Source organism: Pithys albifrons, chromosome 1, assembly GCF_047495875.1.
Source record: "Pithys albifrons albifrons isolate INPA30051 chromosome 1, PitAlb_v1, whole genome shotgun sequence".
NCBI classification, from domain to species: domain Eukaryota; kingdom Metazoa; phylum Chordata; class Aves; order Passeriformes; family Thamnophilidae; genus Pithys; species Pithys albifrons.
Genome location: NC_092458.1, coordinates 120,416,367 through 120,488,455, shown reverse-complemented (window position 1 = coordinate 120,488,455; position 72,089 = coordinate 120,416,367). Strand labels below are relative to the sequence as shown.

The window sequence follows — 72,089 nt, the reverse complement described above, 5'->3', positions numbered from 1 at the left end:
GTCTCTTCCAACCTTGTTGAGCACTTATTTTAGGGAGTTTAAATGTAAGGTGAAGTGCTGTTCTTTTTTCTGTTATCCTGGGAGGAAAATATTGGCTTTGGCATCCATTCCTATGGCAGCGTTGGGGTCTGGAGGGGGAATGCCGGCAGGTTTGCCCTGCAGGAGCAAGGACTGCCATCTGGGGAAGTGCTGGGGTGAGCTGGAAGTCTGCTAACATAGGCCAAAGGGAAAAGAGGGAGGCACCTCTCAAGTACCTTACTCCCTCACAAAATAAGTCTATACTTCATGGGTGTGAGCACTGCTCTGGAAGAAATTTCTAAGCTAACATTAAATTCATCTGCGTGAGCATCAGTAACACCAGCAAGGGCTGAAAAATCCTGCCAGCATGTTGGGTAAGTACTTTGGCAATCCATCCCATGTCAGTTCTGTGCTCTAATTTACTTGTATATGTCTGCTTGTGTGGTCAGCACACTATAAACTTGTCTCTGACCATCTCAGTCATTTAACCTTCAGGACTGAGCAAAATTAAGGGATGTCTGAACCAATGAGAGATGCTTTTAGGCCATGTCCATGCTGAGGAACAGCCTGAATGTTGAACAGGGGATGAATTCAGGCCATTTGACAGTCAGTAGCAGGTACAGAAAAAAACTCTCTGAGACATAAAAGTGTAGATTTAGAGCCATTCTGGAGCACCCTGTGCCTGGGCAGCCACAGATCCTGTCTGACTCACCTCCACTCCTGGTCCACATAAGTTCAGCTATTACTAGATGTTCCAAAGACAGTTGTTTACCTTTTCCTATACCTTGCCATCTCAGAAGTTGTATGTGTGTCCAGCCTATCCTAACCTGAAGTCCTGGGCCTTGAGCTTCTGTAGCTGCATCCACCCAGAACAGCACAACTTTCTTGCCCCCCCAAATATTTCCATCAGCCACAACCAGTCCCCTCCCAGCCCTTCATATACAGCTCTTGCAACCAGACTTGCAGCCAGGGAAAGAGAACAGATACTTGTGAAAGCAGTCATTAGGGGACAGTGCACAACTGTCTTCCCTTCCTCCAGTGACTGCATATGTGTGATAACTCCCATGCAGTTTTGAAGCTGTTCTCTTTAGTGACAGGGCTCAAGTTGGTAAAAAAAAAAGCCACTGCTAAAGACTAGTTTCCCCAAAACCCCATCAAGTCTAGAGACAGTGGTAAGCAAGCAATGCTTTGAAAGAAGGGAACAGATGACCAAGTAGCTTCTCCATAGGTGTTCACCACAGATAAGTTTCTCAATAAAAGCTACAGAAATTGCATGCAGTAAGGCAGGATGGGGGTAATGACTTCTGAAATAGCTGAAGGACACTGTGAGAGATGTTATATGATTTATATGTGGAGAACTCGCTGAATTCTCAAACCTTCCCATATGCAGTTCCCTCACATGAAGGATTTTGTGTTCTGCAGACAAGGAGAGCTCAATGAGTGACTGCATGGCTGTGAGATCTGAGAGTGAAAAGGGTAACAAAGATCAGTTTGGGGCTAAGTTCTCACTGAAACACCATCATTACAAAAAGTAAAGGCAAAAGGCCTATAGTTCTCTTTGGAAGAATGCCAGGTATGTGGTAGAAGCTGCTGGAGCATGTCTGATGTCATGCAGATGCTATATGCAGGTCATACAGTTTGGGGGCTGGAGTGTGCCAGTACTAGAAAATACATACGAGAGCCAGGGGACTCTAGTTGCCTTTGATATTTTGACTTTCTATGAATCCAGCCCCATTTAGTTCAGTTTTTTCATAGCACGTAAGAAAGATGCCAAAAATCTGAGGAGGGTCCAGAGCATTGTAGCAATCACCAGAGATACCACAAATATCACCTGTGGGGGAAAGGCTGGACCAACTGTATTTGCTCACTGTAAAGAAAAGGAGTTAGAAGTGGATGCTGAAAGTGTTTTTAAATATCTAAAGGGTTACTGCAAATAGCAGAACACACCTATGTTAGCTTGTGGTGAGTTTGAGAGGTAGAGAAAGGCTTCAGTTGGAATAGGGAAGATTCTTATTGGACATCAAGGGAAAAAAAAAACAACAACTTTTGTGATAGTAGGATTATGAAGCTTTGCAATGAATTGACTGAGGAAATTCTCAGTATTCAGACTGCATGTCTCTAAGAGTAAAAAAAAACAACAGCCAGGAAGGACAAGGATGTAGCTGATGCTACCATGGATAACCTCCCGAGTTCCTTCCAGGTAGTACGCAAGCACTACAGGGAAGGAGCGGAAAAAACTGCTTTTCAAGTTGTCCCTTATTTATTCCTGTTTCTGCTCATCTCACTTTTCATTCCAACTGCATTTAAAACATGCAAAGTGATTCCTCCGTTAATATATAACCATGTAATAAAACTCACAAGTTAAGAATGAGTGGATCTTGTGAAAACAGAGGATATGAAAAATTTGTACTTTTCTTATCGTGACCAAATCCTGCTTTCTTGTAGAGCAGGGCTGATTTTGTTCATTTGCTCTTAGCAAGGGGAATTAATGGTTACCATTTTCTATAAAAGTGAACTTCCATTACTGAAAAAAATTCATTTTACAGCACTCAATGTTCAGCCTATAAAGTTTAAAAGCTGTATGAGGAGTTTCACATTTTAAAACATTTACTTTTAGGTGAACTATAAAGATGAGCCTTAATGCCCAGATTTCTGAATCAATAAAAATGCTCAAATGTCTTTTTCAACAGGCTAGTGAAACTGAAGCCAAAATGCCACTAAACAAAAGATAAAATCTTGGATGAAAACCCCTGGCCTTTACTGTCTTTTGTGAGAAGTGCTGCCTCTTCATACAGAGATATGAGCAATAAGTGAGTCCTGCCACCATGTCTTACCGGTGGGTCCATCTGAAATGGGCCCTAAGTAGGCCAGTTAAAATAGTGCAGCATTTGCTGTGTGCACTAGGACTTTTAGCACATACTTCTGATGAGAAGATCTTTATGACAGTAAGTGTAGATACTTACTGTTATACTTAAGGTTGAATTCCAGCTTTCATCCCAAATCCTGCCTCCTTCTCCTTTCTGCTACCTTTTTAGCGCCTCAAAACTTTTGGAACCAATTCCTTTTGTGATTACAATTGTCATGTTTGCTATTATCATTTCCATGGGAAAAGGCTCCATGTTAGATTGAATAACCTTTTTCTCTTTTTACTTATTTGGGTATTCCTGAGCTGTAATTTGAAATGCAGCCCTAGCCTAGTTCAGAACTAACTAGACACTCCAGAGGGATCTGAGAGAGACCCATGAAAGAAAATCGGGCCTCAGGCAACAAATGGGTCTGTAAGGGTCCACTACCCACATCATATTTTATGGCCTCATGGTCAAGGTTGCAATAGAGATTTCAGTGAATAATCTAAAATTTGGAAGGAAGAAACCTCTAGGGTTCAGAATGGGCATTAAAAGCATTAATATCCTGGAAAGTGCTACTGTGACTGTGAATTTAAAACCTCACGCTTTCTTGTCCCAACAGAGATGTGTACATGTATGCTCTCTTCTGGCCCTTGGGTTTGGTCCAAAAAAGTGATGCCCCTTCCTAATGGTGTTCATAGATCCTGCAGTCTCAGATACCTTCATATCAGGGGTAACAAATAAGGGGAAAAATTATTGGACACATGATGATTAAACAGGACTTGAAATCACCATGTACACTTGTTCAGGTTTGGCTTTTTATTGTTGATCTTTTTTTCCTTACTATGAGTAGGTAGTATAACATATGTTCACCAAAAGCAGCCCAAGCCTTCAAGAGACTGCAGAAAAGCTCTTTCAGTACCTGCAGAGTCAGACATTCAGCAAAATTCAGGTGTGTTCCTGTCCACGGCAGAGATGTTGGTGAGATCATCACAGCCAGAGATATGCTTAACCACAGCGTCATTTAGGAAAAAAGGCATTCCTAGCATGTGACGTTTTCTGTCAGAGAGCCTGAAATATAGTCCTAGCTTTCTATGGGATTGGGATTTCAGGAGCCTGAAGGAAAATAAATTGATAGCTTCATAGAAACCATAGTCTACAGTGTAAGCAGTTATTGAAAGATTAGTGTCTCTACTAGGAAGGTGTGGGGGGATAGGGATTGCAATATTTATCTAACACATAAATGTGTGTAGGCATCTATATATCGGTGCAACCTGTAACTGGAAAGCAGCCTAACCAATTCCCTTCCTCGGGGCAGAGCTTGCTGAGTGTACTGCCTGTCCCACCACGTGTGCAAACCTTCATCGACAAACAAGAACTTTCTCTGGCTGGAAAACAGTAACTTGTAGTGCAAAGCATGCCAACGTATGTCAGCAATACTACTTCCCTGGCACTGCTCCTCCCTGTTAATTGTAGAGTAGAAAACATTCTTCTTCAGGCTTTTTCCTCTAACTACCCCAGTGTGAGAGCCAGAAACCGTGGACATTTGTGTGGAGGGAATTTGGCAGCTGAAGCGCATGGAAGCCTGGCTCTGGCAAAAGCATTTCCAAGAGCAGCATCTGGACCCCTGGTTAACTTCCTGACTGATCTCCTGCCTCAGACAGGATGCCAACCACGATAAGTGCACCAAACAGAAGGGGAGAGCTGGGCAGAGGCTTGGACATTTCTTACAGTTTTAAAAATAGCAGAGCAAATCCAAAGCATGTTGGCAGAAAGCGTGTGACTTCCAAACTCAACTGGAAAGTGCCTCCTTCTGATGTTTGTCTTGCAGGTTACTGCCTGGGTTGACTTTCTGCTTCTCCCAGCAGCAGAGCTGCAGCTGCAACATCATTTACACAAACAGGTGGATTCGGAGCTCAAACATGAGATCCTTTTTGGTGCTTAGTGAGTAGCTTGGCTCAATTTACCTGGGCATCTGTGTCAAAACTGCTGTGATGTTTGCAAAGTCCACCAGCATTTTGCTTGTATGGGGGAAGATGACAGTTCTGTATGTGCCATTTTCCTTGTTTTATCCATTAGAAGAAACCTTGTACTGCCTTTCCAAAACAAAAGGAAAAAAGGTACTGTCTAGCTTATACCTCAACCGTACATAAAAATGCATATATAACAAGGGAAAGTGTGCACATATGTGTGTATAGGAGAGACTTTCCATCAGTGCTGACTCATAGACTACAGGTGACTGCAAAGCTATTCAGTTTATCTTTAACCCAAACAAACCACCTACCAATCTTGTCTTCTCCATCAGTGTTTGATCTCCTTGCCTTCTGGGATTCTACAGCTGCAGAGATAAAGAAACCAAAACACTAAAGCAACGGGTCTAAAGCAGGTGGTAGTGTGTTATTCCAGTACCCCACTCTTTCACAGGTCTTGTGCATCCCAACCCATGCCTGGCTTTCACCACCACTGTGTTTTCAGACATGAAAACGTGACAAGGCTTCTGTAACTTCTCTGGGACCAGAGTCAATCACTTTCCTGCACACCAACACCCCATACATACATACAACATGCAAGTGCTTGTAAACTGTATAAACATCATCCAGCACACCCTTTATACAAAAATCACCTGCTGCTTTGTTGATTCACTATTCCATTTTTCATCACAGGGAATACCAACTTTCTGAGTAATAGCTACAAAGTATTTTGCAAGTGGGAAACAAAGGGCATCGGATGAAAACTCTTGAACAACTGATTTCTCTTGTTCTTCCGCAATTCTTTCTTTCATTACCATTTTTCCCTGCCATTATTGCTGTCTAAAGGTGAGGAGAACAGAAGAATAGCAAAAACCGAACACTGTTACTCAAGATGTGCATTGCATCCTGAGACTCCTCAGTACAAGTACAAACGATGTTGATTTCCTGCCACAACAAGGAAGCAGGGAGGTGTGCCAGAGGAGGAAAATGATCTTACAAAGAGAACCTTGTCAAAGACAACTTTATTACCAGACACAAAGTCAGAGAGTTAAAAAGCTGTATTTTAAAAAATGCTCAGGTGCAGGGTAGGAGGATTAAGCCAGGACTTAAAAGCATTCCTCCAAAGTGTGGCAGATAGATTCTGAATTCTGATCATGTCTGCAGTGCCAGCAGGTGACTAACTCATCTACAGCATGGAAAGAGGACTTTTTAACACTGTCCACACGTAGGACATACCACTGCTTGCAGGAAACACTGGCCTACTTCAGTCACTTGGCAAGTCTCATCAGGCCATGAAGGCATGTTAGTCATGCTCTTGTTAACAAAGTTTCTAATACTTCTGCTTTGCAGTGAGCAGTGAAGCCTTTGCACCTCAGAGAGATACTCTGCCTTATGGGTGTCGTGCAAAGAGTGAGACTGTAAGATCTTAAATTTTTTTCCAGGTTTGTCTGATAAGTGGGTGGCAACAGTTAGAGGCCAATTTGTGCTTTTCCATCACTGTCTAGACATATTTGCAAGCACTACTTTGCCTTAAAGAGGAAAGGGTATATCATATATTACACAATAATGGGTTATTTTTACTTGTGATGCATTAAGAGGCTGTTTTCAATCAGAAACCGTTTGATATGAGGGTATGTTCTGGACAATAAATGGAAAAAGTGGAGCATATCCTTTTTCTTTTTTTTTTTTCACACAGCAGACAAAACCCATACTTTCCATGTAGGCAGGAAATGGCTTAGGTTTATATATAGAAATACAGCAAATTTTATATGCATGCATAGTATATTGATTTATTTGTAAACTGTCACTCTGTAATGGGTTGAAGCTGCAAAATTGATACACACCTATGTAAATACATTAGTACAGCCCTGGAAAGACAAATCTGGAAACTTTAAGTGGGATTCCTTCCCATCTGAAGACGTGACATGCATGATGGGTCATGTGCCGTTCCACAGCCAGTCAGAGCCACCAAATCCACTCTGTTCAATATCTGTGTTATCACAATATCTTCTCAAAGGGCTGTCTTGCCACCACTCCCTCATCCCACCGCTCCTAAGGGGATAGCAGTTCTTTGTTCTTACTGGCACTGTAACCAGCAGGGCTGGTACAGGACTGATTTTGGCTCAGGGCTGGGGGGTCTCAGTGCCATATTCCCTGGCTACCTTACATCTCTTTTGTGAGGAGCTGTCCACTGCCTTCCTCTATCCCTGGATGTGGAGGTGTTCTGTGTTTCTCAGGAGTGTGCCACGTCCATAGCAGAGCACTTTTCTGCATGAGCACATGATGTACATGGCCACCCTTTCTCCAGGAGACTAACCTATATAAAATATTTTTCATATGGGAGTCATAGTTCTCAGGCAGCAGCTTGGTTTGGGTTTTGATTTTTTAGAGTTTTTTCCATATATTTCTGGTTTTGTACCTGAGGACATGAACACTGGGACGATGTTGAGCTGCTCCTTGATTTATCAGTAGTGTTCTGCAGTTCAACAGAACTAAGTCACTTTTTGACTCTACATTCTTGCAGAAGGTATTTGTATTGTTTTAAGATAATTTGCCATGAAACAAACCCCTCCAGGACTTAGGAAGACTAGGAACTACGTGTTTAAAACTATGTTCACTTCAAACCGGATTAATTCCTGCTCACCAGACTATGATCCACAGTCAGGCATTATGGTTCAGATTATTTAGTACATTAGCAAAAGTGAATTTGATGGACACAGTCACCAGCTGGACTGTGATCTGATAAGGCTGTCTCAGAGAAGACACAGTAATAGGCCAGAACAAATGTACTTGTTTCTTTCAGGCACTGTAAACAGATCTGTGTTTACTTTATTTCAAAGGGCTTTATTTTCCTGTGCTACCAACATGTAATCTTTCACTTGACTTAATATGTGTTTGATATTGTTTGTTTGCTTGTTTTTACATATGCTATATCCCTTAATGGGATTCTTCAGCCTTGTATTTCATTCCATGCAGATAACTAACTTCTCTAGTGCCTCCCTTATGATTTCTCAAGCTCCACATGGCTGACTTGCTCTTTTTAATACATTTTTTTCCCCAGCTGCTTTTAGTGAGGGAAGAAGTACAGAGTACTAGGCTACTTCAAATGCAACCCTTAATGGCCATGGGAGGCAAAGATTCACAAACCCTGTTACAGATAAGAAAATAAATCTCTCTCTACCGTGAAGCTGCAGTGTAAGGACTGAAATACTCTCTAAGCCATAAAAGTTGAACTTGGAGTGAGGAGAACTCCAGCCGTCACCTTGCATATTTCATTTGTTACAGGCCATCTGTGTGCATCATCAGGGATCTCAGGAAAATATTACTCAGCTGTCTTTTATCTCTGTCTAGTCTAGCTGGAGCGTGGGTAGCAGAACACAAAGAAACAGGTTCCTAACCTCAGCCTGATGATAAAAGATGCTGGTAATCTAATAGAAGCAAATGTTTTGTATTGATTAATAATACAGGACTATAACCTGCTGAATCTGCTGAGCATGGAGGGTAGTTTAGAAAACAAATAATGAGTTTCTTCCTTCCTAATAAGCTCTTTATTAGTTCTTGAAGTGGAATGTGAGAGTAGAAAGTAAAGCTCAGGTATCAAAAGAATGGTGATGACGGGTTAAGGGGGGTCACTTGTGAAAACAGTGGAAATCAAATCAATTAGGCCTGTCAGCTGGAAAACATCATGGGGAATTAACACTTGTTTGTCTGGATTCCTGCAGCCTGAACAAAAGTGCACAAAAAGTGTATTCAGGTTACAAAGAAAGCGCTGTATTTAAAACCATGGTTTCACTAAAAGAAAAAAAAAAGCATTATGTTATGTAAGACTTACATCCACTGACAGATGAAATAAGTAAATGGGATACAACTTATAAACAGCAATGAGCTTTTACCTTCGGAAGCAAATGCATCTGCACGGCAATAATGGAGAGAGGCAAAGGTACCACCTCTGTAAACTTTAGAGCTCATAAAGAGTAGAACTTGCAGAGCGCTGCTGAAAGGGGTGAGGTTTCTCCTGGTTGCTGTGAAACTGAAATTACAGCTGGTGGCATAAATTGAAAAGGCATGCAAAAAATCCAGGGAATATTTGGATCACAGAGCTACAAAGGAGGGAAACCTCCGGGGCAAAGGCATTCAGGAGTCTTTGAATCTCAGTCTCATTTCAGGTTTATTTTGCTTTCTTTCACTACAAGGTTGAAATATACTGAAAGGCCCTTCCCTCTACTGAAAAAAAGAGGTTTGGCTTGGTTTGGTTTGGTTTGGTTTGGTTTGGTTTGGTTTGGTTTGGTTTTTTCATATCACACTCCAGGAGAGCAAAGATGGTGCCAGGGCAGTTGCAACCACATCTTCTACTGGATCAAGTGCCTGACTGAGGAAAGCAGGAATTCAGGTCTAGGGTCTCCAAGGCCTCTGACTAAACTCATTAAAACTTGAACATAAATATTAAGCAGTGAGATGCATTGGCCCTGATCCCTTTTCCTCCCCCAACCGACAGGCACCAGGGAATTCCTCGCTCCTGCCAGAGGGGTGACCTCCCTGTAAACATGTCAGGGATGCTCTCCTGTATCAACTGGGACAACGTGGAGCACAGACCAGGTTACCAAATCCAGGGGCACACAAAATCAACCCTCAGGCTGCCAGACAGACTGATCTCATGGGTGTTTTTAATCACTGATTAACTGATGTAGGTTCTATTGAGAGACCCCAGGAGTCAAGAAATATTGTAGGAATAAGCCATAGGATCAAAATGTTTCAACAGCTTGCACTTCTACTAAAACAGAAGGGGCTAGTGAATGACTTTTTTAACTTTTAAATTTGTGTTACCATTACTGATTTTAAGTGCTGGTTTTTTGAAGCAAAGTGGTTGAGGTAGCATTCAAAGTCTGACTGGATTCCAGAATAACAAAAGCAATTGTTCTTCCCCTGTTCCTGTGGTTTATGTACAGACTACACATACACCATTTTTAATGCAATTAGAAAAAGAAACTATTTCAAATGTCAGGAATAAATTAAAGAAACGGCTTGGAGGTGCAATCACAAATGGTTTAGTACTTTTCATTCAGAGGGAATTGCTTCAGGAAAAAACATTTTTTTCTGACAGCATGGAAGCTTTTGAATCATTCTGTCCAGTGTTTCAAGTGTCATGGACATCCCTAGCTGTAGTTTGAATTTCTTAATTTATAAAAATGTATAAAAGTATTTTTTCTATACTTTGGTGAAATAATAGAAGAGAGTAGTGTTTAACTTGTCCTTTTTTATTCCAGACATTGAAAAGCCCTGGTCACTCCTGCTTTAACATATTTTATTATACAATGAAGTTGGGATGTTAAGTCAACTAACTTACACATTTCAATGCAAATAAAATACGACAAAGCAAGGGCTACGTGTGGCCCTTTACAGATCAGTGGTAGGGAAAGTGTGGAAAGCTACTTGGAGCTCCTCTGCTCACCCCTGTTAACACATGCATTTTCCCTTAAGAAGTGGTGATTACACCTTGTTGTTGGCAGTGCAAAGCTTAGTAAATCTTTACATTTTTGCTATGGAAGAAGGGAATTTCCTCTTACTTCTGTGGGCAGCCAGCCAGTGAAAGGTGATGGGAAATACATGACATCCTGTTCTGCCTACCTTTCATCTTTCCTGTTCACAGACGCATTTTGAGCCTGACATGCAGGTGTAATTAAAAACAGGTTGATGCCATGCACAGCTCAGCAGATGCACACAAAATTAGTACCTGCTGTGAATCCAAGTACTTTGGCTTTTATGAAACAGCCAGGCATTTGCAAATTGTCTCTCCTAACTGCAATAATATGAACATAAGAATAAAGTGGATCGTGTGGCTTTCACTAACATAGAAAAATGGCAAATACTTTTCTCAGTAGTACTCAAAGTAGTGTAACACTATTCATGCTGGTGTTTTTCAGATAAGCTACCAATATTGCACTGGTGCCTTTCACACTTTAAAAGTTCTCTCTTCTACTACATTTCCTGGGCATGCTGCTCATGTAGGCAGCAATGCAGCATCTGTAGCAGCAGCAGCTGGCCTCTACTGTGCTGAGGCTGGAAAGGGTGGGAGCACTGGGCACCCTCCTTTGGCATGGTCTTTAAAAGTTCTCCCTACGGAGGATTCAGGTCTCCAGCCTACTGACTGGAGGCACCATATCTGACATGCCAGATGCAGCTGCCATACCTTCTCTTCCCTAAGAGCCAAAATAGGAGAGGTGGCTGCAGGCAGGAGATGCTTGCTCTGCAAGTTACCTTGTCCTGCTGCACATGGTGAGAAACTCGTGCCAGGAGGAGATTCTAGGTGGGGACACATGCCAGAGTGGCAGAGAGCAGAGGCTGGGGCCATAATGTTTGATGACATCAGAGCTGTCAACTGCGGTACTTCACATACACGCCACACTGGCTCCTCCCTGGCAACTGGCAGCAAGAAAAACTCTGCTAAAGAAAGATCCATCTCTTCTTGTCTGTCCCAGCAGCTGTTCAGGTGGGTTTTGTTGCTCTCAACAGTGGGGCAATGTTGGCTACAAAAATTCTCTCCACGTTAGTTTGGTGATCCAGACCATGAGTAGGAGCAGTCACTCACCTCTGCCAAGCTTAGCATCATAAATCTGTTCAGCTGCACATTTCAGCCCTGTGGTGTCAGACAGGCCTAATTAGAGCTCCAGAGTCCAAGTGTCACCACACTAGTCTTAGAGCAGTGCAATTGCCCACGCTTTATGTGACTCATCTGGTGGGAGAGGAGAATTAGGCCCAACATGTCTGGGCTGAAGAAATGATTTAGTCAAACTGCTCCTTCCAGGTCTGACAAGTGTCTTTTTATGCTTCATGGCGTTTAGTTTGATGTTGTCAGTTAAAATTTTTCACACCTGTGGTTTATTTAAGTCTTTATTTTCCTGTAGCTCTCACATTTAAGACAATAAATGTGTCCTGTAGAGCTGTGAAGTATTAGGTGAGGGAAATATTTATGTGTAGGTGATGAGAATAAATGAGTGATGCATGCAATGCTACATTTTCTATTACTTTCCAAATACAGACAACTGCTACCCATGACCTCCCAGCTCAGAAAACCACTGTTAAATGCAGTGAGGAGCTCCTGACTGAGTCCTCAAATTATTCATAGTGTGTGTTCTGGGTATTCATGCAAGTAAAATTTTCATAACATATATAATTATTCCCAAGAATGGTCACATGAGCCGATTGTGTTCATCAAGAACACTTAATGAGAGGAAAGGAATGACTTCAATTTAATGCAATCACACCTGAGATCAAAATATACTTAAGAGAGAGGAAATTGAAAAATATTTACAGAACAAAAGTTCCCAAAACAAATAGGAAACCCCCACTGGGAAAACAAAAAAAAAAAAAAAAGGCAGGCAATACCAGCAGATCAGACTGTAGGAGGACATGGCCATACTTGAGAAGCAGCATTACAAAGTAAGCCAAAATCATTTCAGACAGTAGAGACGGTACAGTGAGTTGATCAAGATTTTAATCTACAGGAAGGCAGGAGATGATTTTTTTTAATCATTAGACATTATTGGAGTTTATTAATCATTCATTTTCAGAAATCCTGACTTCCTCCAGCAGTTTAAAGTTAACCAAAGAATAAGCATTTTTATCTATTCAAATTACCTGCTCCAGACACAGTAGAGCTTCCATTGTCGGGGCAGCAAGAGCCAAAGTTTTCCAACTTCTATTTTCACCTGTAACAATTCAGACTGACTATTCAAACAAAATTTATAAAGAAAATTAAAGTAAAGCAACACATTATGTATTATCTTATTAGAGCAACTTTTTAGGCGTTTTATTCAGAACAGCTGTGTCCCTACTACTTTTCAGCACTGCCCTGCTCATCGCACTTGCACTATCAAGATAAATGATTTTTAGATGTACATGGTTGGACCTTGCATTTAAAAAGGCTGTAATCCCCATGGCCAGAGATAATTGAAATATCAGAGAATGAACAGTTTCACTAGCCATGTTTTGCAATAAATAATCAGAGCACCTGGTAGATCCACATACATTTAATTAATTTGCTGTTTGCTCCATTGCTCAACTAACTATTTAATTTCATTGCCCACTGGATTTTCTCACTAATTATTTCTTGCTAATTCATCAATCAGCTACTTGTGCATCTTCTTGCTTTTCTAGCTACTATGTTTACCTTCTACCTTGTTTTATCAGTCCTCCTCCCTTCTCTGTATTTTCCCAATTTCCCTTCCTTTTTCTTTCCTTTCTCACCTGTTGTACTCTCTCCTGCCCCAGCAGAGTCAGCCCAGCCCTCAGTGGGGCACAACAGCTGCCCCCAGAGAGAATGGGCCTGGCTGGGCACCACATTCAGGTGTTGGAGAGAGTGGGGACCTCACTGACAGAGCAAAAACTATTTGAAGTGTGACAATCCCAGGAGACAGAGCCATCCTGGTTACAATCAATTCATTTCCAGTTATTAAAGCAAACATAGCTGGACTGGGGAGATGTGATTTAGGACAAAACTGCTTGCAGTTGTTAGAAATGGGAAGGATTTAATGACTTGGGGACTTGCTGTCCCTAAGACAGAAACTGCTCACTGGTTGATGTCTTAAGCCTCCTGTTAATGTTTCGTGGCATCCTGCAGGTTACTAAAAAGAATTGCAGTATGCACAACATAGCAAAACATTATGTAGGAAATTAGATCCTATGGGTAAACATTTACAAATAACTAATGCCTAGAATACAGATTTTTATCCTCCTCCCCTATGAACCAATTGCTCATGGTCCAATCTGGGCTCACTTAATTCTTCCAGAAGTCTTTAAAGCTATTTCTACTAAACATTTTGGATTTTTCCTTTTTTTTTTTTTTCTCACAAATTGCTTTTAGGAACTTGCATTCTCTGCTGCAACCCATTCAGTCAGCAAGTCTGAGGAATGTGACGGTGACTTTGAATTCAATTCCTAATGTCAGACTCTCATTATCTAAGTGTAGCTGATACATTTTATTTCTGTGAAAGCTTGTTTGGATTCCCGTCTGCTCCACTCTCTTCTGGTTTAGATTTCTTGTCTGAACGCTGTCCAGAATCCAGTGCTTACGATACCATTCACCGTATCACTTTTTTGCTAATTGCTCCCATATTTGAAGGAGTCACATGTCCCAAATGGCTGTCGGTGCCTGCACTCTCAGGCAGCTTCTAGCGCCTCCCCGAAGAGGCAATTAAAACTCCAAACAGTGCAGGGGCAGAAAAAAATGCCTGTGAGAAGCTCTGGGGGTCATCAGACACTCCTTCAGAAATGTCTTTTTTTTGTGCATTTGACCTTCCTGAAAGAGGGAATATTTTTAATGCTAAATTTTTCCCTTTCTTTCAGCAGACTGAAAGTCTGTTTCAGATGATCATTACTTGAGATGATCAGGCAATGTTCACCCTGATGGGTAGGACGATAGTGTCAGTTCTGCCCTGATGGTGGTTCAGTGAGGGACTGAAGTTGGCTCTTCATTTCACACATCTGAGGAATGCCACTGACCTTGGCAGGACTGTGTGCACCTTTGGAGACAAGTGTGTAACCTCATGTCTTGATGAATTAAGCAATTTTCCTTGGGATTGCTCCTACAGGTTGATACCACTTTTGGAAAAGGAGCTTTGGCAACACGGAGGTTCCAAAATACACAGAAAAGCAATGCCTAGTTACTGCTACAGTCTAGTCCTAATCATGAGCTTTTTGTTCTTATTACTGAATAAAAGGAACAAAATCCCTTAATTTGGTATTCTAGGTAACCACAGGTGAATGTAGCAGAACAAAAGCAGATGACATTTCTGGAAACACAAAGAACCTCCTGTGACCAGAGGAGCATCATTAAAAGCAGTGAGAAAGGTGTTTTCAAAATTAGTTTGAACTGTTGGATCATACAGGAATTCATTTGGCTTAAGTGTAACAGAGGAACTAGTGGGAAGAAATATTTAAGGATGCTTTCTGTCCTGTGCTGATGAGAATCACTGAATTGCTCCACATTCAGTCCTGTATGCCCTGGGTGATCTGGGAAAAGTGCCTCTGAGCCCCAGAGCACCCAAGATGGGTCATGTTTCCCTTTACCTTCCAGAGGAGCCTCCTCTGGCTGTGAAGGGACACCAAAAGTCCTTAAACGTCCACTGAAAGTATCTCCATATGAAGCTTCACTCACATTACACCTGAACACATGTTTTTGGACATCTGTCTTCCATTTGAAAAACAGAAGGCTGAAAAATGCTTCTGGGTCTTCAGAGGGGGGAAGGGGAGGGAAGGGGCGGAAGGTGCAGCTTTTCCAGCATCAGGATCCTTGAACCAGTCCTCCAGTGAGGTCAAGTATCTCATTCTTTCTCAGGAGCTCACTTTTATGCTGCATTATATTTACGCAGGCCCCTTCCTACACACAGGGAGCTGCTCAGACCTGGAAACAGACACATGTAAGACAAATGGTGCAGTGCTGGGTAAAGAGCTCCATGAAACCCCAACAGCTCTTAGTACTCTAGTTTGCACCTTGGCAAAATATGTGTATGCATTCACCTTGAAGGTGGGGCTGGCAGTAGAAAATCTTTCCATAAAGATGAAGAAAACCTTCAGGAAAAAGGGGGGAAGCTGTTTCCAGCCTGAGTGTTCCAGTTCTTTCTTTTGAAAACTGGTAAGACAGCACAGGTGCTCAGTGCTGAGGGAAAGGTGAAGCTCTTTAGAGATGAAGACATCCCATGCCAGCAGAATTGGGCCTGCTTTCCAGGCACCAGCCAGTGGGTGCAGGCTGTCCCAAGGCATCCTCCCTCAGAGGGCCACCAAATTCCCCAAGAAGCAGGACAGGTCCAAGGGGTTACCTATACCTGAGGTCTGCACATTGTTCTCAGACCTCAAATAACATCTAGAGGCCTAGAAATAACATGTTTTGCAAACTCAGCTCACATTTATCAAATAGTTGAGCTATTTCTTTGTCTCTGGGACTAGTTTGCCAGTGACAGGATCAAGGGGAGCAGGACTGTGTAAGTGACCCTGCCCGGAAACAGGGGCTACACATGGGGCTGCTGCACCAATCCCTTTTGCCTCCACCTCCACTGGCCCTGTGGAGAAAATGTCTAGGAGCAAGGAACAAGTGTGGATTTGTCTGGGTTCCATGGCTTTGAGACAGCACCTGGCAACATAGTGTGCAGACAGACACAAGCCTTCAAAAAAATCTTGGCTCTGACCCACAGTAAGCACCGAACCCTGCCGGGCAGAGGGTCCAGGCAGTAGTGGGTAGTTTCCTGAATGGACATTTCTGGACTAAGGGGAACTTGACTGTAAACACTTCTCGTTTAAATTGCTTAAAGATACATTTGCTGGGGGAAAGAATTCCAGAGAGGGTTGTCTCCAGTCCTTTTGTGGGGGATGCCTGTCACACAGGCAGAGGGTGATGCTATGCATCGTTCCTCCCTGGTTTCTGACAGATTACTTCCCTGCCTCTTTTCCCTGACTCTTCCCTGTCATCTGGTCATTGGTCCCATGTCTGACTTACTTTTCCTTGCCCCTCCCTGTCAATTCCTTCCTTTCCTGCTACTTTGTACCAGCAAATCAAGGCAGGTGAGTTTTTGAACTTTTCAGCAGAAATTGGCCACTGGCACCACACCAGGGACCTCCCTCACCTCTGGCTGCACTCAATCCCTGTCAAGTCTCTGGTGGGGCTGGGAGGGGGGTAGGCAGGAGCAGCCAAGTGAAGTGCTTCAAGCTGTGAGACATTTTCTGTTTATGTTGCAGGCCAAACCTCTTGAATTTGGACCAGAATGGCCACTTTTGTGGAGGCAGATATATCTGTGGAGAGTAGGAAAGAGTAGCTCGTATCCTGGTCATGTTCTCCCGGGGAAAACAATCACGCAAGGTGATGCTCTCCCTGCTGCAGGCTGCACACTGTCCAGCTGGATGGGAGCAATGTCTGGAAAAACTGGCACTGCCCCCTAAATAGGGAGCAGCTCTCTGGTGCAAAAAGTCACCTCTACACAATTGCCATGCTGCTTCAGATTTTCCTTTGGAGGGGCAGCTTGCTCAGAAGGAAGTAGCAAAGCAAGCCTGGTGTCATGTGGAATAGCTGAAATTCCTCAAGTTCCTTTTTGCCAGGATTTCAAGCTGTGAAAGACACATGATCTCCACTGCTTGAGACTATGACTGTGGATTTTCCCCAGCAGAGATGGATAGGTAGCTGTACAATTTTATCTTAGTTTTCTTTCTACATCTGAGTTAAATCATAATTAGGGCCAGCATTTGGAAGCAGTAACCTCAGATGGCATTTATCAAAAGGAATATATTACTCCTTACCCTCAGGAACTGATCTGGCCTATGATAACTTTTAGAGGAAAATACAGCTAATTCAAATTCTGGCTCCTTTTCTGCCATTCACATTGTTCACAGCACTCAGTGAAACTACAGGTTGAGATCCAGTGGCCTCAAACCCCCAGTTGCTGTATTTGATCTCAGTCAAGGGCCAGTAACAAGCTGTACCTATAAATCTTTCTGGTATGTCTGTAGCAGGAACTGCTGTCCATTTTCATGTTGATAGATAATGAAGTTTAAATACAGAAAAGCTTCATGCTGGGATTTGCTGATTCTTCAGAAGCAGATGAGATGATGAAAAGAGAAACTTTACTCCTTACCACATCAGTGATTTGCTACTTGTCCAGCCTAGTCCATCTGAGTGCACCTAGTTAACTGAAGAGGCATTGCCATTTTGGGAGAGAAGAGGGCTGTCAATAATTTGTAGAAAGGAGTGTTCTAAATAAAGTTAGAGATCAACAACCTTTGGGGAGGAGGCAAGAAGATTTGAATTTGAAAAAAACCCAAAACTATAGGGGACACCAGAGGAATGTAGTGTTAATAAAGGTTAGTATGTACCTGGAGCATGTGTACAAAGAGCCAACTGTGCAGGTTTCTCTGCAGTGTCCAAGGTCCCCACTTTCTATGCCTCTGCTTTCTAGGAGAGCTGATAGTGCAGTGACAGGAGATGGAGAAGTATTTCCTGCTGAGCCCATGCTAACCCAGAAAGACTGCAGGGCAGTAAGGAACACCCCTAGACCTACAGAAAGTTTGCCACAGGTTTCACTCAGAGCCAGGATCTTACTCGTGATCTGTTAGGCTCTTGTCTGGCTTGGGGACTTGAGTGTTTTTGGAGCACATTTGCCCAGCATGAATGACCAAGTCAGAAATATGCTGCTGCCAGCTCAGGCATGGTGGCTGCCTGGGAAAGCAGGCTGAGCTCCTTGTTGGGTAAAAATAGGACAGGGAAAAGCAAAAGGTACTATGATGCTATTGCAGCTTATTTCACTTTACCCATAGCTTAGAATGCAGCCAATTACTGCTGGGGAAAAGCAACTCTGTCACCTCCATTTGACATTTTTTCCCCCTTCTAATACAGATATCTACAGCTTTGTATTATTGTCTTAATTTTGGAGATGAAAAAGGAGAACAGAGAAGGAATGACACTTGTCCCTGATGATACAGCCGCTGACAGACCCATGAGGGAGGCTCTGAAATGCCTTCTCTTAGTCTTGTTCTCATTCCTCTGGGTTATAAAGTGACAGATACAGTACATGTTCTGTTCTTACACTCTGCTTAGCAACATCAGATGATTAGGAAGACTCTTTGAACATGAAAACTGAAGACTGAATGATCCAGACATGTGCTTTCTGCTGTTTTCTTTACTTTTTTTTTTTTTAAATGTAAAAACTGTTTATTTAAACTCTGAGCTAAATCCTGTCTATCTGCTACCAGGTTAAATCTGATTTTATTACCTCAATTCTTCTCTCTAAAGGCTTTTTTTCTCAGCTTGCATTACATTAGATAACAGTAGAATTACCATCACATAATGTTAGTCTAAAAATACATGTACCATTATTATTATCAAAGAGATAAGTGTGCGCTGCCAAGTAAAAAGAAAGCTGTGAAATATAATGCCATGTACAAGTATTTTATCCATGATCTTCCAGAACATGAAGGATAGACATGGGCTGCCAGATACTCATTTCTGATGGATAAATGCAACTGTGGTTTCCATAGCTATGCAAGGTTTTCTATAGCACCCATCACCATGGTATCTAAGCATCTGTTGCTGCTGCTGCACACTTTAGTCCATGGTGTACTGAAGAGAATTAACTGAAATAAATGAATATAAGATCCTTGAGCCTGGAGACCCGTAGTGTGGAGTGACTGGGGTCAAGTTCACTTTTGAAACAGATTGTTTGTTAGTCTGTCTTTTTAGAACTCTCCAATTGCTAAGCTTCTTGTTTTGGTGGTACCTTACAGAGATTTCTGTGTCTCAGATGCTGCCTATTCTGCAGTCCCAGGGACACAGCTCTTCAGGACATGACCACTGGGCATGATGGAGACACAACCAAGATTCTCAGCTACGAGCCAAGTGAGATACAGTGCTCCATTCAGTCTCACTGTCTTCCTTAGGACCTGTGGATCCCAAGATCCTTCACACTTAGAATCATAGAATCATACAAATCATCTAGGTTGAAAAATGGCTTTAAGATCATCGAGTCCAACCATTAACCCAGCACTGCCAAGTCCACCACTAATCCATGTCCCCAAGTGCCACATTTACACATCTTTTAGACACGTCTAGGAATGACAACTCCACTGTTAAACAAGGCAACCTGTTTCATGTTTGACAACCCTTTGAGTGAAGAAATTTTTTCTAATATCCAATCTACACCTCCTGTGGTGGAATTTCAGACTGTTTCTTCATGTTTAATTGCTTGTTACCTGGGAGAAGGGACTAACCCAACCTGGCTGCAACCTCCTGTCAGATGGTTGTAGGCAGTGATAAGGTGTCCCCTCAGGTTCATTTTCTCCAGGCCAAACACCACCAGCTCCCTCAGCTGCAGCTCTCCATCCACTCTGCCCCAAGCCTGCAGCACTGCTGGGGGTTGTTGGGACCCAAGTGCAGGACCTGGCATTTCACCTTGTTGAACTCCACATTTCTTTTCCTGCTTAAAAGGGAGAAAACCTCACTAGCTTTGGACATGTCAGAGCAATGTGATGCCAAGGAAATATTTGTAAAGTGATAAAGGAGAGTATCAAGGCTCAGACAGACCCACCTTGCAAAGTCACTGGAAGTGCACACATAGAATTTTGTGTCTGGCATCACTTTTGGGCGTTTTCTTTTCTGTTCTTTATAGCTGAAGACCTTTTATGCAGGTGTCAGGCTTTCATCCTGTCTGCATTACAGGAAGTGTGGGTCTTGGCAACTAGACTGTCCCAGTGCAGTTGAGGTCTCTCTTTGGAGATTTATTCAGATTTTTCTTTTCTCTGGGAGATTTCCATTATCTTTAATCAGGGAGGTTTGCATCTTCATTTTACCAGACCACTGATTGTTCTCTCCATTTTAATAATGCAAGTATTTCTTGGGGATGGTCTGATGCAGTTTTTATTGGCTCAAATATCAAATAATTTCTATGCTATCTCATCCTTGGCTATACTTTTGCATGATGCAGATGCTCTCTATACTTGGAAAGCAGTATCTGAACTCAGAGGAAAGTCTTCCTTTAATGCAATCCGTACGTTATACAAGAATAAGTACATTGAGTACTCGACTTTATGAATTCATAGAAAGAGAATCATGAGTGTAAGCTTTTAACTCAGCTGTGCCTGAGATCAGGTACAAGAGCAACTGGTCATTTTGAGGCATTAATAGGGCCTGAAGTAACCTGGTCCAGAGGATTTCTCCTGAGAAATTTAATACACCTCTGCATGAAGATGCCAGGATCAGGTCTTGGAAGGCAAACAGCCATGTCTGTATTCACTCCCCTTAATCACAGAAGGATTTGGATTGGAAAGGACCTTTAAAAGTTATCTAGTCCAAGCTCCTGCAATGAGCCCAGGCATCTTCAACTAGATCAGGTTGCTCAGAACGCCATCTAACCAAGAGGTAAGAAGCCCTTCTTCAGGTCACAGATTCAAAGATCCTTTGAGAACACACAGACCTGCACTGGCACTAATGAAGCAGTCCCACCATCCCCCATTGCCTCTTCCTTCACCCACACTCTCCTTTTGCTTTAGCTGGCACAAATCTTTGCACCAAAGCGGTTTGGAGAAGTGACAACATCCAAACAGCTCATACAGACACTTCATTTTAAACCTCTCCAGTGCCCTGCTCCAGTTCATGGCACAACATTTCCTTAAGGAAATGGCATTAGGCAAAAAATTCACAGTTGGGTTTGAAAAGCATCACTTTTCCTGAAAGGAGCCCTGACTAATTCCTGGCTTGATGGAAATTGTGAAATAGTGCCATTAAGGAAGGGTTAACTAGCTTTTAATTGCTGAAACTGGTATGGTACTGATACCACTAATTGCTGAGCCAGGTCAAGTGTTTCCTCATTAAACTGTGTTGTGTGACTCCATCCTGCTCTGGTTCTGTCACATTACCTGTCTTGAGTGTCAGCGCTCCAGACTTTTCGTCCATGTCTCGCAAATTAGCTGCAGGACTTCAGGGGATGATTCCTTAACCAGCCCTTTCAGAAGGACATGCATTTTAGTGGGGGGATATTACAGCAGGCTTTTGTAGACCAGAGGTTTTAGCTGACCTATTTCCTGTAGTTTTCTCAGCACATTGTCATCGGTTAAATAAAGCCTTATTAGGAGAGCTGGCTCCTCTTTCTGATTGCAATGTTCAATTTTGTATTCATGGGTTCCTTTACTGTTTTCTGCAGTTCCTTAAAAAGTCTGGCTGAATGTGGGGCAGGAAAGGGAAATCTGAAATTCTCTCTTTTAGACTCCACTAACAAATATTGTAAAAATGAGATTCTGAAACTCCTTATAAAATCAGATGTTTTGAGAAAAGCCTGGAGCCTCTGCTCACAGTCGAGTGGGTGGTTGTCCTGCAAGAGCAGCAATTACTATACAATAAACCAGTCAACACGTCTTGTGTAAGTCGCATGAGTTTTTATTATAGGGATATCAACGGTGCTGACAGACCAGGCCAAGAAAGCCACCCTTCTGCACACACATACAAGCACAGGAGACAAAAGGATGCACCAAAATACCACCCACCAGCTCCAGCTGAGATCAAGCTCCTTTACTTTCAGTAAGCACCAACCACAAGGCTGGAGGCGGCTGGGTTTAAGGGACAAATGGAAAGGGGATCCAAGAAATAGATTCTCTTTACCATCCCTTGCCTGCTTCACCCAGGGCCAGAGACTGAATGGCTGCACCACCCCAGGGCTGTGAGTTGGGGCTCAGCTGAGCTCTCCCTGTGCTGCTTCAGCACTTGCACAAAGAGCTGTCGAGAGCAGCAACATCCTTTCCACGCACCTACATAGTACTCACATCCCAGGTTTGCTCATGGGAGGGGGCAGACTCCTTATTCACCACTTGAAATCTCACTTGAAACTTGAAAAGATGAGTGGGAGACAGAAAGAGAGACAGTAATGCAAGTTGGCATTTAAATTTGTCAATTAAATCTGGAAAGATTCACTATCTTAGATTTTTGCTGCATCACTCCCTAGTTATGCTCTTTCAATTCCCCTGCCCTGCCTCCTTCTGTGGGTTTTGCAACAGCCTCTAGCACACATGCTTCCTTACAGTGCATCACAGATAATTTTCTGGTTTTTATTAGCTTTCCAAAAACACATGGAGTTGGACTCCATCACTTCAGCCCCCTTAAAGTTTAATAGGGTGTCTATTGTAAAGCTAACTTCTTCATTCATTTGCTCATACAGGGAATATTTCCTTTGAACAGCAGGCATGTTCTGCTCGAAAAATCCCTTTGGGAAAATATGAAACTTTGAGAAATGTTCTGTCCTCCCTCAAAGAGGTCCCTTCTGAATCCAGACAACTTCTACTGCTGTTTAACTATCAATAACCCCCTGCTGCTGTACCAGTATCTGCTGAAGTACTGAGCTCTGCAGCAATCCATAACTTCCAGTGAAATGTGAGCAATTAACCTGATTTTAATGTTATGCAGGTATGTTACCGACAGTCATCTGTAATTCTTTAACATTCTTCTCAGTCTGAATCACCTCAGAGGCAGGGCAGTCCCCTTTCTAAGGAATTTCAACAAATGCTGAGTTAAAAGCCAAGAAGTAGAGAAATAACTTTTAAAAGGAAAATATACCCCAAGATTTTTCACTAAAAAAAAAAAAACAACAAAAAAATGCCTAGACAAAATCATTCATTTTACTTTAATTCATAATTACTAAAATAATACTTTACTTTTTAATTAAAAAGTACTTTTTTTACTTAAAGGCTAGGTAAAAAGGCTTGGTAATGTGGCTGCCCAAGAAAATAATTCAGAAGAAAATCTTTATGGGATGTTATCAAGGTAACTAAATTTCATGTGATTGCACAGGACTAACCAAATATTTCTGTAGATTAGGAGTTTGAAATCCATTTTTACATTTGAAGCCAGATATTTCAGTTGCTCAAAGACCACATATGTGCATGGGATCTAAGTGGGTGCTGGGTGAGGACAAATGCTTCTCTTTCATTTACTTTCTGAATCCAAAATTCAGGCTTCTGCATTTAGGATCAAAGTGAAAAAAACATCCCCTACATGTTTGGGCTCTCTGATGTGATGCCACTCATGCACAAGTGTGCAACAGCAGCTCCTGAATTCCCACTGTATGCACTGTTCCTCTCCCATTGAAACCATCCCAAAGGACTGCTCCTGCAATGGGAATGGAGCACGACAAGGTCTATTTTCAGTATCATCCTGGCAACCTCTTTCCCCTTCCTCTGGATGTCACATCAAAGAGACATTCCTGCTGCCTCTCAGGTTTAACACAAGCCTTACAACTTCTGCGGAGGTCTCACAGCCCCAGCACTAGACACTGGAGAGCAGCTTTGCCCACACCTCCCCTTTGAAACTTTTGAGTATTTAGCTTTCACACAAAGAAAACCAAGAAAATACAGCCTGGTTATACTTTAAAAATCAGAAATGGATAGAATTAATTTAGAGGGCTTTGCGATTTTATCGCTGGATACTGAGATGCCTGAGGTTAGCAGTACTGCCCCAAGTTAGCCCAGAAATCTGAATTTGTATTTTTGCAGCTCATAAGTGAAATAGACTTTCCATATAATTTACTGGAGAGCCCATAAGGATGCAGTATTGTTTAGCCAGCACAAATATCCAGGGTAGTGGGATGGGAGTTTAACCTTTCTCTCCCTCCCCTTCCCATGGGAGGCTGGACAAGTCACCCAGAGAAGTGTCTGCTCACCCTCCTTGCCCCAGCCAGCCCAAATCACTTCTGCTCCTCCAAATTTAGGCAGCCCTCCCACATCAGGCCCCAGTGCTGAGCATCCTCAGGCCTCACTCCTCATGCACACGTGGCAGGGGTAACAAAAACATCTGTGCAGGTAGGTGAGAAGAGAGGGATTTCCCCTGGCATTTTATTTTATATTTCTTTTGTTCCACTTCATTTTTGTGTTGCTGATGCCTCAGAAGTCCCAGTCCCAGACTATCCCTTGGTTATAGAGTCAGACAAGCTGAGATGTCACATAAGGTCATTAAAAAAATACCAGGACAGATCCTGAGTCAGTCAAAATCAGAAATAAGATCTTCACTTGCAATTTCTTTTCCATGGCCAGAGCTTCACAGTGCAGACCAAAGAGGACAACATATGGCACTTTTCTGAGGCAAATGTTACAGCTGTCCATTGCGCAGCCTTAAAGCACTTCCCACCCAGTCTCCTCACAGTGTTTTGACCCTGTTGAGTATTATAATGCCCATTTTAATGTCACACAACCTGTGGACCATGTGGCTTCGTACAGTCACACAAAAATTGTCTCAGGTACACTTGAAACTGCAGGAAAATAGAATATTTCTTTCAGTTTTGCCTTTTCCTTCCACTGGCTATTCTTCAGTTAATATCAGAAAGGAAAAAAAAAAAAGAAAAAAGCCAAAAGGACAAAAACAACTCCATAACTTAGGGAAAGAAGTTATTCTCTCTCAATGTCAATGAAATGCTCCCATAGTCCATCAGTGGGTCCACAGCTTCCCATCTGCCACTACTGGGAGAGGAAACCAGTAACTATTAGGAACCTTTAGAAACTGTGTAATGCCAGAGGTGAGAACACAGTGTGTGGGTTTCTTGCTGCCTATTAAGGATGGTGACAGAAGGGAAAAGTTCTTCCCTTTTGATTCACTGTGATCTCTGTCCTAGGAAAGGAAAACTGATATTCAGCTTCCACATATCCACTGCCGTTACTCCAGATCTCTGGAGCTGCTTTTGCCCATACTGAGAGAGACACAGAAATGAGCCAAAAGCAAGGTGGGTGGAAGGAGGATGACTCTGACACCTGAATGTAACTTGCAGGTGCCCAGCTGGCAGTGACTGGTGCTAACCCCAGGTGAGGGTACCTGTGCTGTTAAGTTCTACTTCCGTATCACTTGTCAGGGGTATTGTTTTAGGCCAATGCAACAAATAATCCTTATTATAGATGGATATAGAATCCTGATTGACATCCAAGCTTTCCATGACCATGGAGGAATCTTACCCTCTATTTGATCACAATGCTTAAATCTGGGTAGCCACTGGGTCAGCAACAAGTGCTGTTCTAGACCTAAACTTTACCACTATCTCGCATCTTGGAAAAAAAAAAAGGAAAGAAAAAGAAAAAAGGGAAAAATGACCTTTTAAGGCATTAATTTAGGTTAGTCATAGTGAAGCCAATAGAATTTGAATGGAATAGAAGACAAAATACATCCAGCATTCTCTTAAAATTATTGAAAATTATACTAAATCTACTAAGAAATTTTCATTTAAGATAACATTTGAAATTCATGGCAAAAAACCCCAAACCCAAATCAACCCTCATGGTAAGATCATCAATGTTCCAGATTAATGCTGATAAAACTGAAATCTGCCTTCCACCCACATAAAAAATCTGTGATTAGCAGGTGGGAGATCACACACAGTTCTGTGGAAAAATTATATATATTTAAAAAAAAATCAGCTATGGAACAGAGCTAGTTGATTTCCCATGCTGGGTTTGTTCCCAACAGCACTTATGCAAAGTTGTGGGTTTTTCCTTCTTCAGGCAGATTTTGGTTGTGTAAAGCAGCACAACTTCCCCTGGAATGCACTGCAGAAGAGCAGTGGCTGCCTGCACTGTTGAGCATCGCCACAGTGAGGGCAAGAGTGAGCAGCATTCAGAGTGAGATGTGCCACCCCTTTACAGGGCTTTAGTGCTGGAGGTGGAGAACATGTAGGGGAACATTTTTTTTTTCAAGTAGAGGCAGATGGAAGTAAGCACTGAATGGACAGGATGTTTCTGAAATACTGCGGTCCCGCAAAACCCACTGAATGTCTCTACAAGGATTACACAGAATTTAAATAAGAGGAAAACAAGTGGAAGAACAGAGCAGCTAAGAGGCCTGTCAGATCTGAGACTCTCTGGGAGACAAGTGGGGAGATGCAAAACATTCTTCACTCCACGTCTGTAAGCAATGAGGGCTAGTGAAAGAGGACACATCTTGTTCCTGACATCAACTGGTCTGATACCTTTGATGTGTTGAACAGTTTCCAGTTTCTCAAGCAGAGCAAGATAGTAGAATTTAACAATCCCTTACTCCCAACACAATGGAACTCGTAAGACATTGTAACAGGTTTGTAACATGAAGATAGAAAAATGAAGAAGAGATTACTGAGCTAATGACTAATCTTGTCACATGGGCTAGAGAGGGGTTGTGATTTAAACATGTGGAAAAAAAACAAAAACAACTTTGGGGGTGGACTAGAGAGTCAACATCACCTTCAGGAGAGAGAACTGCAGATGGGAGAGGACAGTGCCCTGCTGACAAACCCCTACTCAAGTAGCCACACCACCAGCACGCACGGCTGTGTGGCTCAAAGGCACTCAGAGTTCAGTGTCAGGTGGTGCTCAGCACAGCACAGTCTGTTACCAGGTGTAGTGACTGCACTGGTCATAATGACCTTTCACTGCCCATATCTAAACCATATATATATATATGATTTGTATGTGTTTGGATTTAGATAAAAATAAAAATGAAAATTTCATCGTAGGGGATTTTTTCTGTGAGGGACTTGATTTCAGGGACAGGGAGACTGAACGAGGTTGCAGAAGCCAGTCAAGCACTCACATGCTTCTTCTGTGTCTCATTCTCTCTGTGGGCTCTGCTCCTCCTCTCTCCTCTGGAGGGGGTGCACCTTACAGTTTGGGAAACATTGCTGTAGGATAGAAACTGGAAGGTAGGCGAGAAGCTGGAGGCTGTTACAGGGAGTGTTTTAGTTTGACAGGGTAGGGAAAAAAATGGAGCAATCTGCAGTAATGGCAAGGGAAACTTTTGTTTTGTTTTGTTTGTTTTGTTTTGCTTTTTCCTCTGTGCAACTGTTTTTCTGTTTTGTTCAATTCCCAACCTCTCCCTCTCTGGTATTGCTCCATTCCTCCTCAGCCATCCCCTTAAGCCTCCCACTCACACGTCCATTAAGGATTAATTGTTTCCTTTACACTCGTCTTTGCCAGCCCTGGCCTTCCCCACATGTTCAGAGCTTTCCCAATCTCCTTCACCTCTGCACAACTCAGTTCTGCTCACTTAGAAACCTCCTGTTTGACAGCAAACAAATCTATCCATTCCTTCTTTCCCTCCCCCAAGGTAAACCACCATCCCAACCTCAGAGCCGGGCTTTCCTTTGGACTTGACAATGATCATGTCCTGTCATATCACCCAGAAAGCCTCACATTTCTGCCATCTGTTCCACCCGGACTCAGAAAGCCCTCTATTTCTTGTTCTGGCCCGGGAAAACTGAAGAAAGCATCATGAAATCCCATGACCAGCCTTTATCAGGTCAATCTGATCTCAGCAGGTGCGCTCATCACTCTGTGCTTGGGCAGCCCAAGGGCTCATGGGGATGCCCTTACCTGGGGGAATGCAGCTGAGCTGCCGCAAAACAGTGTGGCCACCCTGGCTACCATGCAGATAGTCCCCAGCTCTGACCACACTGCAAATCACAGGATAACACCCCAACCCAGCCCAGCTCAACAGCTAGAGTTGGAGTAGCTGCAGTTCTGGCTTAATTGCTGGGGCTTGGTCCATCACCTGCATGAACAAACTGCAATGCAGCTACATAAAATACAGCGTTTGTGTAGGGGAAGGCAGCTGGCAGCAGAGGGGAAGACACAGATCACCCAGGCACAGAGTGAAAGAGATAATGAGGAAAGGAGGTATTTATAAGTTTTTCTTCCTGCAAGAGCACCCACACCTTACCCACAACAGGAGTGTCAAAAACTCGGATCAGCTAGAACTTAGGGCTTGAGAGGTGGAATTTTTGTCTGGCTCCTTCCCTTTTAAATAAAGTGTTACTCCATCTCACTAGCAGAAACCTGAAGAGCCTCCTAAGGAAGAGGTAGCCCCTCCACTGCCACCCAGGATGAATACATTCATTTAAAGACTAAACAAATGTGTTTGTCCTTGAAACAACTATGAAGCTTCTAGCTGGAAGAGCTGTTTGCATTTAAAACAGTATGACTGCGTGAAGTGTGAAAGTTATATATACAACACAGACTAGAGAAGCACGGTCTTTTCTCCTTATTAGGAGGATTTTTTTTCCTTTTTCTTTTTAGCCATTCAGAGCCATGTGTCACGGGGAAAATAAGTGCTGGTAGTGTTCTTCCTTTGTGTCCCAAAACGCAGAAGGGTGTTTGCCTAAACGTGCAAGCACAGGAACAAGACTTGTGTGTTTTATATAGGAAGCTGCTTTTGTTTGCTGCCAGTAGGATACACAATGTGCTCTCTACAGGGGATCAAGATGTAGGGCTGTACAAACACCAAGCAACCAATACCTTACATAACTGGCCCTGGGGGAGAGCTATGTGTCACGAGGAGAAACAGTTTTGCCAGGAAAGGTAGAACACAAGAGGTGATGTAGAATTCGTGGAAGAAAACAAGAGGCTGGCGGAGAACACAAAACCAAACCAAACAAACAATCTGCACAGATTATCACCAGGCAGGTGGTTCTGAGGAAAACAGCCATGGAGCTGCGACTTCAGATTCACAGCCAGATTTGGCACATCTGCTGGCCCCAGGCAGGCAGGGTGGCTGCTCAGAGTCTTGCCATGCTGCCCAGAGCCCTCAGTGAACACCAGCTTCTTCCAGCTGGGATAAAAGCAAGGGATGCTGCAGTGGTGCTGGAGGCAGGACTAGCTCTGTGGTGGGAGTAAAGGTCCACTGGCTGTGTGGTTTGGGGAACGGGGGTCACTGTGAGGCTGGAGGGGGACCCTGGGGTGGACAATGTCCCCTGAGTAAAGTACTGGGCTGGGAAGGACCAGGAATGCCTGGGGACCTGCTAGTACTAGTACACCTTTGCTCCTCCCCAGGGGACTGCCCAGGAGTGAGATTAGGACAAAGCACTTTGGCTGCCCCCAAAGGGTTGGTCAGGAACTCTGTGCTCCTATGAAAACCACTGTGGACCTACATGTACAAAATAACCCCGTAATGGCATGACATGATCTAAGTTTTGCAGGTGAATGAATAGATAAGTCCCCCACAGATTGCTTGGGAAAGAGAAACCCTTTGGAAAGAGAGACTGGATGTAAGAGTGAAAGGGGTTTGTAATTGATGGACAGACGGAAACTGCATGCAAGAAGGTGAAAGAAATTGCAGGGCCTGTTGGGAAATGTGGCCAGTTGTAACCAGCAACAGCTTTTCTAAACCTGAATTAACAGTGGTCAGCCCCAGAGAGTCTTCTGAAACTGCAGCTGCTCTTGTCCTGCCTGATGCACCAGTGACAGTTTCTTGCATTTTAAGCCACCCTGTTAAAACTTATTTCCCTTTGGGAGAATCAGGGATATTAACTGACTTCTCAAGAAGCCTTGCAGATCACATGGAGAGTAGGTACATGAAAGCAGCCTAACCTTCACTGTCCATCCAAAAGGAAGGAATTAAGGCTTAGAACAACTCTTCCCTTCTCCAGGTTCCCACTAGCGCTGCCTTGAGGGGCAATCCCTCTCTATACAGATGTCTTGGTAATGTAGGACACAGTTATGAGCAGAAGGTCTTAACCAAGACATCAGTAAACACCCAAGCCAAACACAACAAGCTCTTTGATGAAGTACATAATTCCTGCCACTTCGCTGAGGGTCCTCCACCTGATAGCAAGTATTTGCCAATGATCACCGCAGAGTTCCAAAAAAAGATGGAAAACCTAATGTAAGCTGGAAGCAGCAGTGAGCTGCTGAACTGTGTCTGATGCTAAGCAGGGAAATGTGTTTGATTTTTATAGATGTCTTTTGCACTTCAGAAAAATACTGTGATTGCAGATACCAAACTGAGTAAGAAATAGCAGTTCTGCTGCCAGTGCAGACGAAACACTCCCCAAAGCCTGTTATTAATAAAAAGGCGGGGCATTGCCGGCAAGATAAAAAGGTCAGCAAGAACTCTAAGCCATTTTCCAATTAAAAAGGAAAAAAAAAAGGGAAAGTCATTCTAGACATATTCTGAGGTGAAGCAGAAGTCAGATTAGACTAATACTGAATTTGTACCAGACTGTGAATGCAAATAGCATGACCACTGCATATCCAGAGAGCACTGATACCCTGGCTGGCTCCACAGCCCTGCTCCCAGCCCTGGCCAAGCCACCCTATTCCAGGCCCTGCAACTGGGAAAAGGGAGTGCCACTGCCTAAAGTCAGAGGTCTGTGACCTGGACAGAGAGCGCTGTGAAGAGCAGGGGATTTTTAGTGCTGCTGTTGAAAGCAGTAGAGTTTTGCTGAGTGCTCGAGAACAAGTTAGGAGACACTCTAGATCTGCTCATACTCTGTCTGTGAAAACTGTTCATAGGACTCAAAGCCCCAGGACTAAGGGAAACTTTTTTTTAAAGTCACCAATTAAATCTCAAACCCCTCAATTCCAAAATCTGAAGGAGATCTGGGAAATAAAAGAATCTCCTTCCACAAAAGATGCATAACAAATTGTATTTAATAAAATCAAAACCACAGAAAAAGATCACACAAAAGGCCTTATGGAGAACAAATGCCTAAACAGAATTTCAAGAAGAATTTCTATTAGAGGATGAATTTTTAAGAAGTCATTTTGCTGGTCCTTTAAAACTTTTTTCTTAAGTACAATCTTGCTGAAAAAAATGAATATATGGAATTCACTTACTCTTCACCTTTCTCCTAAAACTGGTTTGTTTGTTGGGGTTTTTTAATAGCACTAATTGAACCAAATAACAACCTGAAACTCTAATTTTAGTGAACGCTGTAGAAATTGAATTCAATTTTCAATCACAGAAATATTTGATCCTAGATTTTGCAACCTCAACTTATGCTTGCATGTCAGACACAACCATTAAATCTTTTCCAGAAGTATTTAAAGCCCTAAGTCTGAAATTATTTGTGGTACTGATTTAAGTGTTTGCAGAATTGGAGCATAATGTACTTCTAAAAAGGATTAATTGGTAATCTGTAAGAAAAAGGCAATCCTGCTACAGCTGCAGAACAATTTTCAAGCATGTTGTTCTTCGTAGCATGTAACACTTTCTTCTGGTCAACAAGAGAAAATCCAAAAAGGGTTAAAGTATTTTTTAGAATTTTACTTGAAAATCTTGATATTTTGATATTTTGTCAGAAACTTGATAAAACAAAAGTTCATGATGTTAAATATTTAGAATGGAACCTCAAGAAATTATGACTTCAGATGAATTCCTTGATTCCTTAGTAGCTTGTAAAACTGTGTAAAGACCATGCAAAAATGAAATAGTGACTGAGAAAACTTTAAAACATAAATACACTTTAACCTACCAATAAAATATATAATTATTCTTCCATCTTTTAAAGCACTGCAAATACATTAATAACTTGTCAGAATTATGGCTTTAATTCTATTTCCATCAAGGCAATGGGGTGTGGTGGGAGGGAGAAATGAGTGTTTCCTACATCCATAGGAAAACTTTGCTCTTAACATAAATGCGTGCTAAGATGAAAAGATAATTTAGGTAGCTCTATGGTTTAGTTAAATAATTTATCTTTTCTTAGATATATATATGATATTTTAAGAGGCTTTATTCTAGTCTAAACAATTTTTGATACAATTCAACAAATTACATCTTTAAGGGTCAGTTTTTCTTATGATAAAAATCACAATAACATCATGGGAGACTATTCAGTATGAAAAGTAAAAACATTTGTGTAGCTCTTTGAAAAGAAGTGTTTCATTAGTAGGTTTTTATCTCTGCACAACTGAGAAAGTAGAAACAATCATTCTAAAGAGAAGTAAAATTTCAGATGCTTAGTAAATGCACTTTAATTTATCATAATCTAGCATAGCATTTCATTATGGAATAATTATCTCAAAATATATTTCGTATTCAAATTTGAAACAATTCAACAATTCACAGTGAAATTTAAAATCCTATTTTTTGGGAAAAAACAGTCAAATTATGTAACAGTAATTGTGGATTTTTTCATACTTTTTCTTTACAAAATTAACACTATTTGTTTTGTTTTGTTTTCTTATTCATCCCCTGCATGCTCAATAGCATCCCCATTTTTTATTCATAAAATTACAGACTAGATTGGGTTGGAAGGGGCCTTTGAAGGTTATCTAGTCCAAACCCTTGCCATGAGCAGGGACAGCATCAAATGTAGACCAGGTTGCTCAGAGCCCCATTCAACTTGACCTCGAACACTTCTAGGGATGGGGCATCCACAATTTTTCTGGGCAACCTCTTCAAGTTGCAAAAAACTTCTTTATACTTACCTAAATCTACCCTCTTTAAGTTTAAAGCCATTATATCTTGTCCTGTTGCAAGAGGTTTGCTTTAAAAGTCCATCCCCACCTTTCTTGTAGTGCCCCTTTAAGGACTTAACAAGATCTCCGCAGAGTCCTCTCTTCTCCAGGCTGAGCAAGCCCAATTCTCTCAGCCTTTCCTCATGTCCAGCCTCTCATCCACCAGCCCCCGCCAGGTCCTTTTGGGCAGGGCTTCTCTCAATCCTCTCACCCCCCAGACTGTATTGAAGTTGGGGATTGCCCTGATCCAGGCGCACCACCTTGCACTTGGCCTCATGGAAACTCATGATGTTCCCATGGGGTTGCTTTTCCAGCTTGTCCAGATCCCTACACTCCAACTTTCAGATAAAAATCAGCTAACACATAGGCAGGCAAATTGCCAACAGTATTAGGTGGTGTTCAGCATTAAAAATCCTGAATTATGAACACTCTTAAAACCCATAAATTACTGCTTTGGGAAGTGTTCCACACAGGCTGTACAGAAGAAGGATATAAAGGAAATGTAAGACTTTTTTTCCCTAGAGTGAATGGTTGTCTCTTTTCAGATCTGTACCTCATGTTCTTTGATCTCTTTTTTCCTTTATACTTTAAATAGAAAAAATGTAATCTGAAATAGGTTCAAATCAAAACAGGTCATCTGTGCAAAGCTTCTTGTACCAGGTCCTCCCCCTGTCTCAGCTATTTGGGAGCAGTTCCCAGACTCTCATGCAAGTTGGGGCAATTCTGCATTCCCTGTGCTAAACAAACATTGCTTGAAGTGAACGTGATGAGGAGTTAAGGATGTTTCAAGAACTACAGGAAGCCCCACACTATCAGTACACCAGGCTAAGCAAAACATTACCTGCTTAGGAGCATGATGTTGGTGTCTGAGAGCTGGGGACAAGGTACTGTGTCAGCCTTGTGCTGGCAAACAGGAAGGAGGGATTGAGGGAAAGCATTTCCTTTACATATATGAGGCACAAAAAATCTTCAGCTAGCAATCTGATTTTGGAGTACACTTAAAGAAAAAATTTGCACCAGGGGTAGGGAATTAGCAGGTTTCATGTCCTCGTATCAGTTCTCATTAATTTTGGGTGCCATGTCTATGCCATAACAGAGGGCAAAGTCTGCAGTTCAGGTATCCAAACACCTCCGTCTATTGCAGGAAAGTCTGTTTCTATTAGATGAGAAGCAGAGAGAAGTTCCTGCTCCCTGAGGCAGTATTATTTCATACTAATGACTATTATAGAATGACAATAATAAAAAAGTTACTAATAGTTAATTAATGATTAAAGTGTTTTATTCCGAATAGAGGAAAACCTTCTGCCAGGTACTGGACATCAGGGAAATACCTGCTACCCTGGTGTTACCTACTTACCAGTGTATTGATCTTTACTGTGCTTAAGGAAGTGGCCAAGGTGAACAATTTGATACAGCAGATAATACCAGAAGCTATTCCTTTGTTTCAAGTGAAAGGTGCTCATTTCTCAGCCCTGAAGGTATTGATCTAAAATCCCACTAGTCCTAGTTGGAAAATACTATATCATGCACCAACACTTTCCACATAGATTTTGTAAGAATTTCCAGTTGAAATACAAAAAAAAAGACACCTAGTTTTCAGATACTATTATGAGATTTTAAGCCAACTATTTTAACATAAGTGTTTCGTCTCTGCTTTTTAATTTTAAATTGCAGCCAATTATCAACAATAATAAGGCTGGAGAGAGATAACAAAAAGTCTCCTTTTGTCTCTCTACACAAATCAAATAATTTTTTTACTGCATAAAATTTCCAAGAAGCAAGTGCATTTCTCCAGTAGCACTGCCAGAACATTATAGATTTTCTGGTCCCCTCATGCCTGCACTACACCACTCTAACATCAGTGCTTGCAAGCCACACTTCCCCTGGTTCAGAAAGTAGCTTGTGAGATAATTGTATTGATTTCCTTCACCCCTCTGTCTTCTTGGCTCACCTTTTCCTCCACATCAACTTCCTTCAATACTTCAACTCTGACGCTGTTACCCAGACAGAGCCCCAGCAGCGGAGTCAATCCCCACCTCCCCTCCCACTCCTGTGCCTGAACCAAGTACTTGTGCATTTTCCTCTGCTGATCCTTGCAAATAGAGAATGCAAAGCTGCCAAAGCCTGTAAAACCATCCTCTGTTCCTCCTCCAAACCACCTGTCATGGTGGTTCTCACCTGGGAATACCCTGTGCTGTTCTGAGTCCTACCCTGTTCATACTCTGCTGGGTTTCCTCCACCTGTTTCTGACTCTGAGCGTTGCCCCTTATGGGTTACAATGCACTGTGTCTGAGCACACAGGCAGACACACTGCATCGAAATGAATGGCCAAATTAGGAAGTTAACAGCTCAGAAATGGCCACTCAGAGGAGCAACAGCAAGAGCTGCCCAAAAGATATGTTAGCCTGGAGACCTCCAGCTTTTCCACTTTGCCTCTTTCCTGGCATCCTTCAGCACAAAAGGGAAGTGAGGAAGGAGGCATAGGCACTTTTGCTTTTCATATTAACCAAAGTGGTTTGGGATACTCTTTTTTAAATTTTATTTTTCACATTTCTTAATTGTTAATGGGCTCTCACAGTTTCTGTGTAGATTCAGAGTGTGACAGAAGATGCCGGTCCCACACATGGTGCTGTAGCCTTTCCTTTGCTACTGGACTGAAGCTGCCCTGGACATGAGACAGAGACAGGAATGGTCTTGCTTTCTTTCTTTGCTGTTGAGAAGCAGGTTTGGGTTCACACTTTCCTCTTGCTTCTTTTTTGGCATCTGGTGCTACTGCACAGAAAGTCTCAGAGCACAGAATTGAGGCAGTTTCTCATAAATTTACATTTCTCACGAAGCTTTATTCCAACAAGATTCCTTTATTTATGCAGAAGAAGGATGCTCCTGTAGTTAGGTCTGCAGTCTTGGCCTTCAGAGAAGTGTTCCAGGCTTCCCATGTGGCTAAGGGATGGTGGTATCACCTTTCCCTGCCACAGAGCCCTTTCACATTTCACCCTGGTCCTGGGAGTACAAAATATCGGGGAGATGCTCTGCTGTCACACTGAGTGCTGTGGAGGGACAGGACTGCCAGCTTGTCACACAGACGTGCTGGAAACCTTTCCAGTTCTTTCTGGGTTCACCTAACGGTGGTTTCCAAGTGTTGCACACAAGCATTAGGGCTTGGAAAGTTTTAAATGACCTGCAAAACAGAATTCTGACAAAAATGTACCTTTTGAATAATTCTATAATGTGAGCTACCTCACTTTGCATCCCCACATTATTTCTTTCCTGTGGAAGACAGCACAGTTCCAGATCTCTAACTCCAAGGCTGCCTGAATATAATAGGTATTCCAAATAGATATTCCAAACTCCCCATCTCTAGTATGAAGCCAGAGTCTAAAATATTTTAGACATGAGGGCAAGCTTGAATTTCTGCAATACATAATTATATATATGTTTATACATTTAAAACTATATATAAAAACCTATATATATGGATACACCTTTATGAACTGAGTTATGAAAATATATTGCATCATCCTATAAGACTTGACAGGAGCTGCCTGGGTGCAAGAATCCTGTTTTAAAGGAGTAAACAATTCAGATGCATCTTCATTTATGGGAAATAGCAATAATTTAGATTCCAAACTTCAAAATAGCAAAAACCTTGGCAAAGCAGAAATCTTGGGTCTCCCAAACTCCACATGCAAGTGAGTCTTTCAAAAGTTTGCTGAAGGAATGCCTGACCACTGCTTTACCTCCCAATCCCCTGTTTTCTACTTTTTTTAAATAACAGAATGACTTACCTGTTTAGGTTTGAAACTGTAAAGCTGATCTTTCAACATCACCAGTCTTCATGCTGAATCCTAAGCTTATATTTACTGACCTGGAAAAAAAAAATCCCCATTACCTTCTGAATCAGCAGTCATTTCAATGCTGTGCAGAAATCACAGAAGTAGATATACAAAATTTAACACCAGTGCAAAGCATACAAGGAGAAATCAGAGCGATGCAGGGCTGGAACAAACAGTTTGATGAACCCAAAAAGCTACATTGGAAGAATACTGGTAGTCCATTTGCAAGTGGGAAAACTGCTTGAAACTTCAGAGATTATTTTTTAGGAGGTCTGTGTAGAATCTTTTGTTTGTTTTGGGCTTCACTACAGAAAAATATCACATTGGTTTATGTTTTTTACAGTCACTTGTGCAAGAACAAGAAATATAAAGCAGTAAATAAAACCCAGTTAAATGCAGCTCACTGTGAGAGTGGAAGTGCTTTGAATTTAAGTGCTTTGAGACAGTAAACATAGGAAGAAAATGACAAACTCTAAACATCTCATCTTTTGCTTCAAAGCTCTGTGCGGTGCCCAGCATGCTCTTTAGAAGCACCTACATTACTCACTGGAGATAGAAACCCATTCCTACACCAAAATTTTATGCTCTGAAACTAGATGATCTCCAGGGTATAAATAAGCCTGTGTACAAAAGCTGCCCACAGTAAGATCCAAACCTATGACTCAAGCTTCAGGACACCAAGGGTTTGCAAACAAATAATGTGAAAAGGAAATGCAGACTTAATAACATTCAGACCCCAAATTTTGTAAGCCTTGTAGACCCTGATAAGACCATTCAGTCACTGAAGTTTTGTTGAGGCTGTGTCTGAGAATAACTTTTTTTCTAACTTTTTATTTTGTGAATATCTTTAGGAAAAATGTTGAACAGCTGAGAACTGTGGAAGCCAGTGAGGTACCACATTAAAACACAGCAGGTCAGAAAGATGAAATTTTGTGCTAGGCTGCTACAGCATGTAATCATCCTTGAAATGTCTCATTTCTGTCAGGAACAAGTCTACTGTATGAGTGAGTAAAAGAAGTAGGAAGGAACACATCATTCTGAAAATTCAATGTGGTTGATGAGGCACCATAAAAATCCCTCATGTTTAGGATAAACAAAGAGTCATGACATTATGCCAACAGAGGTATGATGGAATGCTCCATCAGTAGAAAAGGACATGGAAAGTCCACCTGAGAGAAACTGATGAAAGAAATGGAAACATCAAGAAATGGGGAACAGAGACAGATGAGCCCAAAGGTTCTTTTAGGCTGGTAAGGGACAGATCTGCTTTGATTCTGGCAATTCTGTCAGCCAGACAAAGCCCTCATTGAATTAAAACAAGATGGAAATGATTCAAATTTTGCACCCTATGAAAAATGGACCTCCAGCTTGCTTCTGAGAGGAGGTTGTAGTAAGGTGGGTGTCAGTCCCCTCTCCCAGCTAACAAGTAATAGTACAAGAGGAAACAGCCTCAACTTGCCATAGAGAAGGCTTAGATTGGATATTAGGAATTTCTTTACCAAAAGGTTTGTCAAGCATTGGAACAGGCTGCCCAGGGAAGTTGTAGACACCCTTCCAAGGTTTTAAGTACCTCCATCCATAGAGGTATTTAAAGGATGTGCAAATGTGGCACTTAGGGACACGGTTAGTGGTGGTCTTGGCAGTGCTGGTTTAATGTTTGGACTCAATGACCTTAGAGGTCTTTTCCAACTTAACTGACTCTATAATTCTGTAATCAAAGTTGCATATGGGGTGAGCAATGGCAAAGCATTGACCACCCTGGCTACCTTTTCTTTTACCTCCTCCCCATGCCCTTCTCTTAGCCTTTCTATACTAAAATGTTTGAGATAATCTTTGGGTTACTGTGAAGGTATTCTGCAACAAGGAAATTTAAACATGGGGCAGACAAATCATGCTTTTGAGAGAGCAACCCAGGTGTGCTGCAAAAGTCAAATTTTTCATCCAAAATGAAAGCCTAGACAGACCCCACCCATCCCTTTGAGGAACCAGAGGCTGTCTGAGCACCCTGGTGGCTGCTCCTCTGTGATGCCCCAGGGCCAGTGTGACAGGGCTGGGTGGCAGGTGCACCGGGCAGCCTGGGGTGACCCTGGCTCCAGCCCTTCCTCCCTGTCACACTCCTCTGGCCCTATTTACAGCCAGGGCTGCCATGGGGGTGTTTCCTTCTGCAGCAGTGGGATCAAACAGGGCTGGTGAGTCAGCTCAAGCAGCCAGGGCAGCTCCGGCTCCTGCCAGCCCCTCTCCTCCCACATGCCTCTCACTGAAGTGGGTCATCCCAGGCCTCCCTGCTTCACAGGGTGGCTTCTCAGCTTCTAGAGAATGACTGCCTCCTCCGTACTGCGCTCCTCCAACTGTTAGGAGCATCTGCCCTTTGCTAACACTCGGCACCGGGACCTTGGGGATGTGAACTCATTTTTGAGGATAAATGTATTCCATCCTCTTCCACTCCACAGCTCCCCATTTTCCCCTTCAAGCCACCTCCCAGGAACCTCCACCCAAAAATCTCCCAACAACGCCCAAACCTCCCATCTCTGAAAGAATCACTATAACTGAACTGTGAAAAGGAGGGGAAGGGGGGAAAAAAATAAAAAAGAAATGGTTTCCATGGCAAATTTGCAGGATTTAATCTCAGTACAAAAAGGAGAATTTTAACATTCTTTCCCTGTTTTAAAACAGGCTGGATAGCAAATGAAATTGTCTGTTGGCTTCAAGGGTATTGCAGTGATTTATGTCCACAGAGACTTTGTCCCCATATTTTCTTATTTTGTTCTCATAATCAGAAAGTTGCTTATCACTGCCCTATGAAAAAGATTAACATAATTTAAATCAAGAGCTTTGTTCAAAAGCTACTCAGAAGCCTGCTAGGAAATAACCAAAAGTTTCTAGAGGTTTCTCCCTTCTGAAGCTCCCTGTTGTGAACACTGATGGCAAAGATATTATTTGCTATTTGGTTTTTCCAGGTGGTACTTGACACCCTTATGGAAATTACCCTTTCACATAATGCTCCCAGGGTAGTTTTTTATTGTGGCTGAAATATCTGATTTGTTAACCTTATGACCCAAGACACATTTAGTATACAGATGTAGCAGGACAACTTCAGTTTCCACCAAAACATCAGCAGTGTCACACTGTTTTGCTTCAAACACTTATTTTTCCCCTCATGTGAATTCAATCAAATTGATCTGGGAGGAGACTACCTTTCTTACTGGCATCAAGCTTGCACACTCTCCAGTTTTGAAAGACATCAAGACACCCAAACAAAAGCCTGCAAATGATCAAGGATGATTAATTAAATGGATCTTCTGTCTTCTGTTTCTTTCACCGTAGTAGCTGTTCTCAAATGTTCTTGATAAATAGTTCCTGTCCCACCCCTCAGCTCCACCATCTCCCACAAATCACAAAACTTCAGAGGAGATATCAGGAGTAAATCTTCTAGATATATTTCCAAAAATCCAGCATCCATACTGTTAATAAAAACACCTCTATACTTTACTGACACATTTCCCAGCATAGAACCCCTTTTACTGAGAAACAATAAAAAAGGGAAACAGTAGGAAAAAATATCAGCCTAGTTTATGTAAGTGAAACAAGATTTTTGACTTCTGGTTTTTGGTTAGATTTGTTCCTGTTATCTGGAGGGATTTTTATGTGAAAGCAAAATCTGTATTTGTTTATCTGTAGACAATTCATTGAACAAAACCCCACATACTGAAAAATCTTAACATTTACAGGTAAAATTGAATTACATGGGACCTGTTTTGTTCTTCAACTCTAAGTGCCTCTTCCTTGCTCATATAAGAATATATCTACTTCTATCTGGTGCTGACTTCAAATGTTTTCCTTGAGACCTCCACTGTGTCCAGTTAATTGTTTGGTTTAGTATGTCTAAAATATCAGCTCTGTATGTCTAAAATATCAGCATTAGGGATTTTTGTGAATCTCAATCATGCTTGCCCCCACTGAATATCTGCTTACTGCAGGCAAGACACCAATTACATTACAATATTTGTAAAATTGCATAGGTATTCAGATTACTCTTTACTCTAGACCATGTTCCAACAAGAAATAAACTCAACAAGAAAACTCAGACCTGAGATTTTGAACTTTTACATTGATAAAATAAGTCCCACACAAACCCAAAAGGATTTGTTTGGACTCTCTTATTTGTCCTAAAACACACTTGTGCAAGAACTAAAAAGGTCTGTCAAGCTTTATACTGAGATGAATGTCTGCACTCCAGGGCTGTTTATTATTTGTGCAGTGCCAGCTCCTGGAGGCTTTGGTGGAGGTCTGGGTGTTTCCCAGCTGTGGGACTAGATCTGTGTCATTATAAGCTTACAAAGTCCTAAGTGTAAGGATTCTCTTGGCACCCCCAGACTATAAATAGTAACAGGAATGGCAGTTCCTGCTCTAAAGTGCAACAGTTGAAGTTTGGGGGATTTATCAATATTGTTATTATTTTTCAATAATCCTAGATAACTAGGTATTACTGTCTTACAGACAAAGGTAGGATTGGTTGCTTCTTATGAATAGTGAATACAAATAAGTATAGCATAGGCTCATGCTTGTTTTATTGCATAGACTTTTAAAATGTTTGTGGAATTATGCATATGTGCACTTTTAATTGCTCTATTGTATCTTTTCAAAAGTTTCAGTAAGTGGTTAATTAACAGTCCCTAAACATTTGAAAGTGTTAAAACATTAGAGGTGCAGGGAAAGTGCATGTTAAGATAAGGTTTTTCAATGCTAATTTATGACAGAGGCACCTTAGTTCTGTTGGATTGGCTCAAAAGATGCTCAGGTTTTTTAAGAGCTTATCCTAAATCCTACAGGTTAAGCCTAAACAGAAGAAATTCTGAGAAAGATCTTGGGATAAGAAAAGAAAGTGTTTACAACCCATCTTCATCAGTATATAGTAAAAATGAAATCCATCTGTAGATCATTTGTCATCACACTTCCACCTCTAAACTTTTTTCCTCACTAGTGGCTGGGGAAAGGAAAGAGAAAATCATTTCATATCAACAAAACATGTTGTTACAACAGGCATTTTTTTCAATGCATTCCAAGGATAGAGAAGCTTTTCTTTGGCTGTGTTGCTTGCAAGGCAGATGGTGAAGTGGAAGATGTAAAACTTCATCAGGCACAGCTCCTCCAAGGATCCCTGCACACGTTAGTCGGCACGTCAGCTAATTATTTTTGTAGATTAATCAAATCTGTGTTTGTCCTGAGCTAAGTCCTGCTTACAGAGATCCTGATGATTTCATGTATTTCAGCACACCCAAATTTGCATGGTGGTTCTAGAAAGAATTTTTAATTGATGGTAATTGCATATAAGCCTCCTAATGAGTCAGATGAGCTCTTGCTTTCCTACTGCATTCCAATGAATTCATCTGGGTGTGGGAGCTGGGGAAAGCTTGTTAAATATAGAGCCCTGGCACTGAGAGGCAAATGCAATGCTGCAGAACCTCTGTTATTTCTTAAGAGTTTGGGCTGGGTAAGGGCTGTCCTCGTTATCACTTCATAACCTTGCATAACTTTTTTCTAAATCAAATAGCAGAATTACAGAGTGTTAAACGTACACCATCATGATTTACTTGCTACCTTCATTTTCATCTTCAGAAACACAAACATTTGTGTATCTGTGTGTCTCTTTTTCAGACAGATGCCACTACGTCTTTTGTAGGCACGTACACCAAAGAGGTTAATTTCATTAAAAAGTCTATAAAATGCAAAACTTAAGAGAAAAACTGGAACAAAGTCTATTTATTAATTACTGTCCTGGCTTTGCTGAAATTTTTGCAACAGAGTGCTTAGGTGCAATTGCAACACTTTTTCTTGGTGCGCTAAATACAGCTAGTATTATTTGAGGAAAAAAAATCAGATATTGGAAAATGTTCTCAGGAAATATGCTCTGTCATCTTTGCCAAACATACAGCTGCACAGTTTGTATGGATCTTTACTTTATGTGCACTGCTTCTCTACAAGCACTGCACAGTGCACGTATTTGTGGAGGTGATGCACATTGATGGGAATCATTCTACAGATCTTCTGGCCAATCTCCACCCACACACACACAGAGTGCAGTCCATTTCTCAGTGTGGTTGTGCTTACTTCATCAGAAAAATGCATGTAGGGCTGATTCAAAAAGCAGAGTATTTTTATCTCTGTGTGAGAGCTCCATAGGAGCTCTCTGGGCAAGGTGGGGCCACCATCCAAGTCATTGAACTTCCAGTCTGACATCCACCCAGCTGGAAGGCTGCTTTTGCCAGTGCCATTTGGTGACAGCACTGTCTATTATGTAGCAGAGAATTTAGGCTGGAAATTGGTGTCTTGTAGGAAGAAGTTTCAAAGAGTAGAGAGCACTGCAATAGCAGAACAGCCACTCAGGAGTGAGGTCCATGTTCTATATGTCAGAAATGTCTTATGATAGGAAATCAATAAATTTGATGTGAAAAATATGTCAAACTCGTGTTCTGTTCTCCAGCAAAACCTTGCCACAGCACACTTACAGTCACAGTATGATGTATGAAGAACATTTCTATTTCTTTTCAAACAACGTGTCCTGGCTAAATTGTCAGGATATAAATAAAACTTATCTAGTGATTAACATATGCTACACCAGCTCAGCACAGTTTTTCAGTCATAGCCATTGGTGACATTTCAGACAGGTTGGTGCTAAAGAACAGATCTCATAGATGTCCTCACAATTATTAAACAGTGGTCACAAAAATTTAATTATGACCAACTTCAGTTTATTACAGGCTACATTTCTGGGCTTAATTTTGTTACTTGCTCAGAAAACACTGCATAAACTAGTTTGGGATGTAAATAAAGAGAGCAGGTAGGACTTCAAAAGGAAAAAGAGCTCAGGGTGTTCTTTTCCTGAGTTTTCAATTGTAATCTCTTCTTTTGCATGGAGTGGCTGCAGCTGATGATACTTAGTGGCTTACCAGTGACTCTACCAATATTTCCTGACAGCACAGGGGTAGGATGATGGGAGTGCCACAGGCTCATGTTCAGGCTGTGGTGGGAAGCACCTTCTTTCCACTCTCCTCAAGATTTGGTTTCTCTTCACCAGCTTGTCCCTGTCTCTCCTCCTTGTTCATGGCACTTTCTTCCCACACTCATTGATGTTGACTATTCAGTCAGTTCTAGACTGCAATTCAGGATTTCCAGGTCCAGTCTCCTCATCCAGCCCATCTGTTCTCTCTTCTCCCTTCTTTTATTCTTGATCTCAGCACAACCAGTCAAACACACACTATACTCCTGTGGTCTCAGGTTCATCCTTCTGGTTCCTCATCTGATCTACCTCTTTCCTTCCCCCATCATATCTTGGCTTCCTCACTCTTCAACTGGTCAGTCAGGATGTGATCTGTACATCTCCTTTGGGCTGTTCTATCCTCTGACAGAAAATGGAATTTGAGATTTATATCCCATGAAACAGTTGTATAAACTATTTCATTTACATGCCAGCTAACAAGGGAAACGGACATAATGTTGCCCTGCATCAAAACCGCTGATATGATGCCTTAAAAAACAAAACTCAGAGTTATTTCCCAAACACAAATAATGAAAAATGCTCACAAATGAGGCCATCATTCCTTTTGTCTATGTGTAAATGTCATCTCTTGTTCTCTACTTCCTCACTTAGTTCCCATGGTTTCCTCATGGCCAGCCACTTGCTGCCACCCAAAAAAGCCCTTGTGCCTCTCCCAAAAGGTGCAAGGCACCTGACTGAAGCCACTGTTCGTAAAAACAAGGCTGGAGTGAACACAGTTCATGTGCAACAGAGTACATACCATTTCTTAGGATCAAGTCCTGCAGTGGTAGAAGTCCTTGAACCTTGCTCATGATTATCCACTTTTCTTCCCCCATCTCTAGGAATAATGTGCCTTTCAACTCCACATAGCTTTACATTCCCCTGAATGCTTATTATTCGGTTGTATTTTAAGTACTCTTCCAGTTTTCCCTCTGCATGTGACCACCCACCTCTCCACCTACAGTCTCTATAATGTGATTTCTATCTGCTGTAGCTTATAATGGTTTAAATTATGCTAATTGTATTCAGAGATTAAAGTAAAAATCAGTTCGACTATTATTCTGCCCATATACTGTACCAGTGCTGGTAGTTATTCACTTCAGAAATGAACATGGCTAATAAGATAAGAAAATTACACTTGCATACAGTTAGTCAGTTTCATATTTAATTAGCAAGAAAAAATTATTTCCATGTCTTCTTATTGAAGCAAAATTAACTCTTTAGCCTCTGACTGTGCTTGCCATTGAAACTCCAGTTCATACCATACAGAGTTCTCTCCATAAGACCATGAGATTTGGTTTCCTACATCCCTTATGCCTTTTCAGTAAATATTTTTTTCTTGAAATGCCATGGGCAAACATATCCACATGACATCACTGTGAGCTGTCAAGGCCATGCCTTGGCAGCACACACAGGGGGTAACTCACTCCCAACAACCTCGTTCATTACAAAAGCACAAGAGTTCGTTCAACAACCATTTCCTGGTCTAATTTTGTTAATGTGTCATGAACAGACTGGTCTCCATATCACTTTCAACTTTGAGATTAAACTTCTTAAGCATTTACTGTGGCAACAAAAAAAAAAAAGTGCTTTCAGAATTTAAGATGGCCATGATATGCTGTCAGAAGAGGCCAACACACTCCCACACTTGCTATAAATAACGAACCAGAACACAAGTACAGGCTGCATTTAACTGAATTTCTTCAATCGCTGCAAAGTACACTTTGCTACATGGTGAAGAGATAATGTGTCACAACACATTTTGGATAAAGTGAAGAATCTATCTATGAGAAGCTTCTGTTTTGGATTTCCCCCCAACCAGCATCATGGCTGGGTCCCTCTCACTAAAAGTAGCCTAAATCTCAATCTGAAGCAAGTGGACACCATTTCATCTGAGAGAAATAGAGACTCAACCACCCATATGAAGGTTGGGTTGGCCATGTGAAGCTTGGTTGCAGGTGGATGGACAGAGTGCTCTGAGAGCTCTTGCACTCCTCTCCTTTCCAACAGAAGACTCCATTTTTTTTTTAAACCCTCTGGTTAGGTTTTGATAAAACCACATGTGAGAGCAGAGAACCAAGTCTGCTGAAGGGGCACACATTCTGTCCTGTGAGGAACAATTCAGGTGCAGACAATAAGTCAGGGCATTTCTGGATATCATATGTCCCAGGTCTGGGATATTTTGGGAACAGTGGCTTATAAAACTGTTTGCTTGCTTAGATTCACTAAAATCTGAATACTATTGGTTACATATTGCAGATTTATCCCTCTGTGACTGCAGAGTTTAATCTGCCACAAGCAACTCAAAGCTGAACGATTTCAACCATGTCAGTGCAAAACAGCTATTCCATTTAGTCTTTTAACAGCACTTTGTAGCCATTTCCACATCTAATTGCTATCAAAGATGTAGGGCAGTGAAAAATAAATCATAACTACTACAGAATCTCCACTTTTCCTGTTACTGGACTTTCACTCTTTATTTTGTTTGTGTTGTGATTCTTTTTATGATCCTGCAAAATTTATTTCTTTTTCTAGCACTCAGTGTGTTGATACAGACCCTATACTTTGATGACTTGCAGGTTCACAACCATACTGCATATTAAACAGTACAATTTTAAGTAACTTAAAATAAGGTATAGTTTTTATTCCATCTAATATATTCATCTCAAAAACAGAATCTGGAGAAGTCATACTGTTATGCTCTTTTACACTCCCTTTCCCAGCAGTTTCAAAACAATACTTTCAAACACACACACACTCACACAAATGTAATGTTATTCTCCTCCATGTCAACAGAAAGATGTATGGGTGAAATTTGCATTTTATCACCATCAGAAAAACTGCAGTGCACTTGCCTAGAACATCAGGAACATCTAATCCATTAGCACTTGCAGAAGAACCTTTCTTTGCAATAGCAACATCTGGCTCTCTGCCTGTGATGTTGAATTTCTTTCAAGCGAGCATGATTGTGGGGATTTAAACACCTGATTTATAGTTTTTACCATTCTTCTTAGTGTATTGAAAGTGTTTCTGAGCAGGAGACTGATGAAACCAGCAAGATTTTGGAGTGGCTTGAATTTAAGAGATGCAGATGTCTTACGCAGTCATGTTTGTTTTATAATAGCTGCAATTTATTGTCCTGGACCTTTGCAATGGGCAATGCTTTGGGGAAAAATGTGTAGATATGTTTATGTAGCACAGCCAAAGATACATAGCTGGGGTAGTGCCTTGGCATGGAATTATTCCAGGAGCTGATTGGTCCCTTCCAACTCAGCATATTCTTTGCTTCTATGGTTCTGTGATACTCAGGTAAAGGGCAATCTGCTGCAGCACCTTTATCTCCTTAAAGCAACTGTTTGCTTCTCCCTTTTCATCCTGGATCTTCCCATATCTGTGTCTTCCTGAACTTCCAGGACTGCTCAGCACCACCTTGCCTGTCACACTCTGCCCCATTTGTCTTCCTGCAGGGGTTCCTTCTTCCACCCCCCCCACTCCCCAGGCCATGCCAAGTCCTTCCACCTTTTTCACGCAATACCCTCTGCACTCCCTCGGTGCTCCCAAGACTAATGTTAGTCTCAGCTGGGTGCTTAAAGAGAGCTAGGCTCATCCTCCCAGGTGCCAGAGAGAAGACTAGCAGGGCAATCCATGATCTCTAGGAAGACACGAAGACTAAAATCTTCTTCTATGCCTGGGGAAGTACAGCTTGTGAGCGTGGCCAGCAAGAGCTTAGCGGAGCAGCACATAACACTCCAGCCCCAGAGCACAACCCAGCCTGATCATGAGTTATTACTCTCGGGCATGTGCAAACATCCAGCTCTTTAGCAGTCCAGTGTAACCTCCTGTCCCATTATAGCCAGCAACAAAACTCTCCAAACTGCAGTGGGGAATTAAAGTGTAATGGAACTACATTAGCATGAGTTACCCACCCCAGGAATGGGGGAAGGTTGGATGGGGCTTTGAGCAACCTGGTCTAGTGGAAGTTGTCTGTGCTCATGGCAAGGGGGTTGGAACTAGATGAGCTTTAAGGTTCCTTTCAACCCAAACCATCCTATGATTCTGTGATTCTCCAGTAGTAAAGCAACCAAGTTTAAAAATAGTTATCACTCAAAGGTGACATTATTTCTTCTTTCTGTCATGATCTGTTTGATGTTGCTCTTCAGGAAAGAAGTTCTGTTCTATCCTGATTCATCAATAAGCAGCTTTGTATAAATCATTCTCATTAATGATTATGTCTTTCTGATTTGGAAACCTGAAAATGAAGTATATGACAATTGTTCTGTTAACAAGGTAGCAGGTTTTATAGCAGTAGCATCAACTGTACCCTAAATAAGTGTCAGCCCAGCTATTATTGGGTAAAAACTTGGGTGGAAATAGGTAGAAGTTGTAGGATCCAAATCTTGTTTGTTCCCACTTTCACTGTGGTAGTGACCATGTTCTAGCTTGGCTTTACCTACTAAGAATGAACGAGTTTCTTTAAGTCTTGGACCTCATTTTTAAATTTATCCATTTAAGCTTCCTTGGATCTCTGACACTGGGTCACTCAATAAACCATCTGTGCTGCCTTTGAGGAAAATCATTGAGTTTAAACCCTTTGCTCTGAAGGGGAAGTCAAACTCTGTATCAGAATTAGCAGTGATTGGCTGTGGTCCAGACCTGCATAATACTCAGCTTTACAAGAAATCAAGACTGGGGCTCTGAAAGTGAAAAAATTGGTTTGTCGCTCTGCAAGACTGAACACCTCTGTAGATCCTGAATGCTTCAATAGAGTAGCTCTGGGAGCTCTGGGCTCCCCTCCCTCGCAATAACCTCAGCTGGGCACTGGGATCTCTTTGCTCTCCTCCCACCTTCATTCCGTTTTCTCACACAATGCTGCTGCAGACCCTCTGTGTGCCTCCTGGGGACCCTCTAGAAAGAGAAGGAGAAGGCTCAGGTTTGGCAGAAGATGAAGCTGAACAGAGGTTTATGGGGTTTTTTTTCGTGCTGATGAGGCAACAAAACGATTTGGTTTTGCCTGAAGTAATGATTGCAGTGTCGCAGGAAAGCAACTGGTGCCAGAAAATTAGTCATCAGACCCTTTGCACACTTGCTTCCCACAGTCTGAAAATTCACTTCTGTGTGTTAGTGCAAGGTCTTCACATTGCCATTGGAACCATGAAACCAATTAGCTTGATGTGACCATTCTGGATTTTGCCATCATATTTTCTGTAATATGTCTTCACAGTAGTCAAGGTATTGCCAGGTAAATGAAATCCACAGTGCTGGATCACCACTGAACTGCTCAAATTAAAATACACTTCAGTATTTTTTTCTGTTATCACAATGAAGTACTAATTGCCAAGATCATCTACTGATACTCAGATGGAAATCAACACAACCACTTATCACACAGATATAAAGAGATTACTTGTAAGGATTATATAGCTGAATGATACAGATATCCTGACTACCACTTAGGAAAGATCTGCCTGAAAAAGACTGGAAGCACAGGAAAATCTACAAATCTTGTGCACTGAAAGCTCAAATCCTAATTATTCTTACTTAATGATATCTCATAGCATGACTCCATGCTGCTGAGGAAATAAATCCCTTACCTCCTTATGAGTCCAAGAGTAGTTCTGCACACAGCAATTGATGAGAGCCTTGCCCAGGTTAAAGGGATTGCTTTCTAGAGCACTCTGCTTGGAGGATCTCATCTTTTCGGTATTTGTTATGCCTATCTGAACTTTTGTTTAACTCCTTCACTCTTCTGTGTTTTCCTCTGAAATACTGATTTTGATCAGAAGCCAGAAAGAGAGTGGGGTTTTCCAACTCTCGAGCCATGGCAGCTGGGACTGCAAGGATTAAAGACATCAAGGAAGAGAGGGCGTCCACTTCTCCAGGATCAGCACTTCACTGCCAGTGCAGGGAGATTTCATAAATATTCACAGGCATTAGCTAATTACAGACGCTTGAATCAGCTCCCATTTTACTTCTCTTTCGTAAGGTCTTTCCTTACTCATTTGCCTTATCACAGTTTGGATTTGTTGTTAGAAAACATTATTAGCAAGAAAGTTAAGGAAGAACTTACAAGCACCGTTGATCCATATCACTGTGTCTTGGGGACAATCTGGGCTGTGTTTGTTGGGCTGTGCAGCCAGAGCCCAGGAAGCTGGAAAGGGCTTGGGATTAAGCTTCAAGCACAGCCTCTATCCCTTCCACTTGTCCCAGGTTTCAGGTTTATTTCAGAGCATATCTACCCCAAACAATATCAGTTTGGAGAAAACCTCCAGCTGCGTTCCTCCTCCACAGCTTTAGATGACATCTGCAGCAAGGCAAATATACAAATTATCAATAAAAGCATATATCATATCCCCTGAGACCAGAGGCTGGGTTTTCTTTAGGAAAACTTCTGTTTTCTTTTTTTTTTTGGATACTGAGAAGAACTGGACTCAGCTGCAAGTAGCAGTTAAGCAGTTGGAGCACAGTGGCGGATGCTGAATTCATCCTTTAGCATTGGTCCCACAAATTCACACTCCTTCCTCCCACAGGGCTTCTTGGCAGGACAGCTGCCATGCACTAGGACCAGAAGCTCTCTCTTATGTGCCCTGGAAGACATCCGTCTTCTTATCACATCTTCCTCTCAGAGAAAGTCAAATCTTTGGATTATTTTTTTGGGAGAAGTCCTTCTTCTTCGGAGCCTCAGCCACGTGTGCAAGGGCTACTGGAAAAGAGAGTGCAAGATGTTGAGCTCAGCTCTGTGACAGGCTGGACTGAGAATGTAACTTCACTTCAAGCAGGTCCGAAAGCTCATCTGTGGTGTTCTCAGGACATTTGTGTGGAACAGCTTGTACTTCCCTTGGTAGGCAAAAGCAGATCAACTAGTCTCACCAAAAAAATAAACAGATGAGTGTAGCAATCTTCTTCAGGTGTATGGTTTCACTTTCAATGACATGACTGTGCCAAATTTGGAGATTTAGCAGTTCTTCCAGTCCAGGATACATGTGGCTTCAGTTATGGTTAATCATCTTAACTATGCTGTACAAACTTCTCCCTTGCTTGAGGCTAAGATAGGTCTGGAAATCAAGAAATGCAATTCTGTTTCTGGTAAGATTTGCCCTTTCATCATATTTTCTTCACATGAGATATACAAAGCATGCATTAAACATGAAATAGCTGATCTTGACAAGGTCTTTCTGAAGTAGTTGAATACACTCATAATTTTATGCTGGAAGCTGGGGCATGGGGAAGGTATGGGGACCAGCTACTGTCATCTATTGATAGAATAAGGACATCTATCTGTTTCATTATAGTTATCTAATGGCAAGTTTTTCCTTACTATTTCATCCATAGGCTTATCTGGTTTCAGGGAGAAGTTTGTGAGTGTCTTACTGAACCTGCTTTAAACTAAATAGCTTTGAAGCAAGATGGATGCATTTGTTTTGCAGCTGGTTTTCTGCCCTTTTTTAAAAATCATAGAATCATAGAATGTCCTGGGTTGGAAGGACCTGAAAGATCTTGCAGTTCCAATCCTCCTGCCATGGGCAAATCCAACATTGAGATGATGGGGTTTCCAGTGGCTGCTGATTTTTCAGGTAACTTATTTAAAATTTCATTGTGAGTTGCAGAATACATGTATCTGAGCTTCCATTTACCCAAAAATGGAGGTGCAACACTTCTTTTTCAGGAATAAATCAGATTTTATATTCCTCCCAGTAGACCCAAAACAAAACTCAAAAGTAATGAGAAACTTGCCCACTACAAGAGAGTTTCAATTCAGAGGTGAAACGTCAGAGCTGGCTGGCTACCAGTCCATTGCAACATCTAAATTTCACAGCTCTAATTCTCTATTTCCAACAGCAACAGTGAAGGACACAGGTGAGATTGGCATGCCTTTACCACTTCATCCTCTCAAGTTATGATTTTACTCATAATTTTTAGATCTCTATCCCAGACACTGTTCAAAGCAAAAATATGTAAAGCCTGTGTGAGCTTGTTATGCCACTTCTTTTTAGTAACAACTTCTGTTGAATTAATGTTCCTCCCGCAAACTTCATACTTGGGCCTCCTATGGACCTTCTCTAGGAGTTCCTTCTTGTCTCCTTCCCCTCTGTGAGGACAGGATCACCAAATCTGGTGAAGCAACAGCGATCAGTGGCAAGCCGTACATGCTGTAAGCAAGGGAAAAGGCTAATGCTGACTGGCTGTGGTGCCTGTGTTTTGGAAAGCCCATGTCCTGTCCACCATCTGCACCCTCTTTATTCATCTCTGATGTTTCACTCCTGTTAAATTCTTGCTTTTTCATTTTTTCTGAATCCACATTTGGTTCATTCACAGCACAGTGTGTGGAGCAGGGAGGAGAGGAGATGTGTGGCCCATGGGATTTATGCACAGGGTAGAGGTCCCAAAAGCTGCAAAGCATGGAGTTGTGTCAGTGTGTGGAAGCACAGGAGCAAAACAGAGTTTGTTTTCAACTCTTGTTCATGTTTACAAGTGGAACCCCTGGTAGCACCTGCATATGGGTTGGTAAGGCTGTACCACAGACCCCCAGGTTTTGTGGGCAACTGAGGATGCTGTAGCAGGGGCAGAGGTGCAACTGAAGCCTCAAGGTGACTTCAGTCTCTCACTGTTGGCATTTTGTCTCTCTTGGTCTCACAGGTGTTGCACAGGTTCCAGCAGGCAAACAGGGCTATGTGGAGAGTTTAGCACAGGACAAGCCTGTCTGTGCAGGACCATCTACACAGTAATCTGCTGAGGCTCTCAGGAAGGGTCTTAGGTGGTGAATGAGGATGCTCAAAAGGGCAATGAGCCAGGGCTTTATGATTTTGACAGAGTAAAAGAACATCACTGATCCAAGGCAAATGGATCTGACTGCAGAGCAAAAACGAGGCTTAAGGTGTATCAGGCATAGGTAACCTGCATCTTGCCAGATACCTGGGACTTAGTGCAGGGCAGTATCCATCCCTGGGACTCTGCACAGACATGGAGCATGGTGGCCTGCCAGCCCTCCCCTTCAGCATGCCTCCCTGAGGAGGGATAATGTATCAGGATAGGTATGTCGCTGCCAGCATCCACGGGGAATCCCAAGCCTAAAAACCCCACAGAAGTATTTTATATCCCCACCTACGGCAATATTGTAGGCTATAAATTTTGTATGTGGTCACTGTATTTTTCCAGAGCATGTAGGCGGCTGTCAGCTTCCTAATCCTGGATTTATTGGCAGCAATGAGAGGAGAGAGGAGGCTCTTGTCAGGGACCAAGAGGACAAGCCTATTCTTGGCACTTCAGAGGACTCTCCTGATGGAGGTTAGATGCACTGGAGTCCCCACAGGCTCTCAGAAATGTCAGCCTTCCCAAACCTGAAGACGATCCATCTTTGTGAACAACCCCCACATGTTTCCATTACAACCAGCCCTCAGTTCCCCTTCCTTTCTCATACCCACATTCTGGATGGTAATTCAGCAGCAGCACTCTCACAGCTACTGATGAGCAGCTCAGGCACAAAAGTCAGCTCCAGCTCCTTGCAGTGAGACAATTTCCCAGAGCAGCATCTGACCTCTGAAGCAGAAAAGGAAGACTTTGGGAGAAATGTCGGTGACGGACTCTGGCTGTGCTGTACCTGGAGCCAAGACACATTGGAGGCCAGGAATTCCCACCCACTAGAGGTGGAAAGTCGACATAAGGCCCCCCAAACAACTTGGCTTCATTGCTAAGACTCCTCTGGTCCCCTAAACCCCTAGGATTTCAATTCAAAGTAGTAGTAGGGACTGAAAACCCATGAGCTGGAGTTGCCAGCTATTGCTCTGTAGCCAGCTGAAAGGTACAGGGGGATATTGCTGAAGGAGGACTGCAGACCTAGGGTGAGTCTGTGGCTCTGTTGACTTCAGAGACACATCTCCACATCTCCCAGTTCTCTCCTGCTACAGCACACAAAGAGATCTTAGCACTCATCTGTAAGCCCTTCTTTGTGCTATGACAGGAGTCTAAAGCACTGTGGAAGCCAACAGGTAAAAATGATGCTCAAAGGCTGGTTACAGCTCCAGGCTCTTCAAATCACAGCTACTTGTGCCAGACTAGGATTTATTACCAGAATAACATGAATTCTCTCACTATCTTACATGGATTTTAGCATTTCCTTCAGGAACAAAAGGATTGCTTTTCTGTTGGTGCCTACGAAATGAAAAGGTGCCTAGTGTCTCTCTGGAGTACTCTTCTATGAAAGTCAGGGAAGAAAACATTGCAGAAGACAATGAAAAGCAAGGAAGCCCAGAACTGTTCCTTTACATTATTTACATGCACTGTACTACCTAAAGACAGTCAAGCACAAATTGTGTGTCTCACATTGTGGAAACATGTGAGCATCTGGCAGAAGTGCATAAGTTACCCATCACTGGTGTGAGTGAGTAGAACTCTTGCATCCGGCAAAGAGCAACAAGTATCCTGCCATATAAATGACAGCTTTGGAAATGAAATCACTTTAAAAGAGCCTGTCAACTTGACACCTGGCCACTTTGAAAATAAAGGCATTTCAAAACATTTTCAGGTTGATATCTTCCCCGAGTTTTCCCCATCACTCTTAGCATCTTATTTTAGTTTCATTTAAACTTACTCCCTTTTACTCTGCTGTGGAGAATACACACATGCACACACACACACAAAACTAGAGGAAAGCCAATCATCTATGCAGATTTACATGATAAGACAAAACCAGGAATGTGTCATGACTGAGGGAAAAACTAATAAGAGAAATCAACATGAACCAGAGAGGGAAGTCAGGAGAGAATGTGAGATTACTATCCTTGTAAAACAACTTTCTAACATTCCCATAATAAAATTGAGCCTTATCTGTTTACCAGGACAAGCAACTCCAGTCCTGCAAGCTCTGCACAGACTCCTAATCCAATGCAGAGTTGCACTATTTCAATTTAATTTAGTTTTTGCTTTGTTATTGACTAATAGCACAGTTTAGAGCCACCTTCAACATATGCCTTGATGCAGGGAACTCAGTTTTCACAGCACTGTCTGCAGCAGCACAGATTTCAGGCAAAAAGGTCTCGAAAGCCTTTTTTGCATTTCCCACTTCAGCTTCACCCAGCTCTAAAAATTGAGCCTGTTTAAGCATAACTCACAGTTATCTCTTTCAGCTCATCTGTAAAATGTTAATGGGATGTGTTCCCATTTAAAGATCCCTTTTCACTGCACGAGCCACGTGAAGTGGTCTCCACAGACAGGAGTGTGCCCGAATTAATCCAAAGTGGAATTAAGGAGGAATAAGGAACATTTGCAAAATGCACGGTTAAACCCACCCAGCGCCAGAGAGCCCACTGGCTGTGTGGGCAGGCGGCATGATCGGCGACGGGCCACACTGTCCACCCTGGCGCCGGAGAGCTCCTCGGTTCGATTCTACGAACCAGGCAAGATGTGACTCACGCAGTTTGCTCGCAAAGAAGGAGGACCATCTGCTAGTCATGAGCAGATGACAAATTCACTGCATTGCGTCTTGTCGCTACTTCCAAATTTGTAAGTAAACACATTTTGTAACCTCTCTCAGAGTATTTGAGAGCTTCGATAATGGGGGGGAACAAAAAGAAAAAAAGGAAAAAAAAAAGAAGTTTGAATTTATGTAACGCATGGGAACGGAGGGTGGGGGGAAATAAATGTTTTATTCTGAATGGGGTTCGAAAGCACCCTCTCCAGCTCGGTGGCGGCTACTGTAAACCCGGGCAGGCGAAGCTCAGCGCTCCCCGCGCGGGGCCGGCGGTGTCTGCGCTCCCCCGGGCGGCCGCCGCTCCGAGATGCAGCCCCGGCTCCTTCCGCGGCTCCTCCCGCTGCCCTTCGCTCCCGCCCGAGCGGACAGACCCCACCGAGGGCGTTCCCCAAGGCCGGCACCCTTGGAATGGGAACTCTCTGATCCCCCCGCCCGGCGGGCTGAGCCCCGGCAGATGCATCGCAGAATCCCACCTGTTTTGAGTCATACTGGTCTTTCGCAGCAGAATCCATCTGTCACGAAACCCTAAAGCAGTTTAGGACACGAGTTATGTCCTCCTGCAGTGTCAGGGACAACTGAGCTAGGCAGCACAGAGGCAAGGGTTTTAACACCATAAACAACTTCTGCAGCTCAAATAGATCAGCCCAAAACCCAAGTATGTACCTGTGCATTGGATCTAAGCTTGCATATCGAAAGAAGTCTAAGGACTTGTTCCAGGGAGGTTTAGATTGGATTAGGGGGGGAAAATCACTGAAAGGGTGATCAGGCATTGGAGCAGGCTGCCCAGGAAAGTGGTAGAATCATCATCCCTGGAAATGTTCTGAAGTTGTCAAATATGGCACTTCGGGACGTGGTTTAGTGGTGAACATGGTGGTGCTGGGTTAACGGTTGGACTCAATGAACTCACAGGTCATTTCCAACCTTAACAAGTCTAGGCATTTAACCTAGACTCTTGCTCTGTTTCTTGCTATCTCTTCAGCCTAAAGATTGAGAGAAAAAATTGTCGAGTGACCAGGAAAGAGTCCAGGTCAAGTATTCGCATGCTTTTTGAAGGGCAAGGGCCTATGATAAAAAATTGCACTAATCACAATTATGGAAGCTATACACTAAATGCAGACATACGAAGGACCAAAACCATAGGACCACCTTCATTTTACATTACTGCAGCCCTTACTGCACTTAGCCATAGTGCAGTCTTAAATGAATGAAACTTTACTGCTTTTAAAGAGAGATTGTCCTTTCCCAATCACTCTCATGGTGAATAACTGCTGTGCTCTGAGTCTCTGCCATCTGGACCAGACTGACAAGATGATGAAGGACTAACCATGCTGTCTCTGAAAACTGAAATCGGGGAAGTAGGGTGATGATGAACCTTGTGGCTGTGTAACTCTCATGTTAGCTAGCCCAAGGAAAGTAAAGCATCTGTCACTATACTGCCTCCTCTGTCCCAGCTCTTCGCACCTGCCCCTCTGATTCTCTGCCTTGGGCAGCTTTCAGCATCCCTGCTTCTTCTGCCTTTCAGCAATGCTGATCTTTAACGCAGGATGTCCCAGCCTGTCCTGTCTGCTTGGTGTTTGTTAACACCTGAGCAAGGAGAGCAGCTAAATACAGAGGAAGAAAGTCGGAGATCAGCAAGAGACCTCTGCAGACCAGCTGGTGGAATCACAGGGAGCAGTGCAGAGCCTGGGGAGAGCACTTGAGTCTGTCACTAGCCAGGCACCCGTGGAGCCATCATCCTCACTTGATGACCCGCTGGTTTCTCCTCCTTGCTCGAGTCTTCCTTCTGCACATGCTCCTCTTCAGCGCCCCACTTTCCAGGGACTTGCTTCTCTCTTCTGTTCTGGTGTCTTCATGTTATCTCTGTGCAACCTCACCTCCTGGCCCAAATTCACAGTCCCTTCCCCTGTCCCTCATGATTTACGGATCTGCTTCTCTGCTCCATCTACCCCAGGTGAGGCCTCTCCCTCTAACACCACCCAAAAGACAACTCCCACTCCAGCTGAAGCCCATTGTGGTGGGAACAGATCTGCTCATCTGACAGCCCTGGGATGAACTCTAAAGTCTGTCCTACAGACACCCTAGGAGACTTCTTTGGCTCAGACTTCTTCTAACATCCTTGGGGGATTTTTTTTTCCTCTTTTGGTTACCATCTTTACACTGTGGCCTTTTGTCTCCTTTAAGCTAAAATTCCTGTGGAGGCTTCTGGCATTTCAAATCTCAGCTACTCCCACCTCCTTTTCTTTTTGGCCTCAACAAGCTCTGTCTCATCCAGCTTGTACCTAGCTCAAACACTGGTATGAGCATCCTTTCCTCATGGCTGGCTTTTGCTCTGCTGCTGCCTCTGCCCCTCTCCCCCTGCCCTCATATGTGCAGCAGAAGCCCCTTCCTTCTGCTCTCAAGGTCTGCAGTGCATCATTCACTAACCAGATATAATTTCTGCCCTCATCTAGCCCTTAATATGAACCTTGTTTGCCTGCTTGATATATTTCTGGACAAGCACCTTTGCCTGCTCACTCCCACCACTCCTCAGGTGTGAGACAGGCCCAGCACAAACACCTACACAGCCACTCTCTTGTCTTCTGTCAAAATCATTACTAAATGTGATGCTCTCAGAAAATCTTTCCTGTGGACTGCCCCTGTGCTGAGCTAATTTCTAGTGCTGCTGTTCCATCATTTCTTTCTGCTTTCCCTTCTCTTCACCTACTTTATCATTCCCCTTTGCCTCTGCTTCGATGCTAAGCTCTCTAGCTCAGGGCCTATCTTTTTTCCTTAGCCATTCAATACTCAATCTGGTGATGTCCTGGTCCCTGATTAAGGTTCCTATGAACTATGGTGATATGAATAGTAAATCATCAGGATTGATCCCTGGTGCTATGCTGTCACTCAGTGCATTTGCTACAGCTCCTGGTAGCAATTTGTATTTACCTTTGCTTCAGCACCTCAGTTCTGAAGGTAGGAAGTGTGCGATGTTAATTACCTCTAATCATGGCTGGCATTAAAAGTACTGGTAGAAAACCCATAGAATTAAGTGCCATAATTCCCTGTCTCAAAATGAAGTTATCAGTTTCTCTAAAGCTACATTTTTTAACCCATTTTGCTGAAATTTCATGTAGTTATTTAACTTTCATTTTCTTTCAGCTGCTAACCCCTCACCTAGTTCAAATGATTCATCCCTGCTGCATTCACTGCCCAGGAATGTTGGCTTTCAACAAACTACAGCAAATAATGTAAAATAAACACGAGCGTGCTTTCATCTCACAACAATCTGGGTTAAGTACATATTTCACACACTGCACCACAGGATATGTTAAATTAAAATCAGAACCACCAGATTTAAAAATCCAATGCCAATTCAAAACATTGACAAGTTATTTCTGTATTCACTTATATGCCATAGTGGGCATGAGTAATAAGCATTGTTTTGTTAACCCAAAAAAGTGCCACTTGGCAACTTTTTTCTCCATTAGTTAAGGAAAATGAAGAATTTTGATTTGGAACTACTCTTTGTAGAAATTACTCGTGGATACTCTTGAGTATCCTGATCTCCTTGAATGAATCTGAGAGTATACAGATAGTTGTCTCCATCTTCCTTTTATTTTAGTGATCTACATTTTCAAAATTGCTTTATATCACACTCTGAAAAAGCAACTTGGAATGGCTTCCTTGAAATTCTAACAGTGTTCTTAAATGTCTGCTGCTTCATGCTGCCAGAATGCATTCTGGGGTCTTGCATGTATTCATTTCCTAGTCAAAAGATGTAAGGGACCTAAGTTTGAAAAAAAAAGAAACAGTGTAAAAAAGAAGTTGCAGAGATGGGAATCTGACAGGAAAACATCAATGTTCTGGGCAAGGCTCAGATTTAATGTGCTCTTACTCTAGATTTCCATAGTGTAACATTTTATGAATCTAAATTCTCATTCCAGCAACACTACGATACGAATCGTACTTGGTTGCTGATTTATTTTGAAGATATGCAGAATAGGCACTGTATTTCCTTTAGACTTTAAATGCAAGGCTAGAGATTCCCTAAAATTTAAATCTCGTTCAGTGCCATGTTGCCATGTTTAGACTTTAGAGGAACCTGTAAGTCAGGAATTAAATACTGGGGCAAGAAAGAGGAAAAGAGAACTAGTGCAGTTCAGTTCTTTATTTTATATCTTGATCAGGCTGTTGCTTTCCCTCGGCCGTGTCTGCTTGAAGAGATGAACAGGGATGTTTTGGGGAGCTTTGCTCATTGCACTCGGCTTTGTCCAAGTTGCTTGGAAGGATCTGTGCTTACAGGAATGACTGAAGTGTCCTGGGGACAGAAAAAGAAACAGTTTCATTTTAGCAGGTTAATGGTTCCTGGACGCTGAAGGACCTACCGCTTGCCAAAACTGCTTCTTGCTTTTCTTCTTTCAGCTTTCACACTGCCATAAATCTAGACAACATCTTTCCCTGACCAAGGAAAAACATTGACCTTTTGTGGTGTTGACAAAACCAGTAGAAGACAAATCCAGATACAAATATTTTCATCCATTGCCACAGAAACTCCTTGAGACCCACATAGCCCTGTCTGGTCAGCTGAAATGTGAACATATTGATGCCTTGGCTGAGAACAGATGGAAACCCTTTCTTTAACAGGAGTATCCTTCCACCCAGCACAGGAGGAGAAACATCTCTATCCCCAAAACCCTGCTTTGTTTCTTTCAGGTCAGGTTTTGTGTAAGGAAAGCTGTGAAACTTACTCTTAGAACTAGAGGTTGGAAGTGGTGATAAGAAGAGCAAAGCAGTTGGCTTTAAAAGATAAATGTCTTTTAAAAGGCATTTTATTCTAGCTGAGACTTTGGGAGACAGCTGAATGTTTGTATTCCCAGAATTAGAATGACTGTTTTACAGCACTGCTACAGTAATTAAGGTTTAGAGCTCAGTTCAAAACTCAGTACTACCACAACCAGCACTGGTAAAGAAAAGAGGATAAATAAGCCAGCAGTTCTTCCTCCTTCAAATTAAAAATAAAAAGGTCAGGATTTTAAAAATTATGGGAAAAATCATCACAATGGATTTTTCCGGTCGGCCTAAATGATTTTTAGATCCAGTCCTTGGAGACATGACTACTTCAAGAACAAAATGGAGTGAGTATCAAGGGAGAAGAGCACTGGATCTTATAGCCGTTGTAGAGAAGAATAAGGACTTCCTTTGTTCCTGTAGAGGTCTATGAAATCAATCACAAAAGATTTTCAGCTTCTCCCAGTGGCTGAAACCCTTTTTCTGTGATCTCCAGTTGTATTACAGGTTAGGGGAGTGGTAGGGTAGGCTTGTGCTAGGAGACAGAAAGCAGAATTAGCTACATCATGGGGAGAGGAGAAGGCTGAGGGAGAACACAGCTCAAGTTTTGTTCCAAACACTTCTCTTCTCTCCCAGTGATTGGTAAATTATTCATAGTATCTCCATGGACCAGCCCACTACAGAGCTGCATGGAAATCTTCCATGGTAATGCCTTTCCCACCAGAAAATGCTTTTTTGGTAAATGGCTTTATCTAAGCAGGACAAATTCAGAGAGTACTAATTTTGATAAAACAAATATTTTAGAGAAGGTCTTCAAAGGTCTCACCTGAACTTTCTGAAAGCAAATGTTTCAGTTTGAAAATACAGTTTGTCAGGTTTTACTTTTATTTTACAGTATATAAAACCCTATATTTTTCAAGGTAGAGGAAGAATGAGACATTAAATTTTTATCATAATGAAACAATGAGAGAAGTTCAAAAAGGAGGTTTTAAGAATCCTTGAGGGGGATTTTGTTTGGCCTTAGGAAATTTAGGGGGACAATGGAATGCCATTGTTTCATTCTGAGAAAGAAGAATTGTCCAAACTCATTGTTTTCCCTGCAGAGCAAAAAAAAAAATCCATCTCTCAGCCATCCCTAACACTCAGGAGTCTGCATCTTTTGCAATGGCAGGGCTGGATTTGTGCTGTGGGTGCTTGGTGGGATCATAGCCAAAGACAAGCACTGCACTGTCAGGGAAAAAGAAACTTCAGCTTGTGGGTAGGAGTGGGTGAGCCTGAGAATTACCCATGCTTGTCTGCAAATTGGCAGCCTGGTTGGAAATCATCCAGGATCTCCAAGTGCCCAGAGTTGACAGGCCAGCCCAGGAAACTGCCTGCTTTAGCAGCCCTGGGACACCCGGGAGGCCTTTTTTGGTGAAGTGCAAACCTTTAGTCACACACATACACGCCCCACCTTAAGCAGCAATCCAGTCATTCTCAAAGAATGTCTTAAAAATAATTAAATGGGTTTACATCATGTTCCAAGAGATTAAATTTTTCTGCCTTGCATTTCTTAAAGCTACTGGCTTATAAGGTAGCTTGTCAAAGTAACAAAAGGTCATACGTGGCACTACTTGCTACTACTCCTACAAGGAGGACTCGCCTAGTACATTGTAATCCCTTTTCTTTGCTAACAAGAAGGAAAATGCAACAGTCTTGGCTTAGTTTAGGTAGTGTCAATAGACTTTCTGCATCTGCAAGTTCCCCCTAGTCATGAAATGTTAATATAAAATGGGCATTATATCTAAGCACAGCTGATGGACCCTTTCCCTTCAAAATAAGTTGTTTTGTACATATTCAACTCCTAAAACATAGATAGCCCCCTAGTCTCTCTTTAATACAAGTGCAGAGTGGTACTTTTGGGATTGCTTCACCTCCTGTTAAGTTGTGGATGTCTTCCAGACATGTGTTGAACATAAAAGTACATCCCCCTTAGGTGGAATTTGGAGATTCCCTTCATTTCTCCAGTACTTGTAGAAACAAACAAACAAGCAAAACCAGATTAAACATGAGGAAGTGTTGTAAATAATGCCAGTGTGTTATCACCTGCTGAGGTTGGAGAGGTGTTTTCTTTTTCTTTTATTTTTTTTTCACTTTCATGAGACTTAAATATCCATATTTTAGGACTATCTGTGTCAGAGGAAAATAAAAAAAAAAAAGAGCATCAGGAGCAATAGGCAGAAACAGCACTTGTAATAATGCACTGCAAATAAACACCTCGATTTCACAGTGAGACCCTTGTGTTATACCACGGTTACAAGACTCTTTTTTGTAATGTTTTTCAAAAGTCAGCTGAATTATGATTCTTAGGGCTTCTCAACCCTTTTTTTTTTGTATTAGGATAACAAAAATTGTATGTGCCATTTTTGAGCACTGCTCTACATCACAACCCCATATCTCATTCCAGTTCCTGGCACCCCAAACCACAGGACAGATGTGGCTCTAATAACTTCTCCTGGGCAAGTTGCTGATCTCTTCATGTGGAGAAAGGACACAGAGTGGAAATAGGTAGCTCAGGATAAATGACAAAGCTTTTCCAAATTTTTCTCTCTCTTTTCAAGCGTTTGAGGGAAACATTATGGAGGAGGAAATAGGGAAAAGGAGAAAATGACAGTCTATGGGCTTTGTGTCTGAGTCAGAATATGAAAGATGAGAAAGGAAAAAGAGACAAGAGAAGAAATAACATGAAAATGAATGAGAGGGAAAATGGCTAAGATACATAAAGAAACTGAGAGACAAAGCAGCTGAGAAAAGAGGGAGAAGAAGATTTGAAGAAAACATGTGAGGCTGCAAAATAGTAGTTGTGCACATCTCTAGTTGAAAATAGTCATTTTGGGGCACATATAAGCAAATATGACATTAAAAAATGCACAATAGTGGCTAAGTGAAGGCTGTGGGTAGGTCTGTATAGTTTTCCTCCAAATAAGGCAGCTGAAAGTCACCATTCCCTTATTGCAGCTATTGTGAAGCTAAAGTTCACTTGTACTGAAATGTTTCCTTACTTTGTATCATAGCTTGATAAGTGATTTGTTCCACTGGGAGAAAACCTTTTATCACCACAGCCCATGTGTGTTTGGTTGGCACAGTATCTGAAGTGCAATTATTCAATTTACTTTTTCAGCTGGTGGGTATTTGTTTGAATTTTTAACAAAGGCGGAGTAAAACTGTTTTTCAAAAATTCTGGTTTACATTTTCTCAGCTCTTCTTTTGCTACTTTTTCTGTCTATATCTAAACTAACTACCTAAAGCCCTGAGGCACTGCAACCCTTAAATCAAAAATCCTTGGAGTGTTTGTAACTCCCTGCCCACCCACAGACACGCCAGCTCTTCCAGTGGCCATTCCCACTGTCACTGTGCTGATGGGCTCTGGGAGGCTGAGCACAGTCACTTCAGATTCCATCAAGGGACCACTTCAGGGACTACACATGTAGCAAAACCAAGTGCCTGCAGCAGGGCTTCTGCTTCTCCCAGCACTAGTGCAGCCACTGCTTGGTGACAGCTTTTACAACACTCTCATACTTGTTAAATTCCTCCTCTCCTTGATTTCATATGCTGAACAGTAGCCAAAGCCATAATCTGTGATCTTTCTACCTCCCAGGAATCTTCTAGCCATACGGTTTAGCAAACAGGTGTCCTGTTACAACTGAAGTGACCTGGAAACGACAAAGTACTTTTCCAAAATGTGCCATGTAAACATCATGTGTTTTTTCAAGATGGTTTTTTTCCTTCCTCAACTCTATTTACACAGGAACCTTTATTTTGTTTTGCTTTTTTCTCTTCAGCTCTGGAATAACACAGCCTTTACACCACAGTAAATGCCAGCCCTTTCCTTTGTCCGTGCAGACAAATGAGCCTCCATCTAAACTTAAGAGCATCACAACTTTCTAGCATAAGGAATCTGATGTTTTAAGGTCATAGTGCCTTTGACCATTTTGACAAATAGTCTTTGTAACTGAAAAGTACATGGAAGTTAGGCAAGGTTGGGCAATATGGAAACATTATCTGCTGAGAGAGGCTGTTATACTGTACAACTGCTATAAGCCACAGGCTTGGTAAAAGCTGATGCTGGACTACGTATCCTACACACAATAAAGAAACTATTTTCTTTCTTTGATGATGGGTGACCCTCCCCAAACTACTGACCACATTTTGTGAGATGTGTCCCTAAGGATTTCTTTGCAGATAAGTTGCAGATCAAGACATTGGAGAGCTGCTTGGATGCAGCTCTGTTGAAAATCAGTCAGAGAGTGAAAGTAAGGGAAAAGTGATCATACAGCACAAATAGAGAGTGGCCCTGGGCAGAAACAGGAAGACAAAATTTCTTTTGATTAGAGAGCTTACTGAAAAGTCCAACCATAATTTCTCAACAAGGAAATTAATTTGTTGATTGTTCCCACTGGTCCAGGAAGAAAAACAATGCAGGATAAATAAGCAGCATTACCCAAAATAAATATTTGTCTCTAAATATCAGCATCAAAACAGCATCCTCTTGGAAATGAACTAGCATGATCCTAAATGTTCTGTCTTCTACTGGGATAAGGGAAAAACTGCATGCAGCCACTGGGCAGCACACAGATTTATGGATGCAGACTGGAGAACCAGGACATTGCAGTGAAGACCTACCTCTCCTTCATTTGCAAAAATCCTCAGGTGCCAATATGAGAGAAGTACCGTAAAGTCAGTCTCACTTCTCAAGGTGACCTGCCTTCCCCTTTCCCTGAGCCAGTGCTGTTGCCCTGGCTGAAATCCGAAGGGAATTTTGCCATTGGAAACTACATGTAAACCAAAAAAGACTTTCAGAATTCCTACAAAGCAAAAATTTTGTAACTCTGGCAATTGTGGAAAATACTTCATGCAGTATTCTGACACTTCACTTAAAAGGTTGTATCTTCATGCATGGTTTTTTATTTGTGGATTGATTTAAGGCCTGGCAGAAGCAGTACTGGTCATGACCATGGACCACGAGCAATCCTTCTGAAACTGTGAAATCACAGTACTGCTCAGTGTGCAAGCTGGAGCTCAAATTTGTACAAACATGGAGAAGACACAGGAACACACAGACTAGCTACAATTCCTGTAAAATCTTGGAGTTTGACACATCTTTATATCTGCTTGCTGGTCTCTTACGTTACAGTCCTTTTTACTGAATTCTTACATTTTAGAGGTATGGAGTGGGAAAAGATCTCTTGAGTCACCATAATTTCCCCCTCCTACCACAGGTGACTACATTCTAGAAGTGTCTTCAAAAACCTCCTCCAACTCCACATTAATTTTTTTTAACATCTTGTCTTAACACAAGTATTGAAACTCAAGATCTTGATAACACACTGACTCCAAGATTTGAACTAACCTTTGAAAGTACTACAAGCTGATTATTTTCTGCCATCAGAATACTTGTTTTTCTGCAATGACATTTGCCTTTCCTCTGAGTGTGGCACACTGTGATTAAGAAGTGAGTTGTTTATCTTCTGCTCACAATCTCTTATAAAGATCTGAAATACCTGTAACACATCACCAGCCACCCCTCCTGTTCTCTGCCACATTGTCATTCAGCCTTATGGTCAGTTTAACATTCTTGAGCCAAATCTGAGTGCGTGGGACAGCACAGTGCTTGTTCCAGACACAAGCAGAGAATGCTGAGGTAGGATTTTATACACATCTCTGAAATCCCATGGTGCATTCTGTTATGATCCCTCCACCCAGAAGTTTTATGAAACAGTCAAGTTTCAAGGCCAGGAGTTGCCATCATGATCATCTGCAGTTTTTCATCCACTCAATCCCTTAATACCCCTAAAGGAATTACTGTTCCTTCTTATGTGAATGAACTTTCCTGAGCCAAGTAACTTCTGTTTAAAGAAAAAACTGTTCCTCAAGCTAAAAAAAAAAGGTCCAGCCTTGCTTACATCACCTTTCACTATCAAATACCTTCTCTTAACGTAAGAGCTAATAAACTATGAGCAAACCATCTGCTGGCTTCATCAGTAAGCTAAACACAGAGCTTGAACTCTGCCTTTGTGAAGCAAATTTTTCCACATATCCAAGGCTTTTTGCACACCCTCCTTGAATTCTTTCTGGTTGGTCACGTTCATTTTGAAGAGGTTGCCAGAGCAGACACAGCACTCCAGAAAAGATCTAGGAGTCTGGCTCAGTACAGATATCCAAAACAGGGGTGTCCATTGCTGAGTCTGTCCCAAGGGCCAATCCTCTTCTCTTGAAATCTGTACCAAAACTTCCCTGGGCTGCCCACAAGGAGCTGCTTAAGGACCTGGGAAATGTGGAGTATTGCTTTGAACTTCCATGAGGAATACAGGTAAAAGATGAGGGACACAGATACTGTCTGGGAATGTGAACAAGGGAGAGACCCTGCTTTTGAGGACATTCCTTTCTCAGCAGTCCTGACGCAGTTACCCATATAGGTGACAGGTTTATATATATATATATGTATATATATATATATATATATATATATATATATATATATGTATCTATATATATGTGTGTGTGTATATATATAGTCACAGCATTAAGGGATGTGGACTCAGGGTCAGAGCCCCACTGTGCTGGACATTGCAGATCCAAAACCTAAAGCTGCTCCCTACCCTGTGAACAAAAACTTCAGTCATTTTTTGTGCTGCATACTCAGAGTGCTCACAGGGCTTTTGTTTACTGTTTGCCTTACTGTGGTTTAAAGTAAAAAATACAGTAATGATCAACCTAGTTCTTCTGTATTTTTTTTTCAATCATTGCCTTAATTGTTTTCTTTCCATTCTCCAGCAGTGTTCCCAGTGGTTCAAAGAGCTTGTGAGCTAGGTAGGACATCAGAAAACAGGTTGTCAAGTCTAGCAGACTAATATGTAATAAAAAAAAATAGTACACTTCTTTTTTTTCCCCCCTCCGGAATCTTTTAATTCCTGACCTGTAATAAAAAGACATATAAAAATATTGACCTTATATGTGAAAGAGTGAGAATCAGGGGATTTTTTAATAGGTATTAAAAATAATGATTTAGCAGTTCATTAGAGTTTGCTTTCCTGGCTAATTCTCAGTGCCAGCTCTGCTCGCCATACCTGGCTAGTAAGGGTGTTCTGTAAAGAAACTGGGGCTAAACTCAATAGGAAGCAATTGTGGAATACTTTTACCACAGAGCAGCCTTATGAAAGCAGAGATTGTATTCATAGGTTTCACTGTGGAAAAACAGTGCTGGGTTGTGAATGAGGAAAAATTAATTGATACATGCTGTTACTCTTCATTTTATTCTGTGAATAATAGCTGAAATGAATTCAAGGCATGTCATTCAACTGAATTTGTTTAGAAAGAGGGCAAGGAGTGAAGGAGGGCATCCCATCCAAGGTTTGACTTGCATCTCATAAAGAGATGGGAAAATGGTAACTGAACTTGATTTCTATTTAATATGGTGGATTTTGCTTCAATTCCTCTCTAGAAATAAAAAATATGGTCTATCCTTATTTAGGAAAGAAAGACTGTGATGAAAATAATGAAGCAAGAGGTAGAGGCCATAGTGGGGAGGTTCCTGCATCAGGACTGGATCCTGCTGTCTCTCTGCTTTAGCTGCTCTCATAACTGTAATTTTTATCCTGTGGGCACTCAGCTGGACTGGGATGTGGCTGCTGTTTGTGCAGCAGATGGATGGTGCTGTGGCCAAAACATCAACACAGCAACCAGGAGGAATCAGTTTCTTTTCAGGTTTTGACATGGACTTTCTCTATAATGTTGAGCAAATAACCTATACAAAGAGAAAACAGAAATGTATTGAGGCAAATACGTTCATTTCAGTGTTTAAACATTGGAGATTACAGCATTTCAACTTTAGAAACTGTAGGGGTTTTAAAAACTACATAATTTTTAAAAAAGAAACGCAACATCAAGATTTTCACCCTTATCCTGTGATGTGAGTTTTCCCTACATAACAATTTGAATGATTTTATCCTTAGTAAAAACAAAATTAGATCCTTTAAGAGCAAAAATAGCTATTTAGAAAAAACAATAATAAGCAAACAACAATAAGAGTATGCAATTACTGCACTTCAGAGATGAAGCCCATCTGCATTCTGCTCTCTGAATCTTACTCCACTGAGCTAGTGTGGCACACGGACCCTTCCTGAAGGAAGAAGAGGAGTCAGAGGAGAAATGGATGAAAAACTCAACCAACAAACCCCAGTGAGCAAACCTCAATAAAACAGGTGGAAAACAATAAGTACAAATGTCAAACATGAGTTAAGGAAAGTTACCCATTTAATTTTCCTCAGCACAGACAGAATGGTGGGTTAAGTTCATTGGAGTTCCCAGAAAGTCTGGTCTCCCCAGAAATTAATCTCCACATGAGAAACTGGAAGGCCACCTCTGCCAATCCAGATCTTGGGACCATTTCATCACACTGCAGAGATGCACAGAAGTATTTGCCATCCTCCCAGGCACCATATGGAGACCAAAGCTTGTGGCTGTTCTCATGAGATTCAGTAATTATATTGTCCTTTTCCCTTTTGTTTACTGGAGGCAAAGATGCTATCAAATTTTAAAGGGCCAAGTGGGAAAAGTTATAGAATAAAAGGAAGAGTTTGAGTGCTGAATTACTGAAGAATGGAAGGAAAAATATCCCATCTTCCAAACCTGTAATGCTTCCTGTAAGAGGAAAGAGCCAACCGAATGCAAAAAGCACGGAGGAAACAGCAGTGACTTTGAAGGTCTAAACCTTCTCCTCTGTGCTGTACATTTAGATCTGTGCATGTGTTTGTGTCTGTACACACACAGACAGAAAGTGAAAGATCACCTCTGCTTCAAAAAGGTAAATTTAAAAGAGTTTTGAAACATTATAGGACATTTTCTCTAAAATTTGCTATGAGTTAAGCAAGTCAGAGGAGATGCAGAGGCTCCACCTTTCCTCTATAAGACAACATTGGCACCTCAAAGGACATGATGGCAATGGAGAACTTGCTTTTCATGGTCATTAAGTACTCCTGAAGAGTGCCACCACCATTCCTGGTGCCCTGCAGAATACAAGGTGTACATTCTTCTCAATAAAAAGAATTTAATGTTAAGGGTCAACCCATAAGCCCCAAGAACCAGTGGAAGGGTTGCCAAGTCAGTCACAAGAACACAGGACTTCTGTTTTGCAAAAGTGCCTTCCTAATGTAGAAATACCAGTCCACGATCAAAACTGACCTGGACTCTCAGGATTGTTAATCCCACTGACAGACACCTTAAAATACCTCTCTGGTTTCTGCTTTTGAAAATGCTGTGCCCAAGAACAACTAAAAGCAACTCACCCTGTGGAAAGCACACTGAGGGAACCGCAGACTCCTTGAATGTCACTGGATTTAGAAAGCAGATCTTCTAAGCCACACACTGTCCCCAACTTCCTGCTTACAAACTGCTTCAGCATTGACTCAGTAGGAATAACACCATGCACTGAATCACCCACCCATCTGCAACACCTGCTTCTTCCTTAGCTATTACGCCTTCCCTGGGGTGAATCAGTTGAGCTACTCTGAGCCTGTGAGATGGGAGAAGGCCATACCTTAATTCACATGGGCTGAGGGGTATGCAAGGGCCCTACTAATTACTGGCTTTCTGCAATCTTGGATGCAATAATTCCCTGTCCACTCCCTGTGACTCCCCACAGTTGGGGGGTGTTTTGTAATTTTTCCAGCCCTGCCTATCTGGAACACTTTCCTGCCGAGACACTGACTCACTTCCTCTTTAGGAAGCTCACCCAAAATCCTTTTCACTTTAGCTTATAAACTATTATTAACTCCATCTGTAAAGCAAAACTTTTACTCATCCGTAGAGCAAGCTGGGAATTTTCCAGTGATACACACTTTTTTTATTGTAAGATGTTGATTTGTTAGAACATAAATCTTTTTTAGAAACACACCAGTTTTGCTTAGGCTTTCATCAGAAAAAGTGCTTGCATCCAAAGAAGGAGAACAGCTCAGCTTAGCCAAGACACCAGTGGTTAGGCCACTGACATAGCAAAACTGAGGTTTTTGGCAAAACAAGGACCTGAATCTGACCTCTCTGTCCTACACAGTGTCATAACAGCAATCATCTCTTAGGATGGAGCAAGCTCATGGCCTTGCATTGATGATGCTTCACTAAGTGACCAGTCAGTGGCATAAAATCTTGGTCCTAATATCTGCTCCATTTCACATTGGTGAAATCTCCAGTTGACTGACAGTTCAGGAAACCCACCACTTTTTTTTGTCTTTCTCTTTTTCCTGAGAAACTTTGAAAGGTCTCAAGTTGTTCCCACTAGGAGCAGGAGGTTTGTTTGTTTTTTTTTAAACCTGAATGTTGTCACAGGACAAGGCAATTACAAAATATTCCAAATGAATTGCACTTACTGTTTTTCCCAACAGTAGTCCCAAGCAGCAGGTCAGTTCAGTCACCTTACAAGCACAGAGGCTGCACCAATATGCAGTGGTTTTTCTTAGGACTGGTAGCACATTTCTTTGGGATGTACCTCCCTCATAAAATAGACCACATCAGTCAAAGTGTTTCCTCTGAACTGCCTCATAATTATTAAATTTCTGATGAGTGAGGTGATGGGTTTCTGTGGCTGAGGGACACTCCAAATTTGTTCACACATAGGCATAATTGCATATTTGGATTTTGATATGGATAAGACATGGTGCATTACCCATGTGTCTATGTTTTTCCATGGACCAAAGAAGAAAGATTCAATGAAAAAGTGTAGCTTTTTCACCCTCTATTTTCACCCACGGCTCAGAATTTATGTGTTTCAGAAGTAGTTTCAGATATGTACTTCAGATCAAATTCTTTTATATAAATATATATTCAGTTGTTTAGTCTTTGAAAATGTTCCTTTTTGCAGTAAGAGCAATATTGGTATCGTCTAAACTATACCACTATTTTGTATTCCCATAGTTTTGCTCAGTAGGAATTATGGGGCTAATGGAACTATTCCCACTCATTTGGTTTTTGTAATCTGTTACTCATCAAGTGTTGAGCTTCTGGGCATCTTACAAACTATATTGAGTATGTTGCAACTATAGGTCGCTCCCCATCTAACAGCCAAGTCCTGGAACTGCTGACCACTGTGGACCTGCAAAAGCAATCATGTGCTGTCCCACACCATTTGATTAACACAACCAAACAGGATGCTCTACATCTTTCTGAGAAGCAAGGGCCCTTGTTGCTGTTTTGGCTGGAATTTCTTACTATGTGAGGACACTCTTTTAGCACTCTTTTAGCACTGTTTGCTTAACTGTGAGACTCCATGGTGAGAAAGGGCTTCTTTTTGGTAAAACAACGTCATAACTGAATAGATCTCATTTCTAGGGAAAATGTTTGTCATCTGTTTCTAGGAAAGACATTATTTCAAGGAGATTTAGCCTTGGCCATGTCTGGTTTCCATGTACATGCTTTGGACCCATATTTACTGCTAGAACAAAAGGACAGGGAAGGGAAATGTCTGTACAAAGGAAATTTTTAACCCAAGAGTGAAGAATTTCAAGGGTTTTGACTGAAAAGGAACAGGAAACAAAAACTCCAAGCCAACCTGCCTTTTCCGCCCCCTGTATTTGTCAGCTGTCCCCCCTCCTTTAGACTGTCAGATTTCACTCCCATTCTACTGTATGGGCACATAAATCTTGCCAGAGATGCTTCACTCCCTTAACACCTACCTGCTGGAGCTTAAATTCAGGGAGAAGGAAGAAAAGCAACCTCAAACCCTGGCAATTCTTATAAATCACAGTGTTGCTAATCTCTTTTCAAGAGAGTCAAATGTAAAGTCATGTTCCTTCTTGTGAAAACATTACTAGCCTGTGGGTGTCAACACAGCCTTCTTTTCCAAGAAATCTGTTGCATCCCACAGCGACTGTAGAGAAATTGCACTCTGATGACAGCGAAGAGAGTCTGCTAGAAAAACATCACACGCCAATTCCATACAACAGCAACCTCAACAAGCACTTGTTTTTGTAAGATCAGCTCCCCCTAATTTCACAAAAACCAGAATTGAACTTGACCAAGATACACTTGGGGCAGTTGTTTTTACGACATCATTGTTGCGACCTTTTTCCCACCCCAAAATCCCATTTTCAGCTTTCTTATTCATTTTGTGCCAAGAGACACTATCCCATTTCTTTGCAGCTCTCATACAGAGTAAACAACAACTTAAGCCACCTGGCTGCTACCTTTGCACATCCTTCTACACCTTGTCTTCCAGCAGTGGGACTGTCTCCCCTGGGAGTACACCTCCTCAGTACCAAGGAGGTCAGCCCACAGCACTTACGCTGTTTTGATAAAGATCTTGTCCCCTCCTGATAAAAAGGTCATCCCTGATCCCTCAGAGCCTTGCAGAAACCCATCTACTCAGGAGATCTGAGGAAGATCCCAAGCTACTTCCCACATTAGTGTATGGAGAGTGTC

The 72,089-nt window shown here is 42.0% G+C and overlaps 2 long non-coding RNA genes across 2 annotated transcripts; both read right to left on the bottom strand.

Moving 5' to 3' along the window:
• Positions 1–33,825: 33,825 nt before the first annotated feature.
• Positions 33,826–49,251, bottom strand: LOC139680706 (uncharacterized). The gene is made up of 3 exons (XR_011699395.1): positions 49,003–49,251; positions 36,328–36,407; positions 33,826–35,735 (listed from the first exon to the last, which is right to left on the bottom strand). It is a non-coding gene; the product is annotated as an uncharacterized lncRNA (long non-coding RNA).
• Positions 49,252–59,007: 9,756 nt separating this feature from the next.
• On the bottom strand, positions 59,008–69,249 carry LOC139680701 (uncharacterized). The gene is made up of 2 exons (XR_011699394.1): positions 68,966–69,249; positions 59,008–59,172 (listed from the first exon to the last, which is right to left on the bottom strand). It is a non-coding gene; the product is annotated as an uncharacterized lncRNA (long non-coding RNA).
• Positions 69,250–72,089: the final 2,840 nt, after the last annotated feature.